Source organism: Rattus norvegicus, chromosome 5 (genome assembly GCF_021556685.1).
Source record: "Rattus norvegicus strain SHRSP/BbbUtx chromosome 5, alternate assembly SHRSP_T2T, whole genome shotgun sequence".
In the NCBI taxonomy this organism is placed as follows: Eukaryota; Metazoa; Chordata; class Mammalia; order Rodentia; family Muridae; genus Rattus; species Rattus norvegicus.
In genome coordinates this window covers 46,181,789-46,253,877 of record NC_141538.1, presented here as the reverse complement: position 1 = coordinate 46,253,877, position 72,089 = coordinate 46,181,789, and the positions used below count along the sequence as shown (strand labels likewise).

Sequence of the window (72,089 nt, the reverse complement as noted above, 5' to 3'; positions counted from 1 at the left end):
GTTTAGGTATATGAGTAATTGTGGCTTCATAGAAAGAATTTGGTAGTGCTCCGTCTGTTTCAATTTTGTGAAACAGTTTGAATAGTATTGGTATGAGGTCTTCTATGAATGTGTGAAAGAATTCTGCACTTAACCTATCTGAACCTGGGCTCTCTTTTTTTGGGAGACTTTTAATGACTGCTTCTACTGCTTTGGGAGGTGTGAGGCTGTTTAAAAGGTTTATCTGTTGTTGATTTAACTTCAGTACCTGGTATCTGTCTAGGAAATTACCCATTTCCACCAGATTTTCAAGTTTTTTGAATATAGGCTTTTGTAGTAGGATCTGATGATTTTTGTAATTTCCTCTGATTCTGTTGTTATGTCTCCCTTTTCATTTCTGATTTTGTTTTTTGGACACACTCTCTTTGTCCTTTGGTTAGTCTGACTAAAGCTGTATCTATCTTATTGATTTTCTCAAAGAACCAGCTTTTGGTTCTGTTGACATTTTGTATAGTCATTTTTGTTTCTACTTGGCTGATTTCAGCTCTGAGTTTGATTATTTCCTGCCTTCTACTCCTCCTTGATGTATTTGTTTCTTTTTGTTCTAGAGCTTTTAGGTGTGCTGTCAAGCTGCTGATATATGTTCTGTCTTGTTTCTGTCTGCAGGCACTTAGAGCTATGAGTTTTCCTCTTAGCACAGCCTTCATTGTGTCCCATATTTTTGGGTATGTTGCAACATCATTTTCATTAAATTCTAAGAAGCCTTTAATTTCTTTCTTTATTTCTTCCTTGACCCAGTTATCATTGAATAGAGAATTGTTAAACATCCATGTATATGTGGGCTTTCTTTCCTCATTGTTATTGAAGAATTGCTTTAGTCCGTGTATGTCTGATAGGACGCATGGGATTATTTCTATCTTTCTGTATCTATTGAGGCCTGTTTTGTGATCTGTATCTGTTGAGGCCTGTTTTGTTTTATGGTCAATTTTGGAGTAACATGAGGTGGTGAGAAGAACGTATATCCTTTTGCTTTAGGATAGAATATTCTTTAAATATCTATTAAGTCCATTTGGTTCATAACTTCTGTTAGTCTGTCTATGTCTCTGTTTAATTTCTATTCCTATGATCTGTTCATTGAAAGTGGGGTGTTGAAATCTCCTACTCTTATTGTGCGAGGTGCACTGTGTGCTTTGAGCTTTAGTAAGGTTTCTTTTATGTATGCAGGTACCCTTGTATTTGGAGCATAGATATGAAGTGTCCTTTATCTTTTTTTTTTTTGATGACTTTTGGTTGAAAATCGACTTTATTCGATATTAGAAGGGCTACTCCAGCTTAATTCTTCAGACCATTTGCTTGGAAAGTTGTTTTCCAGCCTTTTACTCTGAGGTAGTTTCTTTCTTTGTCTCTGAGGTGTGCTTCCGGTAGGCAGCAAAATGCTGGGTCTTCATTATGTATCCAGTTTGTTAATCTGTGTCTTTTTTATTGGGGAATTGAGTCCATTGATGTTGAGAGATATTAAGGAATAGTGATTGTTGCTTTCTGTTATCTTCATATTTAGAGGTGAGATTATGTTCGTGTGCTTCTCTTCTGTTTGTTTTGTTGCAAGGGGAGTAGTTTCTTCTTTTTTCTATGGTGTAGCTTGCTTCCTTGTGTTGGGCTTTACCATTTATTTTCCTTTATAGGGGCTGAATTTGTAGAAAGATATTGTGTAAATTTGTTTTGTCATGGAATATCTTAGGTTATCCATTTATATTAGTTGAGAATTTTGCTGGATACAGTAACTTGGGCTGGCATTTGTGTTCTCTTCGGGTCTGTATTACATCTGTCCAGGACCTTCTTGCTTTCATAGTGTCTGGTGAGAACTCTGGTATAATTCTGATAGCTCTGCCTTTATATGTTACTTGAACTTTTTCCCTTACTGCTTTTAATATTCTTTCTTTGTTTTGTGCATTTGGTGTTTTGACTATTATGTGACAGGAGGAGTTTAATTTCTGGTCCAATCTATTTGCAGTTCTGTAGGCTTCTTGTATTTTTGTGGGCATCTCTTTCTTTTTTTTTTTCAGTTTTTTTTTTTTATTAACTTGAGTATTTCTTATATACATTTCGAGTGTTATTCCCTTTCCCGGTCTCCGGGCAAACATCCCCCTCACCCCTCCCCTTCCCCATGGGTGTTCCCCTCCCAACCCTCCCCCCATTGCCGCCCTCCCCCCATAGACCAGTTCACTGTGGGTTCAGTCTTAGCAGGACCCAGGGCTTCCCCTTCCACTGGTGCTCTTACTAGGATATTCATTGCTACCTATGGGGTCAGAGTCCAGGGTCAGTCCATGTATAGTCTTTAGGTAGTGGCTTAGTCCCTGGAAGCTCTGGTTGCTTGGCATTGTTGTACTTTTGGGGTCTCGAGCCCCTTCAAGCTCTTCCAGTTCTTTCTCTGATTCCTTCAACGGGGGACCTATTCTCAGCTCAGTGGTTTGCTGCTGGCATTCGCCTCTGTATTTGCTGTATTCTGGCTGTGTCTCTCAGGAGCGATCTACATCCGGCTCCTGTCAGTCTGCGCTTCTTTGCTTCATCCATCTTGTCTAATTGGGTGGCTGTATATGTATGGGCCACATGTGGGGCAGGCTCTGAATGGGTGTTCCTTCAGTCTCTGTTTTAATCTTTGCCTCTCCTTCCCTGCCAAGGGTAATCTTTTTCCTCATTTAAAGAAGGAGTGAAGCATTCACATTTTGATCATCCGTCTTGAGTTTCGTTTGTTCTAGGGATCTAGGGTAATTCAAGCATTTGGGCTAATAGCCACTTATCAATGAGTGCATACCATGTATGTCTTTCTGTGATTGGGTTAGCTCACTCAGGATGATATTTTCCAGTTCCAACCATTTGCCTACGAATTTCATAAACTCGTTGTTTTTGATAGCTGAGTAATATTCCATTGTGTAGATGTACCACATTTTCTGTATCCATTCCTCTGTTGAAGGGCATCTGGGTTCTTTCCATTTTCTGGCTATTATAAATAAGGCTGCGATGAACATAGTGGAGCACGTGTCTCTTTTATATGTTGAGGCATCTTTTGGGTATATGCCCAAGAGAGGTATAGCTGGATCCTCAGGCAGTTCAATGTCCAATTTTCTGAGGAACCTCCAGACTGATTTCCAGAATGGTTTTCCCAGTCTGCAATCCCACCAACAATGGAGGAGTGTTCCTCTTTCTCCACATCCTCGCCAGCATCTGCTGTCCCCTGAGTTTTTGATCTTAGCCAATCGTACTGGTGTGAGGTGAAATCTCAGGATTGTTTTGATTTGCATTTCCCTTATGACTAAAGATGTTGAACATTTCTTTAGGTGTTTCTCAGCCATTCGGCATTCCTCAGCTGTGAATTCTTTGTTTAGCTCTGAACCCCATTTTTTAATAGGGTTATTTGTTTCCCTGCGGTCTAACTTCTTGAGTTCTTTGTATATTTTGGATATAAGGCCTCTATCTGTTGTAGGATTGGTAAAGATCTTTTCCCAATCTGTTGGTTGCCGTTTTGTCCTAACCACAGTGTCCTTTGCCTTACAGAAGCTTTGCAGTTTTATGAGATCCCATTTGTCGATTCTTGATCTTAGAGCTTGAGCCATTGGTGTTTTGTTCAGGAAATTTTTTCCAGTGCCCATGTGTTCCAGATGCTTCCCTAGTTTTTCTTCTATTAGTTTGAGTGTGTCTGGTTTGATGTGGAGGTCCTTGATCCACTTGGACTTAAGCTTTGTACAGGGTGATAAGCATGGATCGATCTGCATTCTTCTACATGTTGCCCTCCAGTTGAACCAGCACCATTTGCTGAAAATGCTATCTTTTTTCCATTGGATGGTTTTGGCTCCTTTGTCAAAAATCAAGTGACCATAGGTGTGTGGGTTCATTTCTGGGTCTTCAATTCTATTCCATTGGTCTATCTGTCTGTCTCTGTACCAATACCATGCAGTTTTTATCACTATTGCTCTGTAATACTGCTTGAGTTCAGGGATAGTGATTCCCCCTGAAGTCCTTTTATTGTTGAGGATAGCTTTAGCTATCCTGGGTTTTTTGTTATTCCAGATGAATTTGCAAATTGTTCTGTCTAACTCTTTGAAGAATTGGATTGGTATTTTGATGGGGATTGCATTGAATCTGTAGATTGCTTTTGGTAAAATGGCCATTTTTACTATATTAATCCTGCCAATCCATGAGCATGGGAGATTTTTCTATCTTCTGAGGTCTTCTTCAATTTCTTTCCTCAGTGTCTTGACGTTCTTATTGTACAGATCTTTTACTTGCTTGGTTAAAGTCACACCGAGGTACTTTATATTATTTGGGTCTATTATGAAGGGTGTCGTTTCCCTAATTTCTTTCTCGGCTTGTTTCTCTTTTGTATAGAGGAAGGCAACTGATTTATTTGAGTTAATTTTATACCCAGCCACTTTGCTGAAGTTGTTTATCAGCTTTAGTAGTTCTCTGGTGGAACTTTTGGGATCACTTAAATATACTATCATGTCATCTGCAAATAGTGATATTTTGAACTCTTCTTTTCCGATCTGTATCCCTTTGATCTCCTTTTGTTGTCTGATTGCTCTGGCTAGAACTTCAAGAACTATATTGAATAAGTAGGGAGAGAGTGGGCAGCCTTGTCTAGTACCTGATTTTAGTGGGATTGCTTCAAGTTACTCTCCATTTAGTTTAATGTTAGCAACTGGTTTGCTGTATATGGCTTTTACTATGTTTAGGTATGGGCCTTGAATTCCTATTCTTTCCAGGACTTTTATCATGAAGGGGTGTTGAATTTTGTCAAATGCTTTCTCAGCATCTAATGAAATGATCATGTGGTTCTGTTCTTTCAGTTTGTTTATATGATGGATCACGTTGATGGTTTTCCGTATATTAAACCATCCCTGCATGCCTGGGATGAAGCCTACTTGATCATGGTGGATGATTGTTTTGATGTGCTCTTGAATTCGGTTTGCCAGAATTTTATTGAGTATTTTTGTGTCGATATTCATAAGGGAAATTGGTCTGAAGTTCTCTTTCTTTGTTGTGTCTTTGTGTGGTTTAGGTATAAGAGTAATTGTGGCTTCGTAGAAGGAATTCGGTAGGGCTCCATCTGTTTCAATTTTGTGGAATAGTTTGGATAATATTGGTATGAGGTCTTCTATGAAGGTTTGATAGAATTCTGCACTAAACCCGTCTGGACCTGGGCTCTTTTTGGTTGCGAGACCTTGAATGACTGCTTCTATTTCCTTAGGAGTTATGGGGTTGTTTAACTGGTTTATCTGTTCCTGATTTAACCTCGATACCTGGTGTCTGTCTAGGAAATTGTCCATTTCCTGAAGATTTTAAAATTTTGTTGAATATAGGTTTTTATAGTAAGATCTGATGATTTTTTGAATTTCCTCCGAATCTGTAGTTATGTCTCCCTTTTCATTTCTGATTTTGTTAATTTGGACGCACTCTCTGTGTCCTCTCGTTAGTCTGGCTAAGGGTTTATCTATCTTGTTGATTTTCTCAAAGAACCAACTTTTGGTTCTGTTGATTCTTTCTATGGTCCTTTTTGTTTCTACTTGGTTGATTTCAGCTCTGAGTTTGATTATTTCCTGCCTTCTACTCCTCCTGGGTGTATTTGCTTCTTTTTGTTCTAGAGCTTTTAGGTGGGCTGTCAAGCTGCTGACATATGCTCTTTCCTGTTTCTTTCTGCAGGCACTCAGCGCTATGAGTTTTCCTCTTAGCACAGCTTTCATTGTGTCCCATAAGTTTGAGTATGTTGTATCTTCATTTTCATTAAATTCTAAAAAGTTTTTAATTTCTTTCTTTATTTCTTCCTTGACCAGGTTATCATTGAGTAGAGCATTGTTCAATTTCCACGTATATGTGGGCATTCTTCCCTTATTGTTATTGAAGACCAGTTTTAGGCCGTGGTGGTCCGATAGCACGCATGGGATTATTTCTATCTTTCTGTACCTGTTGAGGCCCGTTTTTTGACCAATTATATGGTCAATTTTGGAGAAAGTACCATGAGGAGCTGAGAAGAAGGTATATCCTTTTGCTTTAGGATAGAATGTTCTATAAATATCCGTTAAGTCCATTTGGCTCATGACTTCTCTTAGTCTGTCGACATCACTGTTTAATTTCTGTTTCCATGATCTGTCCATTGATGAGAGTGGGGTGTTGAAATCTCCCACTATTATTGTGTGAGGTGCAATGTGTGTTTTGAGCTTTAGTAAGGTTTCTTTTACGTATGTAGGTGCCCCTGTATTTGGGGCATAGATATTTAGGATTGAGAGTTCATCTTGGTTGATTTTTCCTTTGATGAATATGAAGTGTCCTTCCTTATCTTTTTTGATGACTTTTAGTTGGAAATTGGTTTTATTTGATATTAGAATGGCTACTCCAGCTTGCTTCTTCTGACCATTTGCTTGGAAAGTTGTTTTCCAGCCTTTCACTCTGAGGTAGTGTCTGTCTTTGTCTCTGAGGTGTGTTTCCTGTAGGCAGCAGAATGCAGGGTCCTCGTTGCGTATCCAGTTTGTTAATCTATGTCTTTTTATTGGGGATTTGAGGCCATTGATATTGAGAGATATTAAGGAATAGTGATTATTGCTTCCCGTTATATTCATATTTGGATGTGAGGTTATGTTTGTGTGCTTTCATTCTCTTTGTTTTGTTGCCAAGACGATTAGTTTCTTGCTTCTTCTAGGGTATAGCTTGCCTCCTTATGTTGGGCTTTACCATTTATTATCCTTTGTAGTGCTGGATTTGTAGAAAGATATTGTGTAAATTTGGTTTTGTCATGGAATATCTTGGTTTCTCCATCAATGTTAATTGAGAGTTTTTCTGGATACAGTAACCTGGGCTGGCATTTGTGTTCTCTTAGGGTCTGTATAACATCAGTCCAGGATCTTCTGGCCTTCATAGTTTCTGGCGAGAAGTCTGGTGTGATTCTGATAGGTCTCCCTTTATATGTTACTTGACCTTTTTCCCTTACTGCTTTTAATATTCTTTCTTTATTTTGTGCGTTTGGTGTTTTGACAATTATGTGACGGGAGGTGTTTCTTTTCTGGTCCAATCTGTTTGGAGTTCTGTAGGCTTCTTGTATGTCTATGGGTATCTCTTTTTTTAGGTTAGGGAAGTTTTCTTCTATGATTTTGTTGAAGATATTTACTGGTCCTTTGAGCTGGGAGTCTTCACTCTCTTCTATACCTATTATCCTTAGGTTTGATCTTCTCATTGAGTCCTGGATTTCCTGTATGTTTTGGACCAGTAGCTTTTTCCGCTTTACATTATCTTTGACAGTTGAGTCAATGATTTCTATGGAATCTTCTGCTCCTGAGATTCTCTCTTCCATCTCTTGTATTCTGTTGGTGAAGCTTGTATCTACAGCTCCTTGTCTCTTCTTTTGGTTTTCTATATCCAGGGTTGTTTCCATGTGTTCTTTCTTGATTGCTTCTATTTCCATTTTTAATTCCTTCAATTGTTTGATTGTGTTTTCCTGGAATTCTTTCAGGGATTTTTGCGATTCCTCTCTGTAGGCTTTTACTTGTTTATTAATGTTTTCCTGTGCTTCCCTAAGTGTGTTCATGTCTTTCTTGAAGTCCTCCAGCATCATGATCAAATATGATTTTGAAACTAGATCTTGCTTTTCTGGTGTGTTTGGATATTCCATGTTTGTTTTGGTGGGAGAATTGGGCTCCGCTGATGGCATGTAGTCTTGGTTTCTGTTGCTTGGGCTCCTGCGCTTGCCTCTCGCCATCAGATTATCTCTAGTGTTACTTTGTTCTGCTATTTCTGACAGTGGCTAGACTGTCCTATAAGCCTGTGTGTCAGGAGTGCTGTAGACCTGTTTTCCTCTCTTTCAGTCATTTATGGGGACAGAGTGTTCTGCTTTCGGGCGTGTAGTTTTTCCTCTCTACAGGTCTTCAGCTGTTCCTGTGGGCCTGAGTCTTGAGTTCACCAGGCAGCTTTCTTGCAGCAGAAAATTTGGTCTTACCTGTGGTCCCGAGGCTCAGGTTCGCTCGTGGGGTGCTGCCCAGGGGCTCTCTGCAGCGGCAGCAACCAGGAAGACCTGTGCCGCCCCTTCCGGGAGCTTCAGTGCACCAGGGTTCCAGATGGTCTTTGGCTTTTTCCTCTGGCGTCCGAGATGTGTGTGCAGGGAGCAGTCTCTTCTGGTTTCCCAGGCTTGTCTGCCTCTCTGAAGGTTTTGCTCTCCCTCCCACGGGATTTGGGTGCAGAGAACTGTTTATCCGGTCTGTTTCCTTCAGGGTCCGGCGGTGTCTCTGGCCGGTGTCCTGCTGCTCCTGGGCCCTCCCCCACGGGAGCCCAGAGGCCTTATACAGTTTCCTCTTGGGCCAGGGATGTGGGCAGGGGTGCGCAGTGTTGGTGGTCTCTTCCGCTCTGCAGCCTCAGGAGTGCCCACCTGACCAGGCGGTTGGGTCTCTCTCTCACCGGGTCTGGGAGCAGAGAGCTGCTGCGGGCCGGGATCCTCGGGTGTGGGACTTCCGGTAAACACAGAAAGTGCCTGGTCCTAGAGAAATTCTGCTTCCGTGTGTCCCAAGCTCACCAGGCAGCTTTCTTGCAGCAGAAAATTTGGTCTTACCTGTGGTCCCGAGGCTCAGGTTCGCTCGTGGGGTGCTGCCCAGGGGCTCTCTGCAGCGGCAGCAACCAGGAAGACCTGTGCCGCCCCTTCCGGGAGCTTCAGTGCACCAGGGTTCCAGATGGTCTTTGGCTTTTTCCTCTGGCGTCCGAGATGTGTGTGCAGGGAGCAGTCTCTTCTGGTTTCCCAGGCTTGTCTGCCTCTCTGAAGGTTTTGCTCTCCCTCCCACGGGATTTGGGTGCAGAGAACTGTTTATCCGGTCTGTTTCCTTCAGGGTCCGGCGGTGTCTCTGGCCGGTGTCCTGCTGCTCCTGGGCCCTCCCCCACGGGAGCCCAGAGGCCTTATACAGTTTCCTCTTGGGCCAGGGATGTGGGCAGGGGTGCGCAGTGTTGGTGGTCTCTTCCGCTCTGCAGCCTCAGGAGTGCCCACCTGACCAGGCGGTTGGGTCTCTCTCCCTCTTTCTTTAGGTTAGGTAAGTTTTCTTCTATGATTTTGTTGAAGATATTTACTCGTTCCTTGAGTTGGAAGTCCTCACTCTCTTCTATACCTATTATCCTTAGGTTTGGTCTTCTCATTGAGTGCTGGATTTCCTGTATATTTTGGGTCAGTAGCTTTTTCCGTTTTACATTATCTTTGACAGTCGTGTCGATGATTTCTATGGAATCTTCTGCTTCTGAGTTTCTCTCTTCTATGTCTTATATTCTGTTGGTGACGCTTATATCTATTGCTCCTTATCTCCTCCTTTGATTTTCTATATCCAAGGCTGTCTCCCTTTGTGCTTTCTTTATTGGTTTTATTTCCATTTTCAATTCCTTCACCTGTTTGATTGTGTTTTCCTATAATTCTTTCAGGATATTTTGTGTTTCCTCTCTAAGTGCTTCTACTTGTTTACTTGTGTTTTCCTGCATTTCTCTAAGGGAGTTATTTCTTTCTTAAAGTCACCTCCATCATCATGATCAAATGTGATTTTAAATCTAGATCTTTCTTTTCTGGTGTGTTTGGATATTCAGTGTGTCCTTTGGTGGGAGAATTGGACTCTGATGATGCCATGTTTTTTTTTTTTTTTTTTTTTTTTTTTTTTTTTTTTTTTTTTTTTTTTTTTCTGTTCCTTGGGTTCTTGTGCTTGCCCCTTCCTATCAGGCTGTTTCTGATGTTACCTTGTTTTGCTATTTCTGACAGTGGCTTGATCTTCATATAGGCCTGTGTGTCAGGAGTGCTGTAGACCTGTTTTTCTGTATTCTTTCAGCCAGTTTTAGGAACAGAGTGTTCTGATCTCAGGTGTGTAGTCATTCCTGTCTACTTGATTTCAGCTGTCCCTGTGGGCAGGAACCAGAAGGGCCAGGCCCAACTTTTCCTAGGTCTCTGTGAGCATTGGTCCCAGATGGCTCTAGGTTTTTTCCTCTTGAGTCAGAAATGTGGGCAGAGAGTAGTCTCCTCTGTTTTCCCAGACATGTCTGCCCCTCTGAAAGTCTAGCTCTCCATCCCATGGGATTTTGGTGCAGGCAGTTGTTTGATTTTGTCCTTTCAGATCTGGGCATAGTCTGGACTGCAGGGCTCCTGCAGCTTGACTGTTCCAATCTTCCCATGCCCAGAGGCACTACACAGTTTCCTCTTGGGCCAAGGATTTGGGCAAAAGTGGGCAGAAGTGGCAGTCTCTCCTTCCCTGCAGTCTCAGGATTGCCCACACTTCTGGGTAATCAGCTCTCTCTCCATGGGGTTTGGGAACAGGGAGCTGTGGTCTGGGCTCAGCGAGGTTCAGGTGCCAGCTAGAAATCAGAAGTGTCTGGTTCCAGAGGAATTTTGCTTTTCTGTGTTCTGAGTCCACCAGGCAGATCACTTGGGGCAGAAAAGTTGGTCTTACCCCTGGTCTCATGCCTGAAGTCACTCCTTTAGGCTGAGTTTCAGCTCTCCATGAGGGCAGCAACCGAAAGGGTCTGCCCCTACTTCTGGGTCCCTGTGTGTAGGGGGCCCAGATGGCACTAGGGGTTTTCCTCTAGAGTCAGAAATGTGGGCAGAGAGTAGTCTCCTCTGGTTTCCCAGGCGTGTCTTCCCCTCTGAATGTCCAGCTCTCCCTCCCATGGGATTAGGGGGCAGGGAGCTATCTGCCAGGTCCCCTCAGATCCGAGGCAGTCTGGACTGCAGGGCTCCTGAAGCTTGACTGGTACAATTTTCCCATGCCCAGAAGCACTATACAGTTTCCTCTTGGGCCAAGGATGTGGGCAAAGGTAGGCAGAAGTGGCGGTCTCTCCTTCCCTGCAGTCTCAGGATTGCCCACACTTCTGTGTAAATATCTATCTTTAAAGAGCAATCACAATACTATATTCTAATGATATTCTGCATGTTGAATACAAAAAAAGTTGAAACAAAACCAAATAAAGGTACAATATACTAAAAACTAATCATTACCATATGCCTATGTGCTTAAATGTGGTAGTAACTGGAGAAAGGACCGTGATACCAAACTTGGTACATCAATTGTTTATCTAATACTAGTCATTCCTGAAACTATATATATATATATATATATATATATATATATACATATATATATATATGTGTGTGTGTGTGTGTGTGTGTGTGTGTGTGTGTGTGTGTAATATACTTCTGTTATACTTACACTGAGAGCTTTCATGATTAATACAATTCTCCAGATAATTTATCTTTTGAAACACAACTTACTGCATAGGAACTTCGGAACAATAATTTAATATAAGCTTATCTCCATGTTCTGTGTTCAACCACAAGCACTTTAATTTTTGAAAACATGCCAATGTTCTCCATTAAAATATATTATTCTAGGTTGTGTTACCTGATATAATGTACTTAAGAGGAAGGATGAGGGAGCACAACAAAATACTGAAATATCTCCGAGCCACTAAACTGTGATTAAAGTTTAAGTTGATTAACAAAAAATCAGACAAAGAGATGCTACATTAAAATGTGGCTGGAGAGACTGAGGACATGGTCCACTGTCTATAGTGATAGATAAGCATAATATTATGAATATGGATTCTCAGCACTCATGAAAAAGTTGGGTAGGGTGACATATATCTGTAGTCTCCATGCTGCAGAATAGGGAATAAGAGGTACTGAGGTATTGCTCTCAAGCCAGGGTGATTTAAATGTAAATCTTTAGGTTTAATGAGGGCCTTGTAACAAAATGCATGATGGAAGGACCAGAGAGATGTTTCTGAGATTCAGAGCACTGTCTGCTTTTCCAGAGGACCCAGGTTCAATTCCCAGCCCACACCTGGTAGCTTAGAACTGTGTATAACTCTAGTTCCAGGGTCGTTGACACACTCACATGGACATGAATGCAGGAAAAATGCCAATATGAATGAAATAACAATTAAACTATTTTAAAAATTCATGATGGATGAGGTCACCTGGCATCAACTTCTAGTTTCCCCTTGTATAAGTACAGGATACTCACATACATGTATATATTTATAAATTAAACACGTATACAGACAAAAACTGTGAATACATACACACATATGCAATATCTACATTCATCTTTATTTATAATGATTGTAGAAAATCAGAAAGGTAAGATATTTTATGAATGATTGCTATTTCATTTCAAATGCACTATATAATACTATAAAATTAGATGTAAGTGATGGACAAAATTGGATCAGGATATATCTCACAATATAAATACCATAAATAAATGTAAACCCAGACATCTAAGAACAGTGACTTCCGCTTGGTATATGACTGAAGAATGCACTAGATACACTATGCTTTGAAGTTATTGAGGAGATAATGCTGGATTCCCTAGCAATTGAGCAGCCCAGTTTTCAGACAAGTTTTGTGCTGGCCAGTTTTATATCGATTGAACAAAGAGTAGAGGAGCCTCAACTGACCAAATGTCTCTCTATATGATTATACTGTAGGCAAACTGATAGAGCATTTTCTTAATGAGTGATTGATGTGGAATGGTTCAGTGTATTGCAGATGGCATCACCCTCAGCTGATAGGCTTGGGTTCTGTAGGAAAGTAACCTGAGCAAACCATGAGGAGCAAAACCAGTAAGCAGCCTCCCCTTTAAGACATCCTGCCTCTATGTTCCTGCTCTAAGTTCTTATATGGCTTCCTTCAGTGATGGAATACGATGTGCAAGTATAAGCTAAATAAATCCTTCCCTTACCTAGTTGCTTTAGCCACCGTGCTTTATCACCGCAATAGAGACCCTAACTAGGACAAATCTCTTATCTATTCCTTTCATGTTAAAATTCTGCTTGTGAATATAAACTACATCTAATCTATATTACAAGTTTGTAGTGCGCAATGTTCCCTAATTGTTCCTCTATGGACCTCCTATGGCCCTAGTGTCACATAATAGGAGCTATCAAAAATACTGATAATAATTCTAAAGATGATATCTAGCATATGTGTGTGCATCTATTCCATGTAAAAAAAAACGTATTTTCAAAAATAGGAAAACTGTTTCACCGTGAATACATTAAGATATCTGTTTTTATTTTTGTTTCTCATGAGATTATTGCCGCATATCTTAATAAATAAATATACTGTATGTGTAGATTAAAACAAACTACATAGAATTTTGCTTAACTATGTATTTTGGACAATTGATAGTTCCATATTAGTCCAGATAATAAGTGATACAATTGGCTATTATTCAATTTAGAAATTATGTGAATTAAGAAACTTATGTACAGATATTTAAATGTGCTGTTTGGAATAAAGATTCAGGCATAGCTTGAGACTGATAGTTTATGACCATCTTCCCTGCTTGAAAGATAGTATTTCCCATATTAAAGATTTATCTCTGCATAGAAATAAGTTCTATTTTCTTACTTGCTTATTTGGCTTACTCGAAGTACTATGAGTACTCTAAGTAGTTTCCAGTGTTGATTATGTAAGTATTCTGGTTGACTGTTGTGTTAGATCCTTAATCCTCTTCATCCATATTCCTTGTTGACATTCTTTGTGAACAAAGTAAAAATGTAGGAAAAACACATACATAAACTTAATAGGCAGAAGAATTAGTCCTTTTACTCAATGAAATAAACCAAATCACTTGTTTCTTAAAACATGATATCAAAAAAAAAAGAAAAGAAAAATAACAAGACAAAACAAAAAATAACAAAACTATTCTTCTATTTTGTTAAGAGGAAATTTGTTTCATTGTAAAGATAGATTTTGGTCTGCATCAGTTTCATTTCGTTTCTTTGCTTACTCTTTTCAAATAAAATTGAACCTGCCTAGACACAAGTTTAGTTTTTCTGGAGTGTGTGTGTGTGTGTGTGTGTGTGTGTGTGTGTGTATAAGTATACAAAAATATATGTTATTTTTTGTCCAATCTGAATCAAGAGTATATTTGTAGTAATAATACTCTGATTCAAGCATAAAAACTAACTTATTAATAGTTAGAACTTTTCAAATTTTGGATAATGTCAAATTTTTCAGTCAACAGAAAAGAATACATAGTAGTGAATTACTAGCCTCATCAAAAATGACACACATGCTATGTTCTCGCTAAAGTGTCAATATTAGCCAAATAATAAAAACGAGTACAGAATACCAAGGAATAAGTCCACAGAACTCAAAAAGTTTAACAAACTGAAGGGTCCAACTGAGGACGCCTCAGTCCCACTTGGGAGGAAGAGGAAAGCAACCAAAATGGAGGAGGGAAAAAGGAAACTGGGAGATAAAAGGAACAGGGGTGGTGGTGGGGGAACATGATATGATATTGGGTGTGGGAAAAGGACTGAAGCCCTAAGGCCAAGCAGAAAGAATGGAAACAGGCAACTCCAGGAAGAAAGAAGATGGGAGGACCCTCCAGACTGTACCAGAAACCTGGGAGGTGAGGGACTCTCAGGAAGTTGGACCCTAGATGTAATTCCCTGCAGTGGGAAGAGGGAACTTGTTGAGCCCACCTCCAACAGAAACAGGACGTCAAGTGAGTGATAGAGTTGCTATCACATATTCAAACTCTGACCCATGATTCTTCCTGTCTGAAAGAAATGCAGGGATGGAAATGGAGAAAAGCCTGAGGAAAAGAAAGTCCAGTGACAGTCCCAAAGTGGGATCCACCTCATGGGGAGACCCCAAGACCTGACACCATTACTGAGGCTATGGGGCGTTTACAAAAAGGAGTCCATTATGACTGCCCTCCAGAAGACCCAAAAATCAGCTGGAAGAGTCAAATGCAAATAAGTGCACCCAACCAATGGACATAAGCTGCTGATCCCTCTTGGCGAAGTAGGGAAAAGCTGGAGGAAGATGAGGAGAAAGGCAATCCTGTAGGAGGACCAGCAGTCTCAATTAACCTCAACCCCCAAGATCTCTCAGACGCTAGACCACCAACCAGGCAGCATACACCAGCATAAACTAGACCCCCGACACGTATACAGCAGAGGACTCCCTGGTCTGGGTTCAGTCAGAGAAGATGCAGCTAACCCTCAAGAGACTGGAGGCCCCAGGGAGTATAGAGATGTGGTGGGAAGGGTGTGGTGGGGACCTCCTTGTGGAGACATGGGGGCAGGGAGTAGTTATGGAATGTGTAACAGTCAGAGGGTGGACTGGTAGGGGAGTAAAATCCGGAGTGTAAAAATTAATTAATGAATTAGTTGATTGTATTAAAATGCAGCTCATAACATTTAAATGTGCTTAACTAAGTGATTTAAGTTGAAATAACAAATAACATTTCATAAAAAATAGAACAATTATAACCCACTTTTCCCCTGCATCATCAGTGTCTTCATTGTGAACAAACATGGCTATTGTGTGTACACACACACACACACACACACACACACACACACACATGCACACACACGAGATCATCTGACAGTCTTTGAGCAAAGCAATGCTTTATTTTGCCATTTATCTTAATAAAAATTAGCTGAACTTACATGCAATCTCCCAGCATTATGGATGTTACATTTCAAATTCAGTAGTAGTTCTATTACTGATGTGCTGAAATATGATATAAATACTACTGAATGGACTCATATTAATCATGCTATACACAGTTGTGTTATAATTTATTTCACCTAAGCATTTATGGTTTTGATCATAATCTTTTAGATTCATTTTTAACTAGAATGCATATATTAAGAATATAACTGTTAACCGCAATGCAACTTGTTATTAAGTATTGTCCTGCACATATATGAAAATGAAACTGTTAGAGACATTTAATGGGTTGCTCTTCAGAGTTTATTAAAGAGAAAACCATTTAATCAATTCCCTGAGGGATTTCAAAACAGTAGAAAATACTATAATTTATTTGTGTTGGTGTGATTTGATTTATAGGGAGGAGGGAGGGGAAGAATCGAGGCAATATCAAATATTTTTGATACTTGCACCCAAGGCACACCAGTGAAACTCACAAGAATCAAACAACTAGAGAAACACAATGAAACACACATACACACACACACACACACACACACACACACAGATAGAAAGGTGAAAGGTAGACAGATAAACAAACAGATAGATTATAGATAGTTTTAGATACATAAAATTATGGATAGATAGATAATAGATAAAGAGATTATAGATAGGTAGATTATATATGCATTATAGGTTATAAATAGATGATAAATTATAGAGTGAAAAGGAGAACAGAAGAAACTGAAATATTCTACAGAATAAATGTTTTATTGGGGTAAAACATTTGCTAACGTTTCATGTAAAAATCATGATATTGCTGATGCAAAATGGGAAATTGGCAATAAACATATCCATTTACAGAAAGAACTGCCCAAATGTCCCTACACTTCCTGCTTTTCACGCACAATAGCGTGTTTCCATTTGCAGTGGCACATATGCTAAATGCTAAATGCTTAAGCTCAAAATGATTTAAACAAATGGAAAAGATTTTTTAAACATTTATTTTACATTTTCTAGGATTCATTTAATTGACAGATGTTCCAGGATTCACAGTAAAGTAACTTAACTCCCTACAGGCAATAGCAATGCCTGAGAAGTCTGGGAGGAGAGAAAAGCTACTTACCTTGTGGCATTTGGGAGTAGAAAGCAAACAGGTAAGTAAGTATTAAATAAAACTTCAGAGGAAATCTAATAGTTAAAATACTGAAGGGTTTCCAAATTCCTTCAGGTACCAGCAGTAAATGACGTATCGATTTTGCTGTTAAACTGCACAGCTGTAACCAACACATTAGACATGGAAGATAAAAGTGATGCCTAAAAGCACCTTATTTCATCTGTCACACCTGAGGCACTGCCTTCTTCAGACCTTTAGTGTATTAGCACAGAAAATCAATTAGGTAAAGAGCTAAACAAATGAAGGGAGAATAAAAAGAGCCTCATTCACAAAGTGCTGGGATGTCAACAAGCCTAGGAGACTTCAGCAAATGATGTGCTACCTCTAAATAAACCATAGCAACTCTCTCTGAACTTCTAAAAGTCACCAATTATGTATCACAGATTCCTCTAAACATATTTTTCAGGATATTCTTCCATCAAATAGCACCTGGTCGCACTAGGTTGATTGTGGATAAAAATGAATGATCTATAAAATATACATTATGCTATTTTCTTTAACTTTATATTTAATATGAATATATCTTTAAAGCCCTATATGTTTTATGTCACACAAACACACACACACACACACACACACACACACACACACACTCTACAGTACAGTGAGCTTAATAATGGTCTTTCAAATTGAAAATACACATGAATTGTCATAAAAAAGAATATTCACATTTAACACTTCTTCTTTACCATTTCAATTGTTATCACAAAAGTGAAACGACTTCCTCTTAGGTGGAAAGGCCCTCAACATAAGAAAATCTGGGTGCATCTTTCATACTTTCAGTAATATATTAGTCATCTTCATGTTAAAGATGTTTCCTAGTTACTTCTAGAGAGATATCTCAAAATATGTCATGTAGAATTTACGGAAGCTAAAGTTTTGTGACTTTATTTACCCAAGTTATAAAAACAGTTCTCCCTTGTCTGTGTATCTCTCATATCAATAGTTCATATCAATTCACCATTTGAGATTTCTTTGTCTTCAACATACATACAAATGGCCATGCCACTAGAATTTCAGTTTTCTTCTTTTTTTTCTCTATCAGTAGCAAATTTTGGTCCAAGACAAACTTTGCATGGAAAGAGAGCTCCATGAACTTTAGTTTCAGAACAACTTTACACTTCAGTAACTTCTGCTGTCACCTCCAAGCTCCCTTGACCAAAGTGGCTAACTATCTATCCCTCTCTTATCAAGGATAATGCAGTTCAATGTTAAACCTTCATCCAAGTCACTAGGTTTTCATTCACTCATTCATTCTTAAAAATATATAATAAAATATAATGTAATAATAGAAAACAAAAGCTATTGTATCCTATTTGGACAATAAAAACAAACAGAAATGGGAGGAGAGGCCCTTGGTCCTGGGGAGGTTTGATGCCCTATCATAGGGTATGCTGGAGCAGTGGGGCAGAAGAGTGTGTGTGGGTATGGGAGCACCCTCATACAGGCAAAAGGGATGGGAAGGACAGATGTGGGATGGGGAATTGGTCGAAGGGAAACTGGGAAGTGGGATATCATATATCATTTGAGATGTGAACAAATGGAATGATTAATAAACAAAACAACAAAAAAGAAGGTAAAGAACCAAGGGGAAAGAAAAATCAGAAATCCACTCATTTCCATATTCAAAATCCTCAAAAAGCACTAAAATGAATTAAAAGTCATAATATATACACAGAGGATCTTGTGCAGACCTATGCAAATCTTGTGCTTGCTGTTCTAGTCGACATAAATTTCTATGAGCTTTGCTCATGTTTCATAGAGACATTACATTTAGGGCTGGGTGTTTCAAGTTCTCTCACTCTCTCATGTGTCTTGCTATATGGGTCTCTATATTTGTTCCCATCTGTTTCAGAAGGAAGCTTCTCTGCTGCTAACAGAATAAAATGCTGATTTATGAGTATAGCACAGTCATTTTGTCATTGTATTGCTTTCTTACTTAGACTAGTACTATTTAATCTCACCCTAGGACCTTGGGTTAGCTAGTATCAAGTTCTTTGTCACCCTCATAGTTTGAAGAATGTGTTCAATGTCATGGGAATAGAAGTAAAGTCAAATCAGTTATTGTTTGGTTACTCCCGCAAGCTTATGCTATCACTGCCATAGCATATCTGGCATGTAGAAGACCATGGTAGATGAAAGTTTTGAGGCTGGCTTGGTGTTTATGCTGTTCTTTTGAGAATGGGCAGAATAAGTTGCTGTACCAAAACCACTGGAACATAGCAAGAAGAGTTCTGTAGGCACCATCTTCACATCTCCATGTTCAATTAGATCCATATGTATTGTCTTCAAGTATGGTGACTTGGGATTGTGCTTGGAACCAAATTAAAATATAATCAACAGCCTCAGTTGTTAGGGAATTCATGTGGGATCCCTTTGGCCAACAACTTAATTAAATGTAGTTCAATCCTGGTACTGAAAGGCTTGTTTGCTGACAACAAAACAGATAATTTGGAATATATATATATATATATATATATATATATATATATATATATATATATATATATAACACATAGAAGCAAATGCATACCATATTTAATCTTCTGAGTCTGGGGTACAATACTCACGATACTTTTATTTCTAGTTCGATCCATTTTTCTACAAATTTCTTGACATCGTTACTGGCTGAGTATTATTCAATTGTATAAATGCATCACATATTCAAAATTAATTCTTCTCTTGAGGACATCTAGGTTATTTCCCTTTATGAGTATTATGAATAGAGAAGTAGTGAACATGGATGAACAAGTGTTTCTGTGGTAGCATGATGCACTCTCTGTGTATATGCCAAAGAGCACCATATATACGTCTTAAGGCAGATAAATATCCATCCTCTTGAGAAATTACAATCCAAAAACAATTTACAGGTTCAATGCAATCTCCATCAAGATTTCAACATAAGTCTTGAAAGGTCTTAAAAGGACATTTTTTGCTTCATATGAAAACACACACACACACACACACACACACACACACACACACAACAGCTAAAATAATCATGTGTGATAAAAGAGCTCGTGAAGGTGTCACCATGCCTGATTTCAAGTTGCTCTATAAAATTATAGTAATAAAAACAGCATGGCATTGAGAAAAAAAACAGATACATTGATGAATGAAATTGAAGTGAAATCCATAAATAAATCCACAAACTAACAAATGCTTGACTTCTGATAATGAGGACAAAAAGACACACTGAAAGAAAAGGACAACATTTTCAACAAATGGTGCTCATCAAATTGAATATCGGTTTATAGAAGAAAGTAAATTGATCTATCACCCTGCATAAAACTCAACTTCAAAAGAATAATACAAAACCATATAGAATGAAAATAATAGACAAGAAGGTGAGAAATAATCTTGAACTCATTGACACAGGATAAGGCTGTCTGAACAGAACACCATTATCACAGGAATGAAAACAACAATTAATAAATGCAATATCATAAAACTGAAAAGTTTCTGTCTGGCAAATGTTATTGGAATAAATCAGAAGGTGGAAAGGTTTTCTACCAACTATCCATCTAATCATGAACCAATAATTATGAAGAACCTAAGAAACTAGGTATATAGGAAACAACCTGATTTTAAAAATGAAGTATAGATCTAAACAGAATTCTCAGTAAATTAATAATGCTCATCAACCTTAGCTATCAGTGAAATGTAAATCTAAACTACTTTGAGATTTTTATCTTTTACCTGTCAGAATGGCTAAGATGAGCAAAACAAGTGACAGTTCATACTTGCAAGGATGTACAAGAGCAGAAACACTAAAACATTATGGGGAGTTCAAAATCATAAGGCTCTATGGAAATCAATTATTAGTTCAGAATCTCAGGCAGAATTTCTCATGTGACTTGGGATATTGATAAAAGCAATTAAATCAAACTTCTATTAGCACCTGCTTATATGAAGCAGGCAGGTTTTACTTATATTGTTTCTATGTACAGTGGGGGAACTCTCAGTCCTAACTGGGTCTATGTCTGTGTTTCTTTGTGTAGAATAGTGCACTCTGGAGTCACATGACTCCTCTCTACTCACTAAGAACAAATTCTCTCACTCTTAGGCTAAGAATCTTAAATTTCTAGTGGATTCTTGCCCCAAATTGGGCACCATATGCTGCATGTAATTTTTATATACACTATGATCAGCAAAGCACTGGAAATAGTGGTCTTGCCTGATCCATCATTCTCAAGGCTAGCCGGCTGCCACTAACACTTCCCAGATCATCCAAATGCTGTGGCTAGCCTGAAGAAACCCAACAATGCATCACATAAATCCCTGTAATCCTGCAAAATGAAAACACCAGAGGTTTGTTATTTATATCTGGATTTATAACAATAAATCCTCAACCCCCAAAGTGCCCACATAAAGAACTCAAAACTCAACCTACATAGATCCAATCTGCACATCTAGATTGAGCAAACATACCCTACATTATTCAATGATCTATATAAGAAATCCCCAGGTCCTTATGGCTCCTAGGACCATGCAGTTCCCACTCATCATCCTCTCCTTCGGGTGCCATCTTGTCTCTCCCATCCTGTCTATGTCTCTCTCTGTCTCTGTGTCTCTGTCTCTGTCTCTTTCGCTCTTTCCCTTCTTTTTCAACTCTACCTTCTCTTCCACTGCCCAATCATAGGCTCTAGCCCTATCTGACTAATAAAATTTCACCTGATGTCACCTGTATATAGATATCACTTTTTAGGAGGCAGAAAAAAAAAAAGGACGATTCACAAGAATTTCCTTCAATTCAGAATTTCCATTATTTGTGAGCATACTTTATTTTTATAAAACTTTATTAATAAATATCTTGAAATATTACTTGAAGGTGAGTGTACAGAGTTTGCTTTTCATTGGCCTTAGTGTAGCACTTGTTCAGAAACTAAGATGTGTCTTATTCATATGTCTCCCATGTCCCCAAAGCAAAATACATAGAAACATGATGATTTATCATCTTGAAGTAAACAATTTGTTAAATCTGATCATTTCAGATCACTAGGACAAGAATGTGAATTAGAACAGTTGCGGGTTTTTTCCTTTTATTTCTTTCCAGTCCAGGCATTGCCCAAATTCTGGTCCACCGTCCCACAATACCTCTTCTGATTTTTCCTCTGACATGTCTCCAAGAAGACAGCCCCCACCCCGTCGCCCTGGCCAGGCCTCCCCAATTCCTGTGGCCTCAAGTCTCTCCATTGTTCGGCCCATTCAGACCAGAGTAGGCAGTCCTTTGCTCTCTATGCGTCAAGGGCCTCAAACCACCTAGTGTATGCTGCTTGGTTTTGGCTCAGTGTCTGAGATATCTCAGTGGGCTAGCTTAGCTGAGACCGCTGATCTTCCTATGAGGTCTCCATCCTTCTTAGCTTATTCCAGCTTTTCCCTAATTCAACAAGGGTCTCAACTTCAGTTCACTGGTTGAGTATCTATTTCTGTCTCAGTCAGCTGCTCATTGGGCCTCTCAGAGTATAAAAAAGCTAGGCTCCTGTCTATAAACACACCAGAGCATCAATAATTAGTTTTAGGTCTTCATGCCTCCTCTTGAGATGGATCCCAAGTTGGACTGGTCACTGGACCTTTTTGCCTCAATCTCTTTTCCTGCAGTTCTTTTAGACAGGAACAATTCTGGGTCAAAGTGTTTGACTGTTGGATTCCAACTTCATCTCCCCACTTGGCGCCCTGTGTCTCTATTGGATGTGGACTCTACAAGTTTTGTCTCCCCACTGTTAGGCATTTCATCTAAGGTTCCTCCCTTTGATTCCTGAGTTTCTCATTTCCCAGATCTACGGTAAATTCTAGAGGGTCTCCTAATCTCTCACCCAGAAGGTTCCATTCTGCTAGCCCTCAGAGCTTCTCTCCTATTTTCCACACTCTTCTCATACCTGATCATTTTCCCCTTTTACTTTCTCCTTCCCCTCTCTCAGCCAGGTCTCTCCCTTTCTCTGCCTACTTTGATTTTTCTCATTTCCTTTCCAAGTAGGATTGAAACATCTTCACTTGGACTCTTCTGCTTGTTAATCTTCTTGAGGTATGTGGATTGTATCCTTGATTATCTGTACTCTTTGGGCTAATATCTGCTTATTAGTGAGTATATACCCTGTATGTCCTTTTTGGTCTGAGTTACTTTACTCAGAATGATATTTTCTACTTCCAACTATTTGCCTGCAAAAAATAGCTGAACTGTGTTCCACTTTGTGAATGAACCATGTTTTCTATGTCCATTCTTCCACTGAGAGACATCTGGGTTCTTTCCAGCTCCTGGCTATTGTAAATGAGGCTGCTATGAACATAGTGGAGCACGTGTCTTTGTTATATGTTGGAACATGTTTTGGGTATATCTCCAAGAGTGTTATAGCTATGACTTCAGGTAGGTCTGTTCCCAATATTCTGAAGAACCTCCATATTAATTTCCAGAGTGGTTATACCAGTTCGTAATCCCAGCAGCAATGCAAGAGTTCCTTTAAATATCCTTCCTTTACTAAAATGATTGATATCTTGGTTAAGAATAGTATAAGGCAAGCAAAATGAATGAGTAAGTGAATTCAGGTATCAGAAATGAGGCTTCTCAATGTCTGAAACTGTAAATAAACACCAATTAGTTTCTACAAGTGAACACCATATGTAAATGTCTCCAAAATTTTGCTTCCTAAATACAATTCCCTTTCCCCACTGTTGAGATATTTCTGAACTGTATTGCTCCAAAACATCTGTTGGATATGAACATAAATTGTCATGAAAGAGAAAATTCAGGAATAGAACCAAAGGGTGGATTTTAGGTAACAAATAAAACTAGTAAGATCATGTCCCAAAGCAGAGAGCAATTTAGGAAGCAGAGGTAAAAAGGAGACCTAAGTTTTACCCATAAAATTAACTATGATTCATGGTAAATTATGGAAGGTAATTATGGATATATCAGAAGTACTTCTTTTACTTACATTTGTTAAACAGGATAGAATAAACTAACAGCTACATGATAACAGTTTTTGGTCTCTCAGAATATTCACTGAAAAAAGAAAGCATTAAGAAAAAAAATATATATAATCTTTTAAAATATAAGCCGTATTTTGTGTTACAATGGTTGTTTTCAATGCTCTTCATTTTAAACATTAAAAATACATTATTTCTATGACATCCACACTCCAATGGGCCAACATATTAAAAAAGAAAAATTAAATATTTTGCATGGTTTTATTTTATTCAATTCTCAAGATTATTTAATTTAGTTTTCTTTAACTTAATAAAGATTCTGAAGCCTTTCTTCTTGCAGTAGAAAATGAAAATCAGACCAATTATAAGCAACCCTCTTCAATTCTCATTCCTAGAAAATGAACAGAGTTTTAAATGACTTTAAAAAGCACTCTCATACTTCTAGATGATGGATAAATTCCTATGGCTTTTTTCATTGCTGGGAAATTGGAACTCTTGTTTTGCTCCAGTAAAATGAGCACACAGAAGAGTCCTTGGAAGATTTATCATCTCACAACCAGTTTCACTTGCCAATTCCTGATAGACCACAGACTTGTTTTTGATGGACCTCACTGGCTTGAACATTTCTGAATTAGACTATGTTTTTCATTTTTTATTATCTAATAGTAGAATCCTGAGGGTTTTAATTTCAATTGTTTTTGTTTACAAAAGTAAAACAGTAGAGGTAATTGTGGATACTTTCAGGCATAAGTTCCTGTTAAGGTGTTTCTTACAGTCAGTACTTGTATAAAACTATAATTTCTTTTAGCTTATAGACTCACAGACTCTTCTAATTATTTCTCCTTGACCATTCCCCTCATTCTTCCTTTATGCTCTCTAAGCCTTTTAAATTTTTTTTCTTTCTTCTTCCATTTCTAACATTCAGGAAATAGCCACCATCATCATCATTACCATACGTTTTCTTTTTTTTTAAATTTTTTATTGACTATTTTATTTGTCTTTATTTCAAATGTTGTCCCTTTTCTGGTTTCCCTTCCGCAAACCTCCATCCCATCCCCTCTCTGCCCTTCCCTTATGAGGGTGCTCCTCCACCAACACAGCAACTCTCACCTCACCCTTCTAGCATCTCGCTATGCTGGAACATCAAGCCTCCACAGAAGGGCCTCTCCTTGCGTTGATGCAGGTCAAGGCAGTCCTTTGTTACATCCAGCTGAAGACATGGGTCCCTCTATTTGTAATTTTTGGTTGGTGGTTAGTCCTTGATAGCTCTAGGAGGTTCGGTTAGTTGATATTGTTTTTCTTCCTACATGGTTATAATATCCTTCAGCTCCTTCTGTCCTTCCCCTGTCTCTTCCATAGGGATCTCCATGTTCAGTCCATTGGTTGACTGTGAGCATCTACATCTGAATCAGTCAGGCTCTGGTACAATTTAGCCCATACCAAAATATCTCACAATACACTTATGTATTGCCACTTTTCATTTTATAAATATGCACACAAAACATATCAAATATATTCATTAATAGTAAGTGCAATTAAATACATTGTGATAAAAGCTAATTGAATAAAAATCAACTTTCTCAACTTTGTACTTGATTCCATGTCATTTTTTTTCTTGCAACAATGTAAATAGTCCTTAATTCTTACTTGTTTATGTCTGTTTCTTCCTTGAGCAAGTACATTAAAATAAAAGTGACCTATGCCTTGGAAAAGAGCTCAGTAATTAAAACATTAGTATTTTTCTTTGTTCTTTTTGAGACATTTTGTTAATAGGTAAAAATTCCCCCAAAAAAATACATCAAATATATCTGTCATATATTCCTGGAGTTCTTTTAATTTCATGACTTTGGTAATTATTCAAAGTCCAACAGACATGCATATCATGCTGAAGAAAATATATAGAAAAAAAACAATAAATACCTAAAATACATTTTAAAAGAAGGAGAAATGCCTCACTTATGGTCCTTTATACATATCCATTTGCTTCTCTTCATTTTATCTTCCATGCATCCTTTATGTTGATGCTTAATTTCCTCTAGCCATTCCTCATTTTTGTCTCTAGATTTCTCTTCCTTCTATATATTTGCTAATCCTTCTTTACCTCATTTCTTTAATATTTAATCTAGTCCACTGACAATAGTTTTTACATCATAATAATTTCTGACACAATTTCATACTCTGTAAATAGCTGTTGAAATAATGAATGTATCTAGAAAAAAAGCAGAAGGGACAGAAAATTAAAATAAGACATATGTTAGCAAGAACATGAGTCAAACATTAGAGAATTGGGAAAAGCAGAAAGCAGAGTACTAACAGGTTTTATGTGTTTGTTTGTTTTTTGTTTTACTTTTTCTTGAATAGGAACCATTAAGTTACTGAAAAGAAGCAGGTATACATACACAACTCATAGGCTCAGTGTTCTTTTTCCATTTCTGTGGTTGTTACAAACACCTGACAGAAAGTAACATAAGAGAAAAATGATTTAGTTGGCTTACAATACAGGTTGAAGTCCATTAAACCAGAGAAGGCACTCTGAAAGACTCTCAAAGGTAGTGCTCACAAAATCTCCATATTCATAAACAAAGAGAGCGATGGCTTTATACTGTTTGCTTGCATACTTTTCACTTTTTTTTGTCCTTATGAAGTCCATGGTTTACCTTCATTAAATGGTGACACTCAAGGTGGGACTTCTCATTTCAAGTAATCACAAAGACAGTTCTCCTATAGACAAGTCCACTAACCAAATGGATCTTATGATTTCTGAATTGTGCTTATCTTCCAAGGTAATTCTAACTTGTGATGAGTTGACATTTGAAACATTCCTTGTCAATATCACACCCAAACACACACACACACACACACACACACACACACACACACACACACACACACGTGCACAAACACACACTCAAACATTCACACAGGTACACAACATTTAAAGGATACTTTCCTTCTTGAATTCTCATATTAATCTCGTGATATAAAAGTTTCAATTTTTTTTCTTTTTTTCCTTTTTTTTTTCTTTTTTTTTTCGGAACTGAGGACCGAACCCAGGGCCTTGTGCTTACTAGGCAAGCGCTCTACCACTGAGTTAAATCCCCAACCCATTGAGCCAAATCCCTAACCCTCAAATTTTTAAACATTGCAACTCTTAAAAGGAACAATTGATGCATCATAAGGACCAATCATATCACAACAAAACCCAAATTTGGCAAGGCCAATAACAAGTCCTGAAGCTCAGTGTTCTTCATCTTGGTCTTGTCTTCTGGTCTCCAAAGGGCGTGGGCAGCCTCACTTTTCTAGGTCAGCATAACTTCTCTTAGGCTAGCTTTCTTTAATATCTGCAGCCCTCTTCATGTCATACACTGCACTGCATTTCCCTTTATAGTATTTTGGGTTCCCATTATAGAGGTAGTTACCAAAGGCTTGTCAACGTCTCTGCTTAGTGAATCTCCCTTGCCAGAGATGTCTAGCTTCAGTAACTCTCTTTCTGAGCCCTCTATGCCTTCAGTTTCAGAACGTGAGAGATAATTCTCTATTTCCAAGTCCTATTACAAGCTTACAATCATAGATGCTTGTTCAGTCAAGCATGACAATCACAGACTTGTAGCCATACAATCATATGAACGTCCTCTAGTAAAATTTCAAGAAAGTCCTGCTCTCCTTGAAAAACACGATCTGGGCCTCAGTGAGGATCTTTATAATCCACATTTCTCTGAGCACGCAACAGGTTTTGTAAAGTTCCAAAGTCTTCCACGTTCTCCCCCAAAACAAGATAGTCAGGTTCATCACAGCAACCACCCCCTCTCTCAGTAACAATTTCTGTTCTAGTTTCATTTATGTTACGGCGACAAAATACTTTGACAGAACACAGAATAGCTTTTTTTAAATTTGATTTGCAATTTCAGTAAACAGTTCATCATAGCAGAGAATCCACAGTAGAATTAGAAGATAGTCACAGGTGAAATATGGAAAGATGCATCTTCCTTATGTTTACTTACTGTCTAGTCTTCTTTACTCTTAACAGTCTACAACTTATTCCAGAAAATGTTTTACCTATATTCAGGGAAAATTGCCCCATGATATAACAATCAAGAACCTATCCCCAGGCAAGACCACAATCGCATCAGCTCTATAGAATTCTCCAGACTCTCCTCATATATTTCCATGTTCTGAAAAGATATATATTTAAGTGTGCTCAACACACCTGTTATGAATATTTAGAACACAAGTTCTCAACCTGTAGGCATAGATTTCTTTGTCAATCCCCTATCTCTAAAAATATTATATTATGATTCATGCCAATAAGAAACTTATATTTATAAAGTGGCAAAACTATAATTTTATAGTTGGGGTCTTCACAACCTAGGCCACAGTATGAGCAAGGTTGAGATCCAAAGAACTTTAGATGTTCTTCATCAACATCCTAGAGAGCAATTCTTAGAAATCTCTGTAGTTACCCCAGGTTCAAGAATTATCACATTAAAAGGTGAAAGATGTATACGATCTGAAGAGACAAATGGACTGAACTAAAAAATATCATCCTGAGTGAGGTAACCCAGTCCCAAAAGAACACAAATTGTATGCAATCACTGATACGAAGTTATTGCCCAAAAGCTCGGAATACACAAGATACAATTCACAGACCATATAAAGCTCAAGAAGAAGGAAGACCAAAATGTGGATGCTTCTATCCTTCTTTGAAGGGGGAACAAAATACTCATGGGAAGAAATACAGGGACAAAAGTGGAGCAGATCCTGAAGGAAAGGCCATCCAGAGACTGCCCCACCTACAGTTCCATCCCATATATAGCCAGAAAAACCATTCTCTATTGCTGATGCCAAGAAGTGCTTGCTGACAGGAGTCTGATATGGGTGTCTCCTGAGAGGTTCTGCCAGGGACTTACTGATACAGATAAGGGTACTTGCAGCTAACCATTGGACTGAACAAGGAGACTCCATTGGGGGAGTTAGAGAAAGGACTGAAGGAGCTGAAGGGGTTTGCTACTCCATAGGAAGAACAACAATATCAAATCAGACCCACCAGAACTTCCAGGGACTAAACCACCAACCAAAGTATACACATAGAGGAACCTATGGCTTCAGTTGCATATGAAGCAGAGAATGACATTTTCTGGCATCAAGAGGAGGAGAAGCTCTTGGTCCTATGAAGCCTGGTTTCCACAGTTTAGGAGAATGCCGGGGTGTTGAGGTGGGTTTGTGTGAGTGGGAGGGAAAGCATCCTCATAGAAGCAGAGAAGGGGGGATAAAGGGAGTGGGGACCAGGAAAAGGGATAACATTTGAAATGTAAATACATAAAATATCCAATAAGAAAATAAAGAAATATAATATTATTGTATATACCTAGTTAATAATGTTTCTAATGTTAGGACTTCTCCCTTTCTTAGAAAGTATTTCTTTACATAGTAGAGAAATAAATGTCAGATTAAATCTGTAGAGAACTTTGCTCTAGAGACCTAGAGTTAAATATAGAAACTACATTTTTCCAGATAATTTTAGTTCTTTCTTCTAAATATATTAAAGAGATTTTTTCACATATACTACTTCAGAAAAATATAAGTGAAGAAAAGTAATTTGAATCCTTAGTTTGTAATGATGGAGACAAATTATATTTAACATACATCAAATATAGGCATTTTCTTTTTGATAAAGAAGCCCCCAAATCTGAAGTTAAATTGTTCTCTTTCAATTATTATATCGTTGATTCCTAATTTGAGGAACCATTTTACATGGCCTATTCATTCTCAAACTAAAGATGTAACATGTATGGTTTGTCTGCCCTCTGTGTACTGTTAAAAACAAACTAAAGTTTGAGAAAATGAGCAGAAGAATTTTGGTCTTTAGCTATGGTATCAATACTTCTTCCATTTGTAAAAGTTCTAAAATAACATGTGTATCAATTCCTTATTTCCCTTAATGCTTCTATGTTTAATTTTAGGAAGTACAATGGATCAAACACAGTGCAGGTTCAAGAAGCCAACAGAATGCTAAAAGATTAAGATTAATGAACAAAATACAAAATTATTGAACAGTGTACTGAGTTGCCTTTTACTTATTTTTTGTGAAATTTCATATTATTTTCTTTAGTAAATTTATAATCTAAATTGACAATAACAGTAAGTATATAGGGATCCTTCATGACAAGATTTGTGAAACACACATAGACCTACACAAACACACACACACACACACACACAAACACAAACACACACACTTGCACACATACACATGTATACAGAAACTTTCACCCAAATCAGTAAAACTGTGGCAAAAATGTATTTTATTGTATTTTTGGTTATTATTACATATTTATTATTTTAAATTAAAATATTTCTTTTAATTTTGAGATTATAAAATCATATCACTTCCTTTCCTTTTCTCTTTTCAAACATTCCAATATACCATTACTTGCTCTTTATGAAAGCAAGGACTTTTGTTTAATTATTATCCATATATACATGTATGTGCATACAATTATATTGATATGTATTTGCCAAAGTTTATTCATTTTCAGTATGCTTACATATATTTGTTACTAATTTATATTCTATTGAGAATTCTCCACTCAAATAATTTGCTCCATTAATACAATTTTTAAAACTACTAATTGTTTTTATTGAGGTTTATGTGAGAAAATCGTTTGGATGCCACACTAGGATTGAGAAGAACTTACCTCTGTCCACTAAAAGAGAACATTATGTTTAACATATGCTTTATAAGTATTAAGTGAACATGGTGAAATTTTTCTGAACATGTACATCAATAAAGTTGAAAATAGAGACCTGAGTACTAACTTAATTTTACATTTAAAAAGTGATCCTGAAGTTTATGGTTTCAGAAGTTTCATAAATAAATGAAAGTAAAAAAGCTCAATTATTTGCTTTTTATTTGGGAAAGCAAAACCAAGAAAAGATTAATTCAAATCCTTGGTGAAAAAGGAAAGAAAAATATACTATAAGGTAAATAATCTGAATAAGGTATATCTTTAAGAAAAATAAATAGCTATATAAAAAGTCTAGAATTACAAATAAAATGTGTTTAAAAAGTTGGAATTAATGTTTAAATAAAGTTGACCATGGTTTAATTAAAGTGTTTCGAGACTGATAGCTTGGAATTTTCATCCAAGTCAAGAAAAGTCTAAGGCGACAAGACAAGCATTTACCATTCATCCACTCAGTTAGCGCTTACATAGTGAGTATTATGTTTCTCTTTATATATTAAGAATTCTGAATACCAGGGTGGAGAAAAAGTGACAAAGTACCTGTTCTCTTAGTATATTTATAGTATGATTGAAAAAAATCAAGAGCCAAAATCAACTGTGTTCTTTGGTGAATAATACATTATGGCAAGTTAATAACATTTCAGGGAATGTACTGTCCATTGAAAGCTTCCCTTACATAATATCATTTTGAGAAGGAACATAAACTAAGTAGGAAATAAGTAGATTGAATGGTGAGTTAAGAAAGTCAGAGATAAGTATGAGATTTTCTTGGAGAGTGGGTAGCTCAGAATAGAAAGATGGGAAGGACAGCCTGCAGGCTGCTTAGTTTGCATGCATATGAAAAACAAGGCCGCCTTGGGTCTAGCATTCAGAGAGCTACTATTCAGGGATGGTTTAGAGGAACAGAAGTCAGACAGATGACAAATTGGAGTGAGTTGGAAAAGAACACCTATGCCAAATTAATCCAGAGAAAATATCTCTTAGGTGTAAGCTGAATACAGTATCTATGTTGTGAGTTGTATCAAGTTCATCAGCAAAATATTCAGAGACAACATTTTCACTACAAAGGATCCGATGCTATAGTCGGACATAGATTCTGACTTGGGATATTAACTCGCAGTCACCAGAACCATTTCAGACTCACTGATGGGATGATGTCATTTCATGATTCATTCAGCTCTCAGTTACCCTTGGAAATGGAATACAGATGAGTTTGGACAAATGGAAAAATCAAGTAACTTCTTATCTCACAGCAATTGTTAATGTTCCCATCTTTAGCTAACTTCCGGCAATGGGGTCCATCAAATAAGCAAATGTTACATTCTAATTTCACCCACCCCTGTTTCCTTTTATACTAGCCATGAAATGGAGATGATGATGTTCAGAAATATATCACAGAAATTTAAGAACTTTAATGAAAATGAAGAGTTATTCAGCTCTATTGGGTAAAATATTGAAAGATTTTGTTTTCACAATAATTTTATGTTTTGTGTCTTTAATGAAGCTTATTTTTAATTAAAATAAAATTGTATCAATTCCCCCTTCTCTTTCTTCCCTTCAGTCCCTCTCAAGTACCCTTTGTCCATTTTCTATTATGATACTCATTCTCAAATTAGTAGCCTTCTCTTTTTGATTATTTTATTTTACTCAAATATAAGTTCAAACTACTTTCAATGAATGCCTTGTTTTATTTCACCAAATAAAACTTTACCTGTTACCAATGGTTTATAGTAACAATCACCATATACTTCCGACTAAACTGAAAAATGTCAATTAAATTCAAATAACAGGATAAGTTGTTATTAAACTCTATGCAAGAAATGCTAGTCTAAATGATATTTTTCCTCTGAAAAATGTTTTATCTTGTAAGGCCATTTAAATTCTATTAACCAAGATATTCTAGGAGGCTTGGAATATTTGAGAAATAGTTTCTAATCTTAAAAGAAATAAAACAAAACAAAACAACATAAAACAAAACAAAACCTTGCAATGTGTTTGAAATCAGAGCATATAAAAGAACTTGAGAAAATAGGAAAAAATATTACATCCTAGTGGTTTTTATATCCTCAGCCCAAGAACGTGAAGTCCAGTTGCCATTGGTGTGTCACTGTAGGTATGGGCTTTAAGACATTTGTCCCAGTTGCCTGGACACCACTTTTCTTCTAGTAGCCTTCAGATAAAGATGTACAACTCTTAGGTCCTCCTACACCATTTCTGCCTGGGTTCTGCCATGTTCCCACCTTGATGATAGTGGACTGAACCTCTGAACCTGTAAGCCAGGCACAACTGAATGTTGTCCTTATGACAGTTGCCTTTGTGGTGGTGTCTTTTCACAGTTGTAAAATTAAATTAAGACAACCATTAAACACCTAAAATGAAGTCATAAGAATTCATAATTTTAATCTAAGTTTAGATATGATCCTTAGAATGGGACATGCCACTTAGCAATCAAAATGAGGATGTGCTAAGAAGGGTTATTTTGAAATACATTATGGTGAAGATAATAATTAGCTTAATGAATGAATTTTCAATCTTAGAATATTAAAGTGGATATGAAGAAGTAAGTTTATATGGTTTTTACTTTTCAGTGTTTGATTTTAAGGTTGCATAATGATTATAAACTGCCTATCCCTTCTACTTAATTTATCTAAATCTCCATGTCTGTATCTCAGTATAGCATACCTCTCCTGTGGGCACAGACACCATATCAGTTTCTACACATAACTTATCTCCTACTTTCCTAGTATACTTCGTTCAAGTTTCTAAGATTGTCATAACAAAGCACAATAAATCAAAGGCTAAAAATGATAGAAATGTGTTCTTTCCAAATTGCAGAGCAGAAAAGTACAAAATCAGTTGCCTACAAAGCATGGTATTACCCAATGCCCAAGTGAGAAAATACGCTACGTTCACTAGGTCATGGTGTTCTTCAGTAGAACCTATTCCACCAGTCTAATCTCTGCCTTTCTTTCCTTTTGTTATGCTGTATTCAAGCCTCTTCATACTGATTTGAGAGAAACACATGATTGCAACTTTATTACCTAAGCCTGATTATGTTTGTAAAGACCCTGCTTCAAAATAACGTGAGATCTCCTACATTTCCGGACCAGGACCCTCAATAGTATTCCCCAAACTTTTCCTAGATGTGTAATATGTGAACTGTGTACATTTTATAATTGTATATGTATTTAGCATGTATCCTCTATTTATAATAATACCAATTATAAAAGTACAACTTATAAAAATGAATTTATGTTTTTATAGGAAATGTAGTTTCTTCACATTTTATCATGTGATATTTGATGTAAGTTATCTATATTGTCAATTATTTATAAGTTTGTCAATTCTTTAGAGTGAATATGATAAGACTATCTTGACCATACTTCCTTTCTATCTACAAACATTCTATTGTAAATATCATGCCACAATGGCTTATAACCTAGCACCCATTGATCAACTTCACCTCCTTTCTGACCTCTCCTGACACTAGTAACTACTATTCTGTTAGCAACTTCAGTAGGTCAACCATTTAACAATTAACATATGAATAATACAAGATAGTACTTGCATTTTTATATTTGATTGATTTTACTTAAAATGGTGAAATCTGTTTATTTCCGTGCTGTAGTATATGCCAGATTTTCATAGCTTTTTTTAAATTTTTTTTATTAACTGGAGTATTTTTTATTTACTTTTCGAGTGTTATTCCCTTTCCCGGTTTCCGGGCAAACATCCCCCTAATCCCTCCCCCTTCCCTTCTTAATGGGTGTTCCCCTCCCCATCCTCCCCCCATTGCCGCCCTCCCCCCAACAATCTAGTTCACTGTGGGTTCAGTCTTAGCAGGACCCAGGGCTTCCCCTTCCACTGGTGCTCTTACTAGGATATTCATTGCTTCCTATGAGGTCAGAGTCGAGGGTCAGTCCATGTATATAGTCTTTAGGTAGTGGCTTAGTTCCTGGAAGCTCTGGTTGCTTGGCATTGTTGTTCATAAGGGGTCTCGAGCCCCTTCGAGCTCTTCCAGTTCTTTCTCTGATTCCTTCAATGGGGGTCCTTTCTCAGTTCAGTGGTTTGCTGATGGCATTCGCCTCTGTATTTGCTGTATTCTGGCTGTGTCTCTCAGGAGAGATCTACATCCGGTTCCTGTCAGCCTGTCCTTTGCTTCATCCATCTTGTCTAATTGGATGGCTGTATATGTATGGGCCACATGTGGGGCAGGCTCTGAATGGGTGTTCCTTCTGTCTGTTTTAATCTTTTCCTCTCTATTCCCTGCCAAGGTTATTCTTGTTCCCCCTTTTAAAGAAGGAGTGAAGCATTCACATTTTGATGATCCGTCTTGAGTTTCATTTGTTCTAGGCATCTAGGGTAATTCAAGCATTTGGGCTAATAGCTACTTATCAATGACTGCATACCATGTGTGTTTTTTCTGTGATTGGGTTACCTCACTCAGGATGATATTTTCCAGTTCCAACCATTTGCCTACGAATTTCATAAAGTCATTGTTTTTGATAGCTGAGTAATATTCCATTGTGTAGATGTACCACATTTTCTGTATCCATTCCTCTGTTGAAGGGCATCTGGGTTCTTTCCAGCTTCTGGCTATTATAAATAAGGCTGCGATGAACATAGTGGAGCACGTGTCTTTTTTATATGTTGGGGCATCTTTTGGGTATATGCCCAAGAGAGGTATAGCTGGATCCTCAGGCAGTTCAATGTCCAATTTTCTGAGGAACCTCCAGAATGATTTCCAGAATGGTTGTACCAGTCTGCAATCCCACCAACAATGGAGGAGTGTTCCTCTTTCTCTGCATCCTCGGCAGCATTTGCTGTCACCTGAGTTTTTGATCTATGATATGAATGTATCACATTTTCTTCATTGCTTGATAGACCTTTAGGCCACCTTTTGTGACTACTAATGTAATAAACACATAAAGATAGATTTTGGGGTAAATGAAATAACTTCTTCTCAATGTATCCTGGTATTAAGAATATTGCATCAAGAGTTTTCACTAGAGCTGAACAGATGACTCAGTGTTTAAGAATGCATGACTTCAGGGATATCTGCACATACAGACAAAGAGACACACAGAATTATAAAACTGTAATAAATTTAAAACAGCAACAGTTTTATTACTTGAATAATCCATATCCTTTTTATGGTAGTAGCTATATTAATATATATTCTCATCATTAAAAATATTTTTCTCAATTTTTATTGCCTTTTTGTAGTAACCACTATTTTCTCAAAGAATTTTTGTAATTATTTTAATGTCATTATATGTCTGCTTTCTAAGCATGCATATCTGGGGCCTACAGATGTCAGAAAAGGTAGGTGGATATGGTTGCTGACAATCCAATAATCTTTTGCAGGAACAAGAGCTCTTAACTACAAGCTATCCTTCAGTTCCTGAATAACCATTCTTACTGGTCCTTTCTTACAGCTCTGGTATTTATATACCCAATGATTTGTAGGACCAAGGAAGTATTTAAAATTACATGTCTTCATGAATATTTTCTTGTGTCAATTGTGAATTTTATTTTTTATTTTTTGATTTTGAACCATTTTTTTTCATCACAGCAAAAATGGAGTGAAATCTTTTTTTTCTCCACCTTTATTACCTTGGATATTTCTTATTTACATTTCAATTGTTATTCCCTTTCACAGTTTCCAGATCAACAACCCACTAAGCCCTCGCATTCCCATTCTATATAGGTGTTCCCCTTCCCATCCTTCCCACCATTACCGACCTCCCCCCAACAATCCCATTCACTGGGGTTTCAGTCTTGGCAGGATAAAGGGCTTCCCCTTCCATTGGTGCTCTTACTAGGCTATTCATTTCTACCTATGCAGTTGGAGCCCAGGGTCAGGCCTTTTAGAGTCTTTGGGTAGTGGCTTAGTTCCTAGAAACATTGGTTGGTTGGCATTGTTGTTCATATGGGGTATCAAACACCTTCAAGTTCTTTCAGTCGTTTCTCTGATTCCTTCAATGGGGATTCTGTTCTCAGTTCAGTGGTTTGCTGCTGGCATTCACCTATGTATTTGCCGTATTCTGGCTGTATATATATATGGGCCACAGTGGGGCTGGCTCTGAATGGGTGTTCCTTCTGCCTCTATTCTAAACTTTGCCTCCCTATTCCCTCCAAAGGGTATTCTTGTTCCACTTTTAAAGAAGTAGTGAAGCATTCGCACTTTGGTCATCCTTCTTGGGTTTCATGTGTTCTGTGCATCTAGGGTAATATGAGCATTTGGGCTAATATCCATTTATCAATGAGTGCATACCATGTGTGTTTTTCTGTGATTGGCTTACCTCATTCAGGATGATATTTTCCCGTTCCATCCATTTGCCTATGAATTTCATAAAATCTTCGTTTTTGATAGCTGAGTAGTATACAATTGTGTAGATGTGTAATCTCACTCCATTATTGCTGTGATGAAAAAAAATTGGTTCAAAATCAAAAAATAAATCTGACTGGTGTGAGGTGGAATCTCAGGGTTGTTTTGATTTGGATTTCCCTTATGACTAAAGATGTTGAACATTACTTTAGCTGTTTCTCAGCCATTTGGCATTCCTCAGCTGTGAATTCTTTGTTTAGCTCTGAACTCCACTTTTCAATAGGTTTATTTATCTCCCTGCAATCTACCTTTGTAAATTCTTTGTATATTTTGGATATAAGGCCTCTATCAGTTAAAGATCTTTTCCCAATCTCTTGGTTGCCCTTTGTCCTAACAACAGTGTCCTTTGCCTTACAGAAGCTTTGCAGTTTTTTGAGATCCCATTTGTCGATTCTTGATCTTCGAGCATAAGCCATTGGTGTTTTATTCAGGAAATTTTCTCCAGTGCCCATGTGTTCGAGATTCTTCCCCACCTTGACTTCTATTAGTTTCCGTGTATCTGGTTTGATATGGAGGTCCTTGGTCCACTTGGACATAAGCTTTGTACAGGGTGATGAGAATGGACAAATCTACATTCATCTACAAGCTAAACTCTGGTTGAACCAGCACCGTTTGCTGAAAATAGTATCCTTTTTCCATTGGATGGTTTTGGCACCTTTATCAAAAATCAAGTAATCACAGGTGTGTGGGTTCATTTCTGGGTCTTCAACTCTATTCCACTGGTCTCTCTGTCTGTCTCTGCATAAATACCATACATTTTTTATCACTATTACTCTGTATTACTGCTCGAGTTCAGTGGATAGTGATTCCCTGGAAGTCCTTTTATTGTTGAGGATAGTTTTAGCTATCCTGTGTTTTTCGTTATTCCCAATGAATTTGCAAATTGTTTTTCTAACTCTAGGAAGAATTGGGTTGGAAATTTGATTGGCGTTGCATTGAATCTGTAGATCGCTTTTGGTAAAATGGCCATTTTTACTATATTAATCCTGCCAATTCATGAGCATGCGAGATCTTTTCATCTTCAAAGATCTTCTTCAATTTCTTTCTTCAGAGGTTTGCAGTTCTTATCATACAGATCTTTAACTTGCATGGTTAAGGTAACACTGAGGTATTTTATATTATTTGGTACTATTATGAAGGATGTCTTTTCCCTTATTTCTTGGCTTGATTTTCTTTTGTGTAGAGGAAGGGTACTGATTTATTTGAGTTAATTTTATACCTAGCCAAATTGCTGAAGGTGTTTATCAGGTTTAGTAGTTATCTGGTGGAACTTTTGGGATCACTTAAATATACAATCATATTGTTTGCAAAAAGTGATGTTTTGATTTCTTACTTTCCAATCTGTATCCCTTTGATCTCCTTTTGTTGTCTGATTGCTCTGGCTAGGACTTTGAGGACTATATTAAATAAGTAGGGAGAGAGTGGGGAGCCTTGTTTAGTTCCTGATATTAGTGGGATTGCTTCAAGTTTCTCTCCATTTAGTTTAATATTAGCTACTTGTTTGTTGTGTATGTCTGTTACTATCTCTAGGTATGGGCCTTGAATTCCTGTTCTTTCCAGGACTTTTATCATGAAGGGGTGTTGAATTTTCTCAAATGCTTTCTCAGCATCTAATGTAATGATCATGTGGTTTTTATCTTTCAGTTTGTTTTTATAGTCACTACCTTGGTGGTTTTGCATAAATTAAACCATCCCTGCTTCCCTGGAATGATGCCTACTTGATATTGATGGATATGCTCTTGGATTCAGTTTGCAAGAATTTTACTAAGTATCTTTGCATCAATATTCATAAGGGAAATTGGTCTGAAATTCTCTTTTATTATTGGGTCTTTGTGTGGTTTAGGTATAAGAGTAATTGTAGCTTCATAGAAGGAATTCAGTAGTGCTCCATCTGTTTCAATTTCATGGAATAGTTTGGATAGTATTGGTATGAGGTCTTTTATGAAGGTTTGATAGAATTCTGCAGTGAACACATCTGGACCTAGGCACTTTTTGGTTGGGAGACTTTTAATGACTGCTTGTATTTCTTTAGGAGTTATGGGGTTGTTTATATGACTTATTTTTTTCCTGATTTTACTTCAGTAGCTGGAATCTGTCTAGGAAATTGTCCATTTCCTCGAGATGTTTAAGTTTTGCTGAATATGGCATTTGTAGTAGGATATGATGATTTTTTTTAATTTCCTCTGATTCTCTTTTTATGTCTCCCTTTCCATTTCTGATTTTGTTAATTTGTACACACTCTCTCTGTCCTCTGGTTAGTCTGGCTAAGGGTTTATGTATCTTGATTTTATTAAAGAGCCAACTTTTGGTTCGCTTGATTCTTTGTATAGTTCTTTTTGTTTCTACTTGGTTGATTTCAGTTCTGAGTTTGATTATTTCCTGCCTTCTACTCCTCCTGTGTGTGTTTGCTTCATTTTGTTCTATAGCTTTTAGGTGTGCTATCAAGCTGCTGATATATGCTATCTCCTGTTTCTTTCTGCAGGCACTCAGAGCTATGAGTTTTCCTCTTAGCACAGCTTTCATTGTGTCCCATAAGTTTGGTTATGTTGTAACTTCATTTTCATTAAATTCTAAGAAGTCTTTAATTTCTTTCTTTATTTTTCCTTGACCAGGTTATCATTGAGTAGAGCATTATTCAACTTCCATGTATATGTGGGCATTCTTTCCTTATATGTTATTGAAGACCAGCTTTAGCCCGCAGTGATCTGATAGGAAGCATGGAATTATTTCTCTTTCTGCATCTGTTATGGCTTGTTTTATGACCTATTATATGGTCAATTTTGCAGAAAGTACAATGAGGTAGTGAGAAGTTATATCCTTTTGTTTTAGGATATAATGTCCTATAAATATCTGTTAAGTCCATTTGGTTCATTACTTCTCTTAGTCTGTCTATATCTCTGTTTAATGTCTGTTTCAATGATCTGTCCATTTATGAGAGTGGGGTGTTGAAATCTCCTACTATTATTGTGTGAGGTGCAATGTGTACTTTGAACTTCGGTAAGGTTTCTTTTATGTATGTAGGTGCCCTTGTATTTGGAACATAGATATTTAGGATTGAGAGTTCATCGTCGTGGATTTTTTTTTGATGGATATGAAGTGTCCTTCCTTATCTTTTTGATGACTTTTAGTTGAAAATTGATTTTATTCGATTTTAGAATGGCTACTCCAGCTTGCTTCTTCAGACCATTTGCTTAAAAGTTGTTTCCAGCGTTTCTCTCTGAGTTAGTGTCTGTCTTTGTCTCTGAGGTGTGTTTTCTGTAGGCAGCAGAATGCAGGGTCCTCATTGCATATCCAGTTTTCTCATGTATGTCTTTTATTGGGGAAATTGAGTCCATTGATGTTGAGAAATATTAAGGAATAGTGATTGTTGCTTCCTGTTATATTCTTATTTGGATGTGAGATTATTTTTATGTGCTTTTCTTCTCCTTGTTTTGTTGCCAAGACGATTAGTTTCTTGCTTTTTCTAGGGTGTAGCTTGCCTCCTTATAGTGGGCTTTACCATTTATTATCCATTATAGGGTTGGATTTGTAGAAAGATATTGTGTAAATTTGTTTTTGTCATGGAATATCTTGATTTCTCCATCTATGTTAATTGAGAGTTTTGCTGGATAGCGTAACCTGGGCTGGCATTTGTGTTCTCTTAGGGTCTGTATGAAAGCTGTCCAGGATATTCTGGATTTCATTAACTCTGGTGAGAAATCTGGTATAATTATGATAGGTCTGCCTTTATATGTTACTGGAACTTTTTCCCTTACTGCTTTTAATAGTCTCTCTTTGTTTTGTGCATTTGGTGTTTTGACTATTATGTGATGGGAGGAGTTTCTTTTCTGGTCCAATCTATTTGGACTTCTTGTATGTTTTTGGGCATTTCTTTCTTAAGGTTAGGGATGTTTTCTTCTATGATTTTTTTGAAGATATTTACTGGTCCTTTGAGCTGGGAGTCTTCATTCTCTTCTATACCTATTATCCTTAGGTTTGTTCTTCTCATTGAGTCCTGGATTTCCTGTATGTTTTAGACCAGTAGCTTTTTATATTTTACATTGTCTTTGACAGTTGTGTTTAAGATTTCTATGGAATCTTCTGCTCCTGAGATTCTCTCTTCTGTCTCTTGTATTCTGTTGGTGATGCTTGTATCGACATCTCCTTGTCTCTTCCTTTGGTTTTCTATGTCCAGGGTTCTCTCCCTTTGTGCTTTCTTTATTGGTTCTATTTCCATTTTAAATTCCTTTAACTGTTTGATTGTGTTTTCCTGGAATTCTTTCAGGGATTTTTGTGATTCCTCTCTATTTGCTTCTACTTGTTTATTTATGTTTTCCTGCGGTCCTCTAACTGAGGTCTTTATGTCTTTCTTGAAGTCCTCCATCATCATGTTCACATGTGATTTAAAATCAAGATATTGCTTTACTGGTGTCTTTGGATATTCAGTGTTTGCTTTGGTGGGAGAATTGGGCTCCGGTGATTCCATGTAGTCTTGGTTTCTGTTGCTTGGGTTCATGTGCTTGCCTCTTGCCATCCTGTTGTCTCTCCTGTTACCTTGTTCTGCTATTTCTGACAGTGGCTCAATCGTCCTACAGGCCTGTGTATCAGGAGTTTATAGACCTATTTTCTTGTTTTCCTTCAGCCAGTTATGGGAACAATTTGTTCTGCTTTCAGGTGTGTAGTCTGTCCTGTCTACTGGTCTTCAGCTGTTCCTTTGGGCGTGTGTCCTGAGTCCACCAGGCAGGTTGCTTGGGCAGAAAGGTTTGTCTTACCTGTGGTCCTTGGCCTGAAGTTGTTTCTAGGGGGCTGCATTTGAGCTCTACATGAGGATGGCAACCAAAGACACCTACCCCGCCTTTTCCCGGACCCCTGGGCAGGGGAGTCCAAGATGGTGTTAGGTGTTTTCCTCTGGAGTCAGTAATATGGGCAGAGTGTAGTCTCTTCTGGCTTCCAAGGCGTGTCTGCACCTCTGAAGATTTAGCTCTCCCACCCACGGGATCTGGGTTCAGGGAACTGTTGACCGGGTCCCTTCAGATCTGGGTGGTGTCTGGACTGCAGGAGACCTGCCACTCTAGTGCCCCTATATTCCTGCTCCCAGAGGACCTATATAGTTTCCTCTTGAGCGAGGGATGTGAGCAACGGTGAGCAGTATTGTCGTTCTCTCTTGCTCTTCAGTCTCAGGAGTGCCCACCTGTCTGGAAGGTGAACTCTTTCTTCCACGGGGTTTGGGAGCAGAGAGCTGTGGCCAGGGACCAGCAAGGTTTGGGCTCCAGCTAAAAATCGGAAGTGTCTGGCCCCAGAGGAATTTTGGCTCTGTGTGTCCTGAGTCCACCAGGCAGGTCATAATCTTCACTTCTAACTACAGGCCTTGCTACCTGCCCAGTAGTGTACCCCAGGAAATTAATGTTTCTCCTGACCTTGTGTTCATGGTTTCTCTCTCTTCACGGTGGCTTTATTCTACTTCCTCCTCTCTCCTCATTGTCTCTCCTTATCCAACCAGGTCATTCCTAATCTACCTACTTCTAATCCCCCCTGTGATTGGATATAGACAATTTCATATAGCCAATATTTTTAAATCAAGAAACAATGTTTACATATATAAACACAAGAAGTCACTGGTAGGTCTAGACTTTCAGGGATTGAATTTAGCATTATCATACATAGCAGTAGAGCATTCCTCAACAACCCTTATATGGGAAGTAAGAAATAAGAAACAATGAACACCTTTAGAAAAGTCTTTTTTTCCCTCCATCTTTATTAAATTGGGTATTTCTCATTTGCATTTCAATTATTTTTTTTTTTTATTAACTTGATTATTTCTTATTTACATTTCAAATGTTATTCCCTTTCCCGTTTTCCGGGCAAACATCACCCTAATCCCTCCCCCTCCCCTACTTAATGGGGGTTCCCTACCCCACCCTCCCCCCATTGCCACCCTCCCCCCAACAATCACGTTCACTGGGGGTTCAGTCTTAGCAGGACCAAGGGCTTCCCCTTCCACTGGTGATCTTACTAGGATATTCATTGCTACCTATGAGGTCAGAGTCCAGGGTCAGTCCATGTTTAGTCTTTAGGTAGTGGCTTAGTCCCTGGAAGCTCTTGTTGCTTGGCATTGTTGTTCATAAGGGGACTCGAGCCCCTTCGAGCTCTTCCAGTTCTTTCTCTGATTTCTTCAATGGGGGTCCTTTCTCAGTTCAGTGGTTTGCTGATGGCATTCGCCTCTGTATTTGCTGTATTCTGGCTGTGTCTCTCAGGAGAGATCTACATCCGGGTCCTGTCAGCCTGCCCTTCTTTGCTTCAACCATCTTGTCTAATTGGGTGGCTGTATATGTATGGGCCACATGTGGGGCAGGCTCTGAATGGGTGTTCCTTCAGTCTCTGTTTTAATCTTTTCCTCTCTATTCCCTGCCAAGGTTATTCTTGTTCCCCCTTTTAAAAGAAGGAGTGAAGCATTCACATTTTGATCATCTGTCTTGGGTTTCATGTGTTCTATGCATCTAGGGTAATTCAAGCATTTGGGCTAATAGCCACTTATCAATTAATGCATACCATGTGGGTTTTTCTGTGATTGGGTTACCTCACTCAGGATGATATTTTCCAGTTCCAACCATTTGTCTATGAATTTCTTAAAGGCAGTTTTTTGATAGCTGAGTAATATTCCATTGCGTAGATGTTCCACATTTTCTGTATCCATTCCTCTGTTGAAGGGCATCTAGGTTCTTTCCAGCTTCTGGCTATTATAGATAAGGCTGCTATGAACATGGTGGAGCATGTGTCTTTTTTATATGTTGGTGCATCTTGTGGGTATATGCCCAAGAGTGGTATAGCTGGATCCTCAGGTAGTTCAACGTCTATTTTCTGAGGAATCTCCAGACTGATTTCCAGAATGGTTTTACCAGTCTGTAATCTCACCAACAATGGAGGAGTGTTCCTCTTTCTCCACATCCTCACCAGTATTTGTTGTCACCTGAGTTTTTAATCTTAGACATTTTCACTGGTGTGAGGTGAAATCTCAGGGTTGTTTTGATTTGCATTTCCCTTATGACTAAAGATGTTGAACATTTCTTTAGGTGTTTCTCGGCCATTCGGCATTCCTCAGCTGTGAATTCTTTAAGTTCTGAACCCCATTTTTAATAGGGTTATATGTCCCCTGCGGTCTAACTTCTTGAGTTCATAAGTCCTCTATCTGTTGTAGGATTTGTAAAGATCTTTACCCAACCTGTTGGTTGCCATTTTGTCCTAACCACAGTGTCCTTTGCCTTACAGAAACTTTGCAGTTTTGAGATCCCATTTGTCGATTCTTGATCTTAGAGCATAAGCCATTGGTGTTTTCTTCAGGAAATTTTGTCCAGTGCCCATGTGTTCGAGATGCTGCCCTAGTTTTTCTTCTATTAGTTTGAGTGTATCTGGTTTGATGTGGAGGTCCTTGATCCACTTGGACTTAAGCTTTGTACAGGGTGATAAGCATGTATCGATCTGCATTCTTCTACATGTTGACCTCCAGTTGAACCAGCACCATTTGCTGAAAATGCTATCATTTTTCCATTGAATGGATTTGGCTCATTTGTCAAAAATCAGGTGCCCATAGGTGTGTGGGTTCATTTCTGGGTCTTCAATTATCTTCCATTGTTCTATCTGTCTGTCTCTGTACCAATACCATGCAGTTTTTATCACTATTGCTCTGTAATATTGCTTGAGTTCAGGGATAGTGATTCCCCCTGAAGTCCTTTTATTGTTGAGGATAGTTTTAGCTATCCTGGGTTTTTTGTTATTCCAGATGATTTTGCAAATTGTTCTGTCTAACTCTTTGAAGAATTGGATTTGTATTTTGATGAGGATTGCATTGAATCTGTAGATTGCTTTTGGTAAAATGGCCATTTTTAGTATTTTAATCCTGCCAATCCATGAGCATGGGAGATCTTTCCATCTTCTGAGGTCTTCTTCAATTTCTTTCTTCAGAGTCTTGAAGTTCTTATTGTACAGATCTTTTACTTGCTTGGTTAAAGTCACACCGAGGTACTTTATATTGTTTGGGTCTATTATGAATGGTGTCATTTCCCTAATTTCTTTCTCTGCTTGTTTCTCTTTTGTGTAGAGGAAGGATACTGATTTATTTGAGTTAATTTTATATCCAGCCACTTTGCTGAAGTTGTTTATCAGCTTTACTAGTGCTCTGGTGGAACTTTTGGGATCACTTAAATATACTATCATATCATCTGCAAATAGTGATATTTTGACTTCTTCTTTACCAATCTGAATCCCCTTGATTTTCTTTTGTTGTCTGATTGCCCTGGCTAGAACTTCAAGAACTATATTGAATAAGTAGGGAGAGAGTGGGCAGCCTTGTTTAGTCCCTGATTTTAGTGGGATTGCTTCAAGTTTCTCTCCATTTAGTTTAATGTTAGCAATTTCATTTCAATTATTATTCCTTTTCCCAGATTCCAGGCCAACACTTGCCTAACCCCTCCCATTCCCCTTATATACGGGTGTTCCCCTCCCCATCCTGCCCCCTTTACTGCCCTCCCCCCAACAATCATGTTCACTGGGGGTTCAGTTTGGCAAGACCAAGGGCTTGCCCTTCCACTAGTGCTCTTACTACGCTATTCATTGCTACCTATGCAGTTGGAGCCCAGAGTCAGTCCATGTATAGTGTTTGGGTAGTGGCTTAATCCCTGGAAGCTCTGGTTGGTTGGCATTGTTATTCGTATGGGGTCTCCAGCCCCTTCAAGCTCCTTCAGTCCTTTCTCTGATTCCTTCAAAGCGGGTCCCATTCTTAGTTCTGGTCTGCTGCTGGCATTAGCCTATGTATTTGCCATATTCTGGCTGGTATGGAAGGATAGGATTATTGAAGCTTCCTAAAATGTACACATAAACAATATGATAGAAAAATGGAGTTAACCTGTGACAGGGTAGCAATATCCTTACTAGATACCTGAAGTTTTCCCATCAAAAGATCATATCCATGAATAGCTTACTTTTTGAGGATGTGTTGATTGTGACATTCCCCAAACTACCAAATATCACAGGCTATTGCCAATGTTATAGGCAATTTCCCTGAATTTGTCAGTAAAACATATTGATGAAGACATCACAGACTTGATTTATAGAATGTGGAGAAATTAAGCTAATAGTCACCTGAAACATTAACTCCTACAGGGTCGGTTTCTTTGTGGCTTAAGATGCAATGTACACTGTTGGAGAATCCTGCTATTATATTCACAACCACCAGTGGTAGCTCTCTGAGCTGAGTGCAAAAGAGAAGACTCCCTTTCTGAGCAGAACTTTCCTTTCTCTGCCCAACCTTATTTGGAGAGTGTCTCTGAACACGATTGCCTTATCTTATTAGAAATATGAAGATAAGCATACATCTTTGAATAGACTACATGACTCAGCACATAAATCTAGTTTTCTGGTTGCATGATAATTAGTTGCTATGATATGACCAATCAGCTCTTTCCAACCATACGCCTAAGCACCCTTTCCACCCATACCCCTTACAGTTCTTTTCTACAATACCCCTAGAAAAATAATATATAGCTGTCTCACTGATGCTGTTTCCGAAAGTCCTTTCATCATATACTCAGCAGACTGAACCCTGGTCCATCCATGTTTCTGTTCCCTCTACCAAAGTGGGCCAATTGCCAATGACCATGAGGAGAAGGGATACCCACAGTACACTTTTGGAGGAAAAAAAGTAATCATGAAAGATACTTAAGTATAAACTCCACTAGATGCAATAACGACTGACCTGGCAACATATGCTGCCTTCGGCGAGTGACACACATGGCAGAAGAATTAGATACTATCTGATTGTGTGTGTGTATGTATGTGTGTATGTGCATGCCACATACCAAGACACATCTTAGGCCATTAACATATGGAAGTATCACAAAAATCTTCACATCGGAAGTTGATAGAATAAATGATAATTTATAATTAAAGAAGATAATAAACCTAAATATACTAAAATATAAAGAGTTGATTGGTGGTTGAGTACACATTTAAATCTAGCAATCTGGAGGAAGAACAGGTACATCTCTATGAGACTGAGGCAGCCTAGTCTATAAAGAGAGTTCTAGGACAGAGAAAACCTGTTTCAGAAGAAAAAAATAAATGAATAAATAAATAAATGGAAAGATACACAAAGAGTAAATAAAATGTAAAAATGATGGTTATCATTAATAGTTGCATTTATATTTGCATATATATATATATATATACATGTACATAATTGACACTTAAGATTAGGATAGTATACGTGAGAGTTCTTCTGCATAGAGAGGCAAGCAGATTACTTTGCAGTGTATTCTACAGAATAGATGTAATCATGACATTGCCTCAAGACACTTTTTTTTTTTTGAGCTGGGGACCGAACCCAGGGCTTTGCGCTTCCTAGGTTAGCGCTCTACCACTGAGCTAAATCCCCAGCCCCGCCTCAAGACATTTTTAAATGTAATTAATTATTTTGATTTTTTATGCACCAAGTTGTTGATTAGGAGATATTGTAAAAAAGATACTAATAAATACTGCTTATAATCTTCATTAGCTTAAAATAAGATAACAATTTTTAAAATTAAATATATTGTTTGGCCAATAAAATTAGATCAGTTCTTAAGATATTACAAAAATTTTCTAAATCTTAATTTGACCTAAAATAAATCTCATGCTTAATGCTCTCATTTGACTGCATGCTCTAATGCTCTAAGTACATTTTCTAGTATTGAATATGACATTGGAGTTAAAGGAGTTAACATGATTGCAAAGCTGCCTAATCCGTATATTTTTGTGCTATGAGGCTACATGGACGTCAATCTTTACAGAATAAACATTCTTTGCTAACACAAAAACTCTAGACAGGAGTTGATTTCAATATGAATAGACTATTTTCAAAGTTATTTCCTGTGAATCCAAACCATCTCATTTCTATGGATTCCGTTTATTGAAAACTCAGGGAAATCGGGCACCTGTGTCTTTTCCAGTTCTACAAGGACAGAGAAAGCCTCACTTGGAAGATCATCCCATTGTTAAATCCGTAAAAAAAATACTTTGTTGTTATTCAAATAATTATGTTCAGAAAAAGAATGGAAATGAGAAGCAGTATTATAAATTGATTTTTTGCATTTGTTTATATAAAAATATAATGAAATCCTAATATTGTTATTTCTTTTTCTTCATAGTCATAGAGACATATTTGTAAACATAGGAAATATTATTCATTTAATTGGTTAATATTTATAAATAAAACTTGTTTATATATTTGATTGCCTATATTCTCTAACTATCCTAATGCAAGAAAACATTGTCACTTTCTGTATGTATTATCCATGGGTGTTCATGCTATAAGGTTGAACTGACTGCTAGGACAGAAGCATGAGAAATGCAAAGCATTAACTGAGTCAGAGCTGAACTATGCAACTTCATACTAAGCTGTACCTGCTATGGCTATCCAGTACTAAGACCCTGATGGATGGGAAACACTGAAATATCTGACCTGTAAGATCTACACTATAACAAGAATATTCTACTCCATAACACACATATGTGTGGTACTGAAGCCCTATTCATAACAGTCAAGAAAGTAAAAGAAAGAGGATATCCAACTGAGAGTAATGATGTCAAACAGTTTCTCTGCAGATATCATGATCATATGTATATACTGAAAACACAAAAGACTTCACCAAATAGCCATCAATGCTGATAATCACATCCAGCAAAGCTGCCAGACATAAACAAATAAAAAGAAACAAAACACTATCATTGATATGTATATTTAAATATCAAAAATGAAAAATGTAAAAACCATCTTATTAACAGTAGTTATCAAAACGCTTAAGAAAATGTTTAAGGGGTTGGGGATTTAGCTCAGTGGTAGAGCGCTTGCCTAGGAAGCGCAAGGCCCTGGGTTCGATCCCCAGCTCCGGAAAAAAAAAGAAAATGTTTAAAATTATTGGAGCTTATAAAACATAAAGCTCTATCCAGTTGTAGTCAACATAGTCTTCAGTTCTCTTACACATATTTTGCCCACCTAAGAAGGGCAGCTTTTAAAGGCAAAGTCCACAATCTGTCCCTTCTGAGGCTTATGACAAGTGTCAGAGAATATCCTGGGTCTTTTGCATTTCCTGGTATTGTCTTCACAGTCTCAGGATGCTCACAGTGCTAGCATCAGACCTAGCATGGAGTCCTCATCTAATAGACACTGGATACAAAAACAATAGAATATCATTCGGGTTTCTTAGATTGAAGTCGTCACAACGTTAAAAATATATCTATTACTGTAGATCTCCATATTAAATGTCATCTATAACACTAAAGACTTTTACTGAACTACAAAAATACCAAATAGTCAAAGAGTAGCATGAAGAACAAATAGGAGACATTGAACATCCTGACTTGAAAACACACTAAATTTTTATAGTCATATAAATCCATTTTAATAAGCCACCAATAGATTGATGCTAAGGGCATATGAAAATTTTAAGAAATGAAAAATTAAAAGCTGATATCCCTGATAAATACAGAAAATATCATTTAAGAAACAGCAATTTTGAAAGATATGTATAACAATGAAAAATATATTTTATATGTTGAATACAAATATATCATTTTGAATGCATGCATGTCAGTTAATGCAATTGTACTGCAATGACATAATGAAGGAAAAATACATACAACTATGGAAGAACTGGCCTGCCACCAACTTAGGCTTAAAAATCATCAAAATGTAAAAACAACCTGGTTCATTCTTGTCTGTGATTAAACCTGTTTCTCAAGTATTAGGCTATGCCAAAATAGAAACAGAAGAAACACTATCCAATTCTTTCTGTGAAGCCATAGTTATGTTGATACCTAAACAACAAAAAGACCCAACAGAGAACTGAAGACCAATTTCCCTTATGAATATTGATACAAAAATACTTGATAAAATTCTTACAAACTGAATTCAACAACTTATCAAAATGCTCACTCACCATGAAGAAGTAGTCTTCATCCCAGGAATGCAGAGATATTTCACTATACATAAACCCGTCAATGCAATCCACTATGTAAACAAACTGAAAGAAAAAAAAGCACATGATCATTTAGATGCTGAAAAAGCATTTGACAAAATACAATACCCCTTCATGTTAAAGTTATTGGAAAGATCATGAATTCAAGGTCCATGCCTAAACATATTGAAAGCAATATATTGCAAACCAGTAGCCAACATCAAATTAAATGGAGAGAAACTCAAAGCAATACCATTAAATTCAGGGACAAGACAAGGCTGCCCATTCTCTCCCTTTCTGTTCAATACAGCTTTTGAAATTCTAGACAGAGCAATTAGACAACAAAGTGATATCAAAGAGATACAAATTGGAGGAAGTCAAGATATCACTATTTGCAGATGATGTGATAGTATACTTATGTGACCCCCAAAAATTCTACCAGGGACCTCCTACAGTTGATAAAAAACTTAAGCAAAGGCTGCATATAAAATTAACTCTAACAGATGGCTTTGCTCTACTCAAAGGATAAATGGACTGAGAAAGAAATTAGGGAAACAATACCCTTCACAAGTCTCAACTATAACCTTAATTGTTAATGATTCTGTAGTGTCTGTTTCAGAAATGCTTATTCTTACAAACAACTATATTTGTTTCAAAAGGTTACATGACCAACTATGAGTACTTTCTTTTATCTACCTTCCAACCATGTCTTTTTTCAGGAAGGATTGTAATCTCACCTATTTTATCCTGCAAATCTCTCCTTTAGAAACCCACTACACCTAAACAAGAAAACTCTTGTCCTTATAACATTCAAATCTGACTCCTCTAACCCTACCTTAGAAGGATCTAGCCCTGGCTCCCCATGTACACAAACAAAAAAGCTTGCTTTAATTTTTTTGTCCATGATGAATTGTGTGGGTGGTTTTCTCCTCCAATCATTGGATATAACACCATAGGTATAAAAACACTTGATGATAGTCAATAATCATTTCATCATAATATATCTTTTAAAACTATATAAAATAATATAAGTTCATAAAAGCAGGCCATTATGAAACATCTCTGAAGACAGACCCATTGTTATTATCAACATCGATGTTTACGGTCAAATATTTCCCTGAAAAATAAAGAAGAATAAGCATGTTTACTGTAATGGCTTGAATGAGAAATAGCCTCTATAGCTTTTTGCATTTGCATAAGTGTATAAATGTTGCTTAGGAAGGATATAGCACCTTTAAGAGGTGCAGATTTTCTGGAAGACATATATCAATGGGCAGGACTTTGATAGTTTATAATTTCACTCCACATCTAGCTCACTTTCTGATTCCTAAACATGGGTAAAGGTGGGATATGTGTATTCCTGATCCTGATCCTTACTCCTGTGTGTCTCTGAACATTGTATACTCTCCCTCTGGATACATAAACAAAAATAAACTGTTTTTTTATATGTCCCTTCTGGTCATGACCCTTAATCACAGCAACAAAGAATAACTCATCAATTTAGATATAAATTCAACAAAGTACGTAAAAAGCCTATGATCTAAATATCACAAAACATCAAGTAATACACGTTAAACTAAGCACATATACTTATAAATGTATAAGAAAACTCTTAAGAATATAGTCATATCATCCATGTCAGTCCATGCAATATTACAGTTCCCGTGAAAATAAGCCAAAGTCAAAGGAAAGAATTGCATTGTAAACAAAGAAAAGATAGAATGATCAAAATGTATCCTCTATATAAATGAATTGTCACAATGAAGCATGGTCATCTATAAGTTATCCGATGATAAAAAATAAACTCTAAAATTTAGTGACAGTTATCCCAGAAATAAAGTCAGTTTAAAATTCATATAGATCATTAAATATGACATATAACTATAGCAGTCTTAAACATGAGAACAAATTTATAAAAATCATACTATTTTTATGAAGTTATATATTATAAACCTATGTTAATAAAGCAGTTTATAATGTCATATAAACTGAGATGCTAAATGTAAACATACTGCTTTGTATATAGAATTAATATTTATTTTCAAGTGATGGCTTCTAGAAGTACAGGGTATTGAACAAATCCCAGTATCAGGTATGGTAGAATTCTCTATGTGTGATTGGCCAGGAAGTCCCCAGAACACTGCAACAATATAAGCTCACTTTTTATATCCAATACAATTAAATAGTAAGACCCTGCAATGGTTTGACTGTGAATGACTTCCATATGTTTATACATTGGGATATTTGTTTTCCAGTTAGTGGACTGGATAGGAAAAATTACAAGGTATTGGTTTTTGGAGTAAGTGTGGCCTTTTTGGAGCTGGTTTGTCACTGTGAGATGCTCTTTCAAATTTCAATAACTTTTCCCAGGCTTAGTCTTTCTTCTTCTGCCTACAATTTAAGGATCATATGTGAACTCTCAACTCCTGACCCAGAGATATGCCTGCTGAACTGGCTGCCACCATGCTTCCTGCCACATTATTTAAGGACATGCTCCAGTTTCAGAGGCAAACCCCAACTAATTGCTTTAATTTATAAGTTGCTTTGGTCAAGGTATATTTTCAGAGCAAAAGAACTGTAACTAAAACAGCTTATATTGGTGAAGACACCAAATACTTTGAGAAATTAAGGTGGAACAGAGTTACAAAGTTCTTTCTTGTTGGCAACAACTCACAGCTTTTAAATGCTGTATACAGACTGCTAAATGGAAAAATAAATTGCCTTTATTCTTTTCTTTTCTTTTTTTCTTTATCAATTGAGTATTTCTTATTTACATTTCAATTGTTATTCCCCTTCTCAGTTTCTGGGCTAACATCCCCCTAACCTCTCCCCCTCCCCTTCTATATGGGCTTCCCCTCCCCATCCTCCCCCCCATTACCGCCCTCCCCTCAACAATCACATTCACTGGGGGTTCAGTCTTGGCAGGACCCAGGGCTTACCCTTCCACTGGTGATCTTACTAGGCTATTCATTGCTACCTATGAGGTCAGAGTCCAGGGTCAGTCCATGTATAGTCTTTAGGTAGTGGCTTAGTCCCTAGAAGCTCTGGTTGCTTGTCATTGTTGTTCATAAGGGGTCTTGAGCCCCTTCGAGCTCTTCCAGTCCTTTCTCTGATTCCTTCAATGGGGGTTTGCTGCTGGCATTCGCCTATGTATTTGCTGTATTCTGGGTGTGTCTCTCAGGAAAGATAGACATCTGGTTCCTGTTGGCCTGCACTTCTTTGCTTCTTCCATCTTATCTAGTTTGGTGGCTGTATATGTATGGGCCACATGTGGGGCAGGCTCTGAATGGGTGTTCCTTCTGTCTCTGTTCTAAACTTTGCCTCCCTATTCCCTGCCAAGGGTATTCTTTTCCCCTTTCAAAGAAGGAGTGAAGCATTCACATTTTGGTCATCCTTCTTGAGTTTCATGGGTTCTATGCACCTAGGGTAATTCCAGAATTTGGGCTAATATCCACTTATCAATGAGTGCATACCATGTGTGTTTTTCTGTGATTGGGTTACCTCACTCAGGATGATATTTTCCAGTTCCATCCAATTGCCTATGAATTCATAAGGGAAAGGCAAATCAAAACAACCCTGAGATTTCACCTCACACCAGTGAGAATGGCTAAGATCAAAAACCCAGGTGACAGCAGATGCTGGTGAGGATGTGGAGAAAGAGGAACATTCCTCCATTGTTGGTAGGACTGCATACTGGTACCACCATTCTGGAACTCAGTCTGGAGGTTCCTCAGAAAATTGGACATCGAACTACCTGAGGAACCAGCTATACCACTCTTGGGTATATACCGAAAAGATGCCTCAACATTTAACAAAGACATGTGCTCCACTATATTCATAGCAGCCTTATTTATAATAGCCAGAAGCTGGAAAGAACCCAGATGCCCTTCAACAGAGGAATGGATACAGAAAATGTGGTACATTTACACAATGGAATATTACTCAGCTCTCAAAAGTCTTTATTCTTTTCTAATAGTAGGTTCTCCTTGGCATCATTGTGACCATTGAAGCAAAGTATACTATGAGCCATGAGAATAGTGTGAGTGTTAAAGTATACCTTACCACTTTTTTTTATTAAATTAGAGGCCTGCTCCACCTGAAGAATCCTTTCTTGATATCATAAACTTGGTCATATTTCCATGACTGTGTAGGTCCTAGGCATTACAGGGGAACTTATTTCTGCCATCTTGCTGAATAGAGGTGTTTTCAAACTACCTGTAAAGTATTTAACTTCAGACTTACAAATCTGTTGTATTAGCAGCTTTGACCAGTAAGGCTTCTTTCATAGTCTGTGGCAGCTAATGAAGAGGCATACAACTTGTTGAAGTGCTGAGAATGTGTGAGTGACTCATGAGTGCTCAGCCCAAAGTAGAAATCTATATCACCCCTTCCAAGTCTCATAGTCATCATGGAAATGGGAGCAACAAAAATGTAGAAGGCTGAGCATGAGAAGTAGACATGACGGTATCTGATATACTCATAAACTCAATGCATTTGGGGTTACCTGCACAAGAGTCATACAATATCAGCTCTCAAACATTACATTGGCATCTAGTGTTTGCTGGATGATGGTATGTCATTTTCTTCATTACTATGGCCTCTGATAAATTCACTAAAGCATCTTTCTTTCTCTCCATATTCTGCTCATCATTACAACCAGAATCCTTAGCATTAAAAGGAACCCAGACACAGACAAGCAGCCACAAACACACACATGCACACACTGACAGATGGATGCGCAGAGAGAGAGAGAGAGAGAGATACATGAGCACACACACATATAATATACACAGACAGACATACAGACATACAGGCAGATATGCAGATATATACAAACAGGCATATTCATACTATATATAGACAGTCATGTAGACACAGAAAGACAGACACATATAGACACCCTCAGAGACAGATATACACAAGATGACACAGATATACAGAGAGACAGACAGAGAGACAGACAGGAAAACGCAGAGACAAAAACAGACACACACACACACATACACACACACACACACACACACACACACACACAAACACACACACATGCTGAAGACCATGAAAAAGGTTAGGCTCAGCAACAACAAAATAGAATAAGAAATCATAACAGGAGTGAGTATGATAATAAAATATTGTTGGTATGTAATATTGTCAAGGACAAATTAAAATATTTTATAAGGTGCTCAATGAATGCAGTATCCCAAATTATTTTAAAATTATGAAATCCAAAAAATTACACAAATAAGCACTTTTCCTAATTTTAAATATGTATTTTTTTTCAATTGTAACACAGGTGTACAAAACCCAACATCACTAATATCTATCAGCTGCATCCTTTCTAAATATGGTTTACATTTTTCTCAAGGTAAATTTAGTAACTAGATCCTGGATAAGTAAAAAATTGCTAATTATTTCATATATAAGAATGTCATCAAATGAAATTTCCAGTTGTTTGTCTATCTCCTATTCTCAGTGATATAACTGAGTACAGTGAAACCAAAATGTGGAACACAGGTGGGAAAAACTCCTCACAAGGACCTCCAAAGAACTGACTCCCGTTGCAATAAAAAATGCCTAGCATGATTGATAAATTGTCATCCTATAGTGCAGATAAAAAATAGAATTCTATAACGTCTACTGTTACTGTTAAGTATATGATAGTATACTTAAGTGACTCCAAAAGTTCCACCTGAGAACACTGAGCCTGATAAACAACTTCAGCAAAGTGGCTAGATATAAAATTACCTCAAACAAATCAGTAGCCTTCCTCTACACAGAGGATATACAGGCTGAGAAAGAAATTAGAGAAATGACATCCTTCACAGTATTCACAAATAACATAAAATACCTCGGTGTGACTCTAACCAACCAAGTGAAAGATCTGTATGACAAGAACTTCAAGCCCCCAAAGAAGGAAATTGAAGATCTCAGAAGACGGAAAGACCATGCTCATGGTTTGGCATGATTAATGTAGTAAAAATGGCAGTTTTGCCAAAAAGCAACCTACAAATTCAATGGAATCCCAATCAAAATACCAACTCAATTCTTCATAGAATTATAAAGAACAATTTGCAAATTCATTTGGAATAACCAAAGACCCAGGGTAGTAAAAACTATTAACAACAAAAGAATTTCTGGGGGAATCACCATCCATGACCTCAACTTATACTACAGAGAAATAGTGATAAAAACAGTTTGGTACTGGTACAAAGACAGGCAGGTAGATCAATGAAATAGAATTGAACCCACACACCATTGGTAACTTGATCTTTGACAAAGGAACTAAAATCATTCAGTGGAAACAAGCATTTTCAGCAGATGGTCCTGGTTCAACTGGAGAGCAGGATGTAGATGAGTGCAAATTGATCCATTCTTATCACCCTGTAAAAAGGATCAAGCACCTCCACATAAAACCATATACACCCTAATGAATAGACAAAAAAGTGGGGAAGAGCCTCAAACACATGGCCACTGGGGAAATTTTCCTGTACAGAGCAGCAATGAGTTATGTTCTAAGATCAAGAACCAACAAATTGTACCTCATAAAATTGAAAAGGACACTGTCAATAGAACAAAACAGCAACCGAACGATTGCTAAAGATCTTTACCAATTCTCCATCTGATAGAGGACTGATATCCAAAGTATACAAAGAACTCAAGAAGTTAGACTCCAGAGAGCCAAATAACCCTATAAAAATGGGATACAGAGCTAATCAAAGAATTCTCAGCTGAAGAATATTGAATGTCTGAGAAGCACCTAAAGAAGTGCTCACCATCCTTAGTCATCAGGGAAATGCAAATCAAAACAACCCTGAGATTCCACCTTACGTCAGTCAGAATGTCGAAATCAAAAACTCAGGTAACAACAGATGCTGGCAAGGATGCAGGGAAAGAGGGACACTACTTCATTGTTGGTGGGAGTGCAAGCTGGTACAACCACTCTGGAAATCAGTGTGTTCTTTCCTCAGAAAATTGGACATTGCACTATCTGAGGACCCAGGTATACCACTCTTGGGCATATACCCAAAAGTTACTCCAACATATAACCAGGAAACATGCTCCACTATGTTGATAGCAGCCTTATTTATAATAGCCAGAATCTGGAAAGAACCCAGATACCCTTCATCAGAGAAATGGATACAGACAATGTGGTACATCTACACAATTGAGTACTACTCATCTATCAAAAACAATGACTTCATGAAATTCATAGACATGCGAATGGAATCAGAAAATATTATCTTGAGTGAGATAAACCAATCACAAAAACACATATGGCATATACTCACTGATAAGTGGAAATTAGCCCAAAATCTCGAACTACACAAGATACAATCCACAGACCCCATGAAGCTCAAGAAGAGGGATGACCAAAGTGTGGATGCTTAGTTCCTTCTTAAAAGGGGGAACAAAAATATTCGTAATAGGAGATATAGAGACAAAGTTTGGAGGAGAGATAGAAGAAATGGCCATTCAGAACATGCCCTACCTGTGGATCCAGCCTAGAATAGCTGCTGAATGATTAAATACTAAGTACATACAACCACCAATACTAGAAAATAATGCTGCGTCGAAAAAGTACATGCAGACAGGAGCCTGATATACCTGTCTCCTGAGATGCTCTGCCATATAATGGCAAATACAGAGGTAAATGCTAGCAACCAACCATTGAACTGAGAACAAAGTCCCCATTGGAGGAGTTAGAGAAAATATTGAAGTAGCTGAAAGGGCTTGCAACCACAGAAGATCAGCAATATCAACCAACCAGTGCTGTCATGGACTAAACTACTACCAAAACAGTATTCATGGACAGACCCAGTGCTCTAGCTGCATATGTAGCAGAGGATGGCCTTGTTGGGTACCAATGGGAGCAGCCACCCTTGGTCTTGCAAGGCTGGACACCCCAGTATAGGGGAATGTCAGGGAGGGGAAGGAGAAAGGGGTGAGTGGGGAACACCCTCATAGAAGAAGGGAGAGGGTAGAGGATATAGGGGGGTTTATAGACGGGAATCCAGGAATGGAGATAACATTTGAAATATAAATAAAAAATACAATAAAAAACTGTAAGTTAGAATAGCTGCTGAATGATTAAATACTTAATTTGTCTCAGAAAAGAATAGGAGAAAAATTGAGAATTCTAAATGTATTATGGACCTTATTTTTTATTAATTAATTAATTTACTTTTCATGAGGATCATAGCTTCTACTCTCCCCTTCTCTAACAGTCCCTCTCTCTCCTCCCTGACCCCCATCTAATCCTTTTCCCTTTCTTCAGAGAAATGTGGAAGCCTAACATTGAAATCAACCAACCTTGTTGCATTAAGTTGCAGTAGGTTTAGGCAAACCTTCATCCACTGAGGCACAACAAGGAAACTCAGATAGCAAACTCAGAGAACAAATCCAAGGGCAGATAACAGAGTCAGAGACAGCTCCTTCACCTACTGTTAGGAATCCCAGATGAAAACAAAACTATACATCTCCTACACGTGTTCAGAGGGCCTATGTCTACCCGGTGCATGTGCTCTGGTTTGTGGTTCAGAGTCTGTGAGCCCCTATTATACCAGGGTAGTTAATTCTGTAAATTTTCTTTTGGTACCTTTGACCATCTGACTTCGTCAAACTTCTGCTTCTTCCACAGGATTCCCCAAGTTCTACGTAATGTGTGGCTGTGGGTTTTTCAAATAAAGCGATTGGTTTAAAAGATTTCTTCGTGTTTTATCCAAATTCTGAAATTCTACACATCAATTTTAACATGAAGAAATGGAGGTAGTTGTTACTTACCTACATTGTATATTGTATTTATCCAATATCAATTTGAGTTATTTTAATTGAAAAAATAATGTGATATATATTTACCAATTATATACAAAATATGATAGTTAAAGATAATGTTATATATACATATGTATATATACATACACACACATATATATACATATGTATATATACATACACACACACATATATATATATATACATACACACACACATATATATATATACAAACACACACACACACACACACACACACACACACACATATATATATATATATATATATATATATATATATATATATATATATATATACTATGTCCCTCTCTGGAGTTCTTGAACAGGACATCCCAAGAAACCCCCAAAACAATGTTACTGCTATTGCCCATATGTTGATTACCTGCCAGGAATTGAAGAGAAGAAAATATTGCTGAAGGCAATACCTTGGACACCTGAAATGTGTTGAAGAAGGTTAAAAAGATTTCAAGAGCCAGAAGTACCAGGAAATAGCATGAGATACTTTCTTCTGTCAATGAGAAAGAGCAGTCTTGAAAATCTCAACAATGTACTTGCCAAAAGGAGAACTTGAAAGGGACAACAACCGTTGGTATACCAACATGGATATGGGAAAACTGGCAAACCTCCATCACTAGATGAAGAGATAAAGGTAAGTAATATCCCTGTAGAGAGGGAGAATCAGTCTTTTACAGGGATGGGCCCGATAATAGTTTATCTAATACCAAATAGTCAGCTCTAAATATACATATCTACAAAGAATTCTAAAGTGAAGAGCAGATTCTCTCTCATCACTCTGTGTATGTGTGAGAGAGAATGTGTGTGTATCTCTGTGTGTATGTGTGTATATGTGTCCTCTGTGTATATATGTAGGTGTATATGTTTGACAACAATAATTAAGAAAAATAGTCTATGGATTTTAGGATTTAGGGTAAATGGGATGGGTTGGGGAAGAAAGAGGAAGGAGATAAATGATTAAAAAAAAACAGTACTTATGTAGGAATTTCCAAAGTTTAAAAATATTCATATTCATGTGTCATAAATTTTTCATAAATATTTACATCATATGAAATTTAAACTATAGTAAATATATTTAACTCTTATTTGATTTTTAGATTATAAATTAGATTAAATACCTTTAACTCTTTGATTTCGTTATTGTAAAGAGTATTGGAATTATTTTCTTTCACCTCTTTTAACAGTAGTGTGTTTTGAGTGTACCAGGAGAACACTCCACAGCAATACACTGAGGACGTCGTATGTATCTGTTGATTAAGTTTCTCCATATCTTCATCTTATTTTCTCCTTTCTGCAAGCCGTAGGTAGCCACCATTTTATTCTTAACATGTGTTAGATTAAGTGCTTTAGATTCAATATGATAAAAACCACATGGTACTTGTATTTTGAGGCCTGTCTACTTTTTTTTTCAGAAAATCTTCTAGTAACATTTATGCTTTTGCAAAGAACAGGGTTCATAGCCTTTTCATAGATGAATATTGTCGCTTCTGTCTCTGTCCCGCAGAAATGAGCGACATCATGACGTTCTTCTCAAAGTGCAGTCCCGGGCACCATCTTGGGGATGCTGCCACACCCGCTCCCCACATCTCCCCCTTCTTTAAGTTTTTGGCAGAGAGAATGCCTGTCTTAGGTTACCCCCTGCAGCAATGCCCCTTATCCGTCATCAGGAGACAAACAGCTTAGGTTTGATCCCTGTCTTAGGTTGATGACAAGCCCAGGGAGTCTTACCCGTCATTGACTACTTTCTCCAGCATGCCAAGCCACACTTGAGGAGACTGTCCTGTCTCCACCACTGCAATAGCCTGTATTATTAAGGCTTGAGTTCTGCACTGATGAAACTGTATATAGCATATGCACCAAAAGGCCAGGATGCTAATAAGAATCAGGCATAGGGCAAGTCCAGCAAGTCCAGCCCATTCTTTCAGCTGTGAGGCAACAGCGGCAATCTAATTGGCCAGTCTTCCAGCTAAGGACATGCTCTGTGTCTGTGTGAATCATCCTTTGTGGTGTGCTGCTATGGTTCTGGTCCACTGCCTTGCCACCTGTGAGTCTGGAAGCTTCAGCTGTTAGGAACCAGAGGCTGGTTAGCTTTGAGTCTGCATAGGGCTCTTCATGCTGCAGCAGACTTTGTGATCCGGTAGCTCTGGCCGAAACCTTTAAACTTCCACTTTCCCACCACTTCCATGGTGACCGTGCACTTGAGTGGAGTTGATATGGACGATGGATTGTCTCAATTCCTGAACTAGTTGATCCAGTGTTGAGACCAAATTCCTGGAAGATACTGAGATATATTACGGGATATCTGAGCAGCACGACTGACATTCACGAATGGTATGGAGGTGACACACAGTCCTGAATATTTCCACTCACAACCCAATTGCATTAACTCCATCAAAATATCAGCTTGTTCCTGGAGCAAATCGACCCTTTGATACATCAGTAAAATCCCCACTTTCAACTGACTATTAATATTACCCTGAACATCTAAAGTTTCTGCAACACCTGCGGATAAATTACAGCTGCAGCAGTCTGTACTATGGAGGTAAGGGATATGGCCACAGCAATGGCTGCGGTGGCAGAAACTGCTATAGCAGTAACAATGGCTGCAGGAATACCAAAAACTGTCTAGATTTCCGTGTGTAAGCTACGTCCCTCTGCCCCGCCCAGAGCATACGGAGGCAGATGAGGCGGCCCTGGATCCAATGGTTCTACCTTTAGTTTCACTTTCTCTAAGCTGTCGGCGATGCTTTCCAGATCATCTTCCGACATTTCCCCCTCGCTAAAATTTCCTTGCATCTCTAATTTTTGAGAATGTTCCTCCCTAACATGATTTAGTCCCTCATTTCCCTTTTGGAGCTCTAGGCCACACCTTTCCTCATCCCCTATGCAATTTTTCAGTAATTTCCACACTGGCAGCACTCCTTTTGGTAAAACCCCCCGCTCCTTGGCAAACCTCAAATCTTTCTCTAATTTCTTCCAACTGGGCATTGTAAGATATCCTGTCACCGGAAACCACAGAGCAACCTGGTCCACTGCTTTTAAAAAATTCTCTATTTCTTTCTTTAGCCCGATTCCTTTCACTTTTAACAAATCCTTGAGGGCTTGGCGAACTGTCTGAGCTGATGTTGAGTTCTCCATTGTGCTTGGTGCGACTTGTCCCAAAACCGGGAACCTTATAGTCTCAATCTGAGAGCTTAGAGACTTGTCCCAAAACCGAGAACCTTATAGACTCAATCCGAAAGCTTTTCTCGTCCCACTTACCTGGGGACTTACCAGCTAGCCGCCCTGACCACGATGAGTTCTGAACCAAGGAGGAGGTTCCCCGTACGGGCCACCACTTGTCGCTTCTGTCTCTGTCCCACAGAAATGAGCAACACCACGATGTTCTTCTCAAAGCAGTTTATTTAGGAACCTTACAACATGCAAACAGGAATCTTTCTTTTCTTTTCTTCTCTCTCCCTCTTCCCCAGTCCCGAAGCACACTCCCTTATATCCTCCCTCACCTCCGACTCCCCAGTCCAGACTGTGTAATCTCAGTTCATAGGTCCACGTCACATGGCCTGATCTTGCATCATGGTGTGCCTGCATAGCTCTCACAATGGACGTGGCTAGTTTCAGGTGTGTGAGGAAGTCAGGTGCTAGTCATGAGACTTAGCTGTAGTCCCATGCGCCATCTTGGTGCTGCCACCACACCCGCTTCCCACAGAACATTAACCTATATGTCTGTATATAGTATATTGTTGTCATCTATCTATCAGTTGACACTTATGATCTTTCCATATTGACTATAGTGAATAAGTGTTACAATAAATAAATATTGCTGATATAATTTCTATATGCAAATCTAACTTCTGTTGGGCAAATGCCAAGTATGTTTTAGATGGATTAACACAAATTAATTACTTGAATAATGAAGAAGTGTTAAAAAATTGTTAGATTTGCTGTGGAGACAAGCAAAATGTTCCTTTTTCATAGATAGGGCACAGACAACAGAACTGTTGGAATGAAATTAAGAATGGAATTAAGTTACATCTAGCTTGATGAACCAATAAGTTCAATTAGGACCAAATATTGGGACCACAAGATCACTCTTGGCTTTCCAAGCAAACATTTACCTATCTATCGATACTTGAGAATGGGGTATGACAATGTAAACTCCTCCCCCTAGCAATTCTTAACTGTCTCATATTTTTGCAGGGAGACATGACCTCATGAGCATTTACCTACTTCATGGTAAATCAAAAACCAGTGTTTTGCAGGTCTGCTGTTATGGGCAATCAAAATGATGACAAGTCAGGGTATATTTATTCAAAAGTTAGTTCATCCTCATAATCAATAACTATTTGACAAGCTTTGCATATTTGTCTTATTATGTGTATGCAAAAGTTTTGTAATTATTGTACCAGAAACTCAAAAATTTATTCTGTGCTTGTTCACTAGTGATGCATTTTGTATCATCAAATAATTCTGTATGGCAAATACACACCTAAACATTTATATTTTTAAAAATACAGAAAGTATGTTTTGAGAGTTTTGGGAGAGGCTATGGTATTGGTAACCGTAGAGCAATCCCATTATTTTTACCTTCAGATTCTAATTATGCACCCTAAAGTTAAATAAGAGAGCAAAAGCCAACAGAATGCTTCATGATACTAAAACCATAAGGTATGTAAAACATCTGGAAGAAAAATGGGTACTTATCTCTAATTTTTTCAGCTTATACTTAAAAGTTGTCTTCTGTCAACAATCCATGCATAGCATTGTGGTTTGCACTATTAATGGTGGAGTAAATGGAGGGCAAAGTTCATGGCTACTACCATAGTGGTGAGTGGAAATTCTCTGAAAATACTACATACAGCACCAATTGTCCAACAAGTGTACTTTAAAAAAATGAATACAGTTTTTGAAAAATGCATTTGCTGATAAAATGAGTAAATACAAGGTGACTGTGAGATAAGAAAATTTATATTTCTTCAAAATCTGCAATTGACTGATTTAAACATTTTATAAGGTTGGGATAAATGTATATACTGTGGTGTGTGTAATAGGGTGAAAACCAAATCTACCTAGATATTACCAAAAGTTTCAGGTAAACTATTTCCATTTCCCTGGCTGATATTCAAGTGTCGGAATACATGAAGAAAATCTACAGCCCAGAAACCCTTTATACAGCAGGAAGCAACCATTCAAGTAATGTATCTATAGGTGTGATTACATTCAGATGTGTTTTAAGACAAATCACCACTGAAATAAACAAACAAAATGTCAGTGGTCCACAGAGAAACAAAGCAGGGCCACAGAGGTAGTAATAAGTAAATTATAGCTTTCAAATTATAAGCTTAAATTTATAACTGAAATGTCAAGATTAATAAGTCGGTAAATAAAAAAGTAAGACAAGCTCATGTTGATTCCTACAATGACTAATTAGTGAGTATGCATGAATTGACAAAGATACTGGAAATAGTATACATATGAAAAAAGGATCTTTGGAAAATAATGATGCAAATGGAGAATTAAAATCTGGATTAAAATTAAAATACCATAAGTTTAAAAAAATAATTTTATATCATTTTCATTTTACACTAGTAATTGTTAATTTAAGATAAATTGCCATTTTGAGACATTGTCAAATTTGAGATAAACTTCTGACCCTTGAACTTTTTTTATTCTAGGTTATTTTACAGCAATGTAAATATTGTGAAGTTGATATGGGAAAACATAGTTGATAAAATAAATATTGGGTTTTGTGATGTGTATAGAATTATTAATAAGTCAACAATGCCCACTGAATTCCTTAATCTAATGGATATAATAAATATTCATTAGGTGTTCTTTGAAATTGATGTTCATGTTGGAAAAAAAACTCATTAAGACTCAGGAAAAAATCAACATTATTTTTGGTAGTCTATCATTTACTCTCCAGAATTTGAGAATAAATCTCTATAAGTACTGTAAACACTATATAACTGAGATATAGAACATGAAGAAATACAACTGATATTACCTGGAAACCATACCTCTACCGTGTAGATTTTAAATTACTGGAAGATGTTATTTTTCTACTGGAGAAAAAAATCCATTATCATTCTCACCTAGCTATGAATCTTCTGAGCTACATAACAACTTGCCTGGCAACATATGCCCACTGTTGCAGTAGTGACACAAATGTTATGGGAATAACCAAGTCTTGCTCCAAGAGATGAAACCCATACATGACACTGTCAATGAGATCAAGATCCTGTGGCAAGTTAGTTCATAGACGCGAAGAAAAATCCTATTACCATTATTCTACTAAAAAGTGAGAGCCATAAAATTGATTCTGATAGCTTATTGCTATGTCATAGACTGGTGTAATAAGGGAAGCTTCTTTCAGAAGATGTCAATTAACACAGGGAACCACAATTGCCAATACTGAAACAATTGCTGACTTCAGAAGGCTCAGGCCTAAATGGAGTTTATATCACTTTTGTTTTAATTACTGTTCTATTGCTGTCAAGAGAGACTGTGAACAAGGCAAAGCTTATAAAAGAATGCATTGAACTGGGGCCTTGCTTACAGCTTTAGAGTTAGTCTATTAATATTTCGGCAGGAAGAAGACAGACATGGTGATAGAAAGGTAGCTGAACACTTTTGAATCTTGATCTACATCCAGAAAGAGTCAGTCACTATGGCTGGTTAAGGTGTGTGAAACTTCAATGTCCACCCCCGGTGACCAAAACCTCCAAAAAGGCCACAAGTCCTACTCTTTCCCATATTGATCCACTTACTGGAGATTAAACATCCAAGTACATGAGCATGTGCAACCCATTCACATTCAAACCACCGAAATACCCTTTGTAATCAAAGCTCAAGGATATACATGGAACAGACTATCAAACCATTATACAAGGATGAGGTGGCCGATAACACCAAGGAAATAGCAGTTTTCTAGACACAACTGAAAAGATGCGTATAAAACTAACAGATATTATAAAAGCATGGGCAGTATGGGTACAGGCTTATGCCATGGAAAAATCAGAGAAAGAACAAAGTAGGAGATCATAAGCAATTCCATTCCTCCTTGAAGATATTTTGTATTTGATTAATTCTGAGAAAAGGAAAGTCTTTTTTGTTGTTGTTGTTTTTATTGTTTTGCTTTTTTTAGATAGAGTTATACCTGGTTTATCAATTATACTCAAAGGTAGACCATATATTAATGCAAAGTTAGCCAATAAAAACTAGAAAAATGGACAATATATGAGGTGGGAAGGGAGAAAAGGAAGGGTCTGGAAAAAATTGGAGGTGATAAATATGATCAAAATTGTATGACATCCAGTCAAATGCATAATATTTTACAGTGTATAATAATCTTGAAGAATAAGTAAAATTTTATTTAATAATAAACCCTCAAGAAGTAGCAATATTGCAAGTCTCCAGAGAAACTTTGAAAGTCACAAAGCCTCTCCCAAAGAGGTAGACCTACAAAAGATTTTTTAAAGATAAATGGTGGGCTAGCAAAGCCCCCAGCAAGTTCTGTTCAGAACTTCTGAAATCTAGATCTCCTGAGTAATTCACAATGCTAAAGAGGAACTGGAGTTTTAGGCAGTTTTGAGCTGCCATGTAGCTTCCAAAAATCAAGCACATGTTCTCTGAAGAGCATCCATTTTCCTTAAGCATGCATACTTCATCCAACAGTGTTATAAAATATGTCAGTTAAGCATTTTCACAAGTAATAAGGTGTTCTAATAAAATTTATTAAATTCATTGTACTTGGTAGGATATAGTGTACATAAAAGCCTTGCAATTATTTCCTGCTATTAGCACAGTAGACTTTTATTAATTATGAAGATGAAAGAAATGGGCAAGGGTGCTTGGTTCTGGGCTAGAGAAATTGCTGAAAGGTTTCGAGTACTTCATCCTCTTCCAGAGGACCCAAGATCTGTTCCTAGCACCCACATGGGGAAGATCAAACTGCCTGTATCTTCTACTCTAAGTAATCTGGCCCTGTCTAATTTCTGTAGGGCGCCCTCCTGTGGTGAACAACGGTACTGCGCATGCGCAGGCTTTGCACCTGGCATCAGTTGGCCGGTAATATGCTAATGAGGGAGCAGCACCATGCTAATAAGATAACTCATGCTCCACCAATCCCTGAAGGACAATTAGCATAGCCTCAGCCTGCTGTCTATATAAGGCGAGCGCTTGAGGTCCCCCGTCCTGTTCAAGAGAGCTGTACAGTAAACGCTTTGCTGCAAAAGGATCTTGGTGTCTGTGTGCGTTCTTGCTGGCAAGATGATAGCGCGGGATATTTGGTGCCGAAACCTGGGAAAAAAACGCCTCACCATCGCTGGCGCCGAGGAGACCCTCAGCTCGCGGAGAGGATTCAGAATTGCAGGACGAAGGTAAGCTCTGAGAGGCATGTTTGGTCTTGATCTCTCTCATCTCTCTCCCCCATTAGAAGGTGCGGTGGAAGCTTTTGTTATTGTTTTGGCAGCGCTCATTCTTTTTCTTTTGTTTCTGATTTTGCGGCTGCCGCTAGGCACAGTCAGAAATCGTGCCTAGAAGTTGAGAAATGCCGCCCAATAGTAATAGCAGGACAAGGGGCGTTAGTGGAGTTACATGACAGCATGTCAGAAACAGAGCGAGGTGAAAGATTAGAAGCTTTAAGAAGGAAAGGTGCGGGTTGGGGATTTAGCACAGTGGTACAGCGCTTCCCTAGCAAGCACAAGGCCCTGGGTTCAGTACCCAGCTCCAAAAAAAAAAAAAAAAAAAAAAAAAGAAGGAAAGGTGCACCTAAGAAAAGAGAACCTTCCAAGGACCTTGGATCCGAGGAAGCGAGAGATAGGGGAAAGGACGCCCTAGGAGAGAAACAGGGGAAGGAAAAGAAAACCCCGAAAAAAAGCCTTTATCCGGTAGAGGAGTTAGAGGCTTTGGGGCTTGATAGTTCAGAAACAGATGAGCTTAGCCTCTCTGAGGAAGAGGATATAGAAGCCTTAGAACTGGCTGGCAGTGACTCTGAGCAAGAGTTGTCAGAGTCGGAAAAGGAGGAATTAGAGGAAGAGGCAGCCATATATGAGGAAGAAAGATATGGGCCTAGGTGGAGAGCCACTCTGAAGAAACTGAAAGTTATGGATCCTTTGTGGGCAAGGCTGGTAATTTTGTTTCTTTTTTTCTTTGTGTGGGATAGAGAAACCACAGGGGGCAAGCTTAAGCCCGGACCAAAACCTCTTTGGCGAATGGTCCCTGGCTGCTTAGAGGATAAACGATGTGAGGAAGCCGTTAGGACAGGTCAGAGGGTCCTTGCAGAGCAACAAGAAAGTATATCGGAGGGAGAAAAGGTCTCGAAAGAAAAAAAGAAAAGAAAAGGAGATAAAAGGAACAGAGAGAAGGCAGAGAAAAAAAATGGGGTCAGTGCAGCTTTTGTTGTGGCTCAAGTTGAGACTATCTCTAGGTATGTGTTTAGGCTCTGGAAACCTCACAGAGTCATACTGATCAGATTTGATAGAGGTAGACTGCCTGAAAAATTTATACAGGAGAATCAAACAAAAATATATCTTGATTCTAAACTTTTGTCTTGAGAATTGTACAGAGTGTGCCTACTTGGATTCCTGGTCTCAAGGACTTTCAGCTGGGACCAGTGAGGACGCATAAGCTACAGCATTAGTTTCATTTTTCCTACCCCCTACCCCCAAGGACATCTCAACGCCCATGCACAGCTTGATGGAGTTACTGTAATTGGGTTGTGAGTGGAAATATTCAGGACTGTGTTTCCATACCATTTGTGAATGTCAGTCGTGCTGCTCAGATATCCTGTAATATATCTCAGTATCTTACAGGAATTTGGTTTCAACACTTTGATGAACTAGTCCAGGAATTGAGACAATCCATCGTCCATATCAACTCCACTCGAGTGGATGGTCACTGTGGAAGTGGTGGGAAAGGGGAAATCTTACCTCTCTGCTGACTCCTTTTGGAATCTGGGTCCCTTCGGTGGGACACCATCTAATTTTTCCTCTCTATGTCTATTGTCTGTCCTTGGTGCACCAAGCTGTCCATGTCTGTCAGTTTATGTCTGTAGTTTTTGTTTCTCGTGGCTTAAATGTTTTATGTTTCATGTTCAAAAGAAAAAATGGTAAAAACTTTATCTGCTGGTCGTTCACACCTTGATTTGGTTTTAACTCGTTTCAAAAAATGAACAAACGAATAAAAAGCAGTTTCAATCAGTCCTTGGAGCCCTGTACCTGTAGCCAGGAGTCTAGGTCAGCTGGAGAAGCTGCCCTGGGGGCTGAGCGTCTGCACAAGCTGATCTTAAAGGCTCCAGCAGCTCCTCAGCTTCTTTGGTACAGGAGCTGATCGCTGTTTCTCTTAGAAAAATCCCTGACTTATTATTAGATTTAGCAGGTGACAAGGTGCTTCTCTTAAAATCACAGCTAGAAAAGTCATAATGGTGTTTGGTCTAAATAGTGAAGATATGTGTAGCCACTTCAATTTTGTTTCTGACTGGTTCTAAATGTATAATTATTTTCTACATTCCTTGGTTATGGACAATTAGCTTTTATGTTATTGGATATGGTTAAAAAAAGAAAAAAATGTAACATTGGTAACAGAAAGTTGAAAAAAATGTAACATTTGTAACAAAGTTGACATAAAACTGTTAATTTGGATAGAGTCATTCTAGACAACATGTGGCATGAGCCAATCTAGGGAAACAGGTCTAAATTGGGACAATATTTTTATGGAACTCTTATCCTAGAATCCAGGTTTCTAAAAGATTTTAAGGGCAATGTCTCTTTGTTGAGGTATTGGAGACCACACCATCATGCATTCATATGTAAGAATTTCAGTCGAACCTTGTATAGACTCTGTATCTTGGAGACTGGATTTTGGAGACTAGATTATTTGTTGGAGGTTGAGTTTTGCTTTCCAAAGTTTTTTGCCCCTTTTGCCGTTAGATAAGAATCAGACTGCAGTGTGGTTTAATTTGCCACGGGATTCATCTGGGTCCTGTAAAAGCTGAATGCCACCTGGATTTCTGGCTGGTGGCCGGCCAGACAGGAGGGGCCTATGCCGTCTCGACAGCCAAAGAAATTGGACTGGTGAATTTGACAATTTGATGGAGCAGCTGCGTGTGGCCATTGTAACTGTGAATTCCACAAGAGTTGATGCTTCTTTCGCAGAGGGACTATCTTCATGGATCACCAATACTTTCTCCCCTTCTAAGGAGTGAGTGGGCATGTTTGCCTGGGAAGCTATTGTCCTCCTCAGATGTGGAGTAGGTCTCTGGCTTATTGGCGATTTAAAAAAGAGAGCATGCCAGACACAAAGTGGTTGTTTACCAGGCTATGACCACCATTAAAGGGTGCTTCTCCCAACATATGACTGGCCTCTTTGAAAGATTAAGAGTTCACCCTAGATCATTTTTGTCACCGTCATGTGGAGTCATTGTATCCAGAGACGGGCAACTTTCCTCGAGCTCGGACCAACCTAAGACATGGAGCCCAGTGGCGATAGGGTAACTCTATGACGGGTAAGGCCGAGTTTGGATGAGAACGACCTAAGACAGGAGCAATGACAAGATTGACGTGACACCCAGATCTAGACCAGTCATTTTATTAAACAAAAAAGGGGAGAATGTAGGGCGCCCTCCTGTGGTGAACAACGGTACTGCGCATGCGCAGGCTTTGCACCTGGCATCAGTTGGCCGGTAATATGCTAATGAGGGAGCAGCACCATGCTAATAAGATAACTCATGCTCCGCCAATCCCTGAAGGACAATTAGCATAGCCTCAGCCTGCTGTCTATATAAGGCGAGCGCTTGAGGGCCCCTGTCCCTCTTCAAGAGAGCTATACAGTAAACGCTTTGCTGCAAAAGGATCCTGGTGTCTGCATGCGTTCTTGCTGGCGAGACGATTTCTTTGGATATCTTTATACACATTACACACACACACACACACACACACACACACACACACACACACACACACAGAAATAAGACGATGTAAATTAATGATAAAATATCACCAACGACAATATTTTGGTCACAATCCTACAGAATTACCTGATACTTTCTGTATTTAATCTTGGCTTAATATAGTGGTGAAAAGAACTTAGGACCTTTGATTTATGACTAAATAGATCATAGGTTTCAAAACTGAAGAAATTTTGTTCCTCTAAAGCAAATGTGGTGAGAATCTTGGACACCAGAAATAAATTTGTTAAATTCTTCACCAACAGATGTTACCTATGTTAATCTTTTTTATTTCTGTGTATTTCTCCTAGAAATGCTTTCTATATTCCACACCTTGACACCATTTGCTGCAACATTTAAACATATTTAAGTGGCGTCTCCAAACATAGGCTAGTGATCATTTCCAGTAATTCTAGTATCTTTATGTCAGTGATAGGTTAATTAAAATAAAAGATTTTAATTTGTAACCACTTTTTCTGCCACCTTCATTTTACTTAGGCAAATGTATAATGCTTACAATACTATAGCAATGAAGACAAATATAATTAATTTGGGATACAGAAATTATTAAGAAATAAGAGTAATCTGGAAATAGGGCTCAGTGATTAGCAGCAGTTTTTGATATTTAGCTCCAGTGCATATGACACTTTTTGTTGAACTCCTCTGGCTCCTGCACCCTTACATGCCAATAAAATAAGCAAACAAATACTATTAAAAAACAAGAGCAATACTTATCCTCTTTCTCTTCATAAACATGAATATTTAATATGTAATAATACAGAACAAAACTGACTATCTTACTTATAAATCACCATTCCATTCTTTAGTCTATGTGGTAAGATACTTAACAATGTATGAGTAGTTGATTTAACTCCATTTCCTTTATCTACTTCTCTGTCATTCTGTCTGTCTACGTATTGAAATATAGAGATTTCCAAGTTTCTGTTGAATGTTACCATATGCTTATTTTGCCTAATTCTTCTGTAATCTTTCGTAGATCAGTGCCTGTTTTTAGGCCACTTAGAATCTTGCATTAATTTAGTTATTACTAAATTAGAAAGACTATCCTGCTTAATATTCCTGATTATAAAAAAAAATAAAGCATTAATGAGGTCTCACTCCCTGGCCTGCTCCTGCCATGATCATTTGAATGATAGAACTTTTCAGCTATTTAATCATTCCAATAGTGTCTGGTTGGTAAAAGAGCCCTAAACTTTTTATTATGTTAATTATGCAAACTACTTGGCTATGGTCACTATTGGGTTTTCTGTAGGGACAGATTATGGGAAACTGTGAATTATATAACTGTGAATTTCCAGTGGTCCATGCTGTTATCCAGAGGTCAGCAGTTATAACTGAAGATTGTTCTCTGAAGAAAGACTGAGAACAGACCCAAGACAGTACTGTTTACTATGAGGAAGGAAAAACCCAGTGTTAATAATTTTTGACAAAATTGTTTTCAGAAGATATTATTGGATGGTTTTCTTTCCTTAAAGAGGAAGAAATTCAAATGAGCTTGGATGGATTCCCAGATTGCACATCTGCTTGTCTAAATCACACCTGAGAGGTAGCAACCTAACAGATGGGAGTGAGAAGGATTAAAGAATGGCTTCTTTTTAATTTTATATGCCTATAATCACAATGGCTTACACTCATTACAACAAAGAGTCTTTAGGCTGCAGACACTCCTGTAAATATAGACTGTAC

The 72,089-nt window shown here is 37.8% G+C and overlaps 1 long non-coding RNA gene across 2 annotated transcripts; it reads right to left on the bottom strand.

Moving 5' to 3' along the window:
* Positions 1–34,059: 34,059 nt before the first annotated feature.
* On the bottom strand, positions 34,060–61,907 carry LOC148005715 (uncharacterized). 2 transcript variants are annotated; one of them, XR_015621407.1, is made up of 7 exons: positions 61,700–61,907; positions 59,557–60,709; positions 58,806–58,857; positions 58,227–58,296; positions 49,613–49,696; positions 36,580–36,697; positions 34,060–35,332 (listed from the first exon to the last, which is right to left on the bottom strand). It is a non-coding gene; the product is annotated as an uncharacterized LOC148005715 (long non-coding RNA). The 2 variants fall into 2 exon arrangements; XR_015621408.1 differs by lacking the exons at positions 34,060–35,332; positions 36,580–36,697; positions 58,227–58,296; positions 58,806–58,857 and adding an exon at positions 45,151–45,499.
* Between the last annotated feature and the right edge of the window lie 10,182 nt (positions 61,908–72,089).